Source organism: Xiphophorus couchianus, chromosome 20 (genome assembly GCF_001444195.1).
Source record: "Xiphophorus couchianus chromosome 20, X_couchianus-1.0, whole genome shotgun sequence".
Classification (NCBI taxonomy): Eukaryota; Metazoa; Chordata; class Actinopteri; order Cyprinodontiformes; family Poeciliidae; genus Xiphophorus; species Xiphophorus couchianus.
In genome coordinates this window covers 29,966,173-30,038,261 of record NC_040247.1, presented here as the reverse complement: position 1 = coordinate 30,038,261, position 72,089 = coordinate 29,966,173, and the positions used below count along the sequence as shown (strand labels likewise).

At 39.1% G+C, this 72,089-nt stretch overlaps 1 protein-coding gene across 1 annotated transcript; it reads left to right on the top strand.

The window, feature by feature from the left end:
- Positions 1–28,062: 28,062 nt before the first annotated feature.
- Positions 28,063–66,750, top strand: cdk18 (cyclin dependent kinase 18). The gene is made up of 16 exons (XM_028003163.1): positions 28,063–28,446; positions 45,705–45,840; positions 51,123–51,259; positions 53,001–53,132; positions 53,384–53,440; positions 54,449–54,563; positions 57,017–57,111; positions 57,190–57,252; positions 58,662–58,785; positions 59,185–59,305; positions 61,593–61,690; positions 62,690–62,795; positions 64,216–64,258; positions 64,350–64,440; positions 64,560–64,637; positions 65,504–66,750. Exons 2-16 carry the CDS (start codon positions 45,723–45,725, stop codon positions 65,536–65,538), a joined length of 1,413 nt encoding a protein of 470 aa, XP_027858964.1. The 5' UTR covers positions 28,063–28,446; positions 45,705–45,722; the 3' UTR covers positions 65,539–66,750.
- Positions 66,751–72,089: the final 5,339 nt, after the last annotated feature.

Here is a 72,089-nt window from a genome sequence, read left to right as displayed (position 1 = left end):
GCCAGAGTCATGATTTTATGTGCTTGTTCGTGTCATGTTATTGGATCCAATATTACAGTTATGTCTGAAATTAACTGATTTGACTTTTTCATGATTAACTGCTATACCAAAAAAATGAACCTATGCAACATAAATCCCTTAAACACTTTGGATTAACATGTCTTCCAAGACACAAGCTTTTCCTGAAAGTCTTCTCCAAAACAGTGGAGAGGTTCAGCCTACCACTCAACGGTTGATGAGCTGACCAACATCCCCATCTGCTGCATGTTACCAAACGTTTAGGATTTCTCATTTGATATTTCTTCGGAGTCACATCCCTTTTAATTTGCTGTTAACAAAATCAGATCGAGCCTCTAGAAAACATTGCAACCTGGCCCTTTCACTGAAGCAAAGTCAATGCCGTAGTTAAACACGTTGTCCATCTTTCGGCGCTTCGCTGTGTTTACCATTCCTCATATCGGTTTAAATTGTGCCAAAATGCTGCCAGTGGTGATAAGGGCCTAACACAACTCCATTAGGGCAGTCTCCTGTGCAGCAACACCATCTGTCTGTCTCTATCTCTCTTGCACACATTTCTTTCTCCTCCGTTTTGCTGCAGCAAGGTGCCACTGTCTCTTGCTCTCCCCACTGACGTCTCCTTCGCTGAGTGGCAGACGCCCAAAATCAATTGCATTTACTAGATTTATCTCAGCCCAAGGAAACATGGCCGAATGAAATGGGCGAACATCTTCTCCTTGCAACAGTCTGAGCAGCTAATGCACTTTTTGTATGAGCAACGGCTCTGATATGCATCAGGTACAATGAAAGTGCACCAAAAGAAGAAGTGTTATCATAACCGGGCTTCATTTATTTTAACAAAGCACCAGGAATATTAAAATTTGACTCCATTATGTGGTACATACTGCATACACTTTCACAACCGGCAGTGGCTGCAGTAGAAATACTATTTTAAAAAAGCAGGGCGACTGAATAACTTAAGATTTCAAGCCTGTTATTGCTTACGGGTTTTTTTTCTTTCTCGTTGGAGAAACCTTCCCAACTTAGAGTTTATGGCATTTTAAGTTATTATCTTGCAGGGAAAAACTTTTTGTTCTGCAGCAGTCCAGACGTAGTAAAGTTCAGTGTAATTCATCAGGTTTTTATAGGCGGTCTTACTGTAGCAACACCTACGCATGTGTTATTTCAAAGCTTTTCAAAAACATCTATATTCCTTGAACATTTTCCCTGTGTGTCATATAACAACTTTAAAACTGAATGTACCTCATTGGAGTTTTATGTGATCGTTGTTGTGGTTCATCTGTTCCTTGAGCTTTCTGCCGTCGTTCACAGCCCCGTCCGTTCCTGTTGTTTGGTTCCTTGCTCTCTCCTGTGTCTGCCTCTTCATACAGCTGCTTTGCCCTCACCCAGAGTGAGAATGTTTGTTGGCATTCCTGTTTTGACTCTTACCTAAGCTTTGACTCTTACTTCTTGCACCTTAACTCTGATTAGTCCTGTGGGAGAAACAATGCCCATTAGGACATCTTGTTCAATCAACTCCACTGCAGTCAAAGTCTCCGGCGGTTCGTTCTTTGGTCCGACATTGCTTGGACCAAAGAAGCAATCTTTGGTCTTTAGAGTCCGGGAAGATTGTTTCCGGACTCTAAATCAATCTTCCCAGACTCTATCTGGGAAGATTGTGACGACAGAGGTAGGAGTTTCTCCTGCAATCAGTGGGCTGCCAGATCGGGTCCTTTCCCGTCGACCTCTGTTGTTGTGTTCTTGGTCAAGACATTTCACCGGCCTTGTCTGCTGCTGGTGGTCAGAGGGCTCAACAGGTGGCAGCAGTGCTTGGCAGCCTCTTGCCTTTGTCAGGCTGCACCAGGGCAGCTGTGACTACTGTCCACTAGCTTGCTTCCATCAGACTGAATTTAGTGTGAAGTGTTTTGGGGTCCTATGGACTTGATAACAAGTACAAGTACACACCATTTACCAACCCAAATTATTTCTTTCTTGTCTCAAGACTGTCACCTCTAATCGCCTGAAATGTTGCCTTGCAGAGGAAAGACCGAGAAGAAGCAATCATTTTGCATGACTTACATCGTTTTTTAACAGTTTCCTGGATTTGGTTTTGAATTCTGGGTCTTGCTCATACTTACTTTATTACAACCAGGGGCGCAACTACATACTTTCTGAGGTGGATGCGAACATGTCATCGGCGCCCCCTCCCCCGACATAAACTTGTACAACTTATTTTTTAATTAAAGTATCAATAATAATAAACATACATATATGTGAATAAATTGTTGCCTACAGGGCAATTAAAAAAGAATGAAACAAAAAACAGGGCAATATTTCATCATTTAGTATATAAGTTAGCCAAAGAGCCTAAGTACAGTGTGGTATCGGGTGGACATTTTAAAAAGACACTGGTTGATAGCAGCTCACTGTCTTTTAACCACTTTGAAAAGCTTTTCTTCGTCTCTCCAACATCTTTATCCTTCCCCCTCTTCTGTTTCCTGTTTTGTGTCCTGGAGTTTTATCTGCCGCTCCATCTTTAGCTCCCTGTTGTCGAGGCATTACTACAATTCAAATTTAAAAGGAAAAAAACCACGGCTCAGCGCGTTGTCGTAGGGCCGCTGCCCAAGCTACCTGTATGGGAGGGGAGGGGCGCCTGATCAGTGCTGTTCCTCTGTTATTGATCATTTCAATCACAAACAGCTGTTAAGTACATAAAATGCTGACTAGAAAAAAAAATACCCACATCGTTTTTGCGCCCCCTCTAGTGCAGCGCCCCTATGTGTTGCATTTACTGCATAGCCACTTTTTGCTCCACTGGTTACAACAAATAGACAGGAAGTGGAAGTAAAAGAAAAACTTTTAAAAGTAAGACAATACTTTTTAGCTGTCTCTACCTACTCTGGTAGAGACAGCTTTAGAAATGATAAATGGCCTGTACTTATGTAACACTTTATCAAATCCACAGGACCCTAAAAGTGCTTCACTCTACATTCAGTCAGTCAACTGTTCACACACAAACTGCTGGATTGTAGCCACAGCTGACAGAAGTGAGCTGTCATGCACAGGCGCGACCAGCAGGTAAGATGTTACCCAAGGACACGACGACAGATGCGGACGGATTGAACCGGCCACTGATTGCAGAAAGAGCTCCTATAACCGTCGTCACTATTGTCCCCTTGGTCTGCTACAGACTCTCTGTTCCACTTGAAGTAAAGCATTTCTATAGCATGATGCTGCCAACAGGGAGCTCTGTTTCCCTTTTAAAAAAGTGTTTACACACTTCAGATTGATTCTCTGTCTTGACAGATTATCTCACCTGAACTGCTTATCTCTGCAGCATCTCCATAGTTACCACGATCTCTTCAGCTTCTTTAACTAGCACCCTCCTTGCCTGTCCTGACAGTTTCAGTGGACGGTCATATTTTGGTAAGTTTCCAGTTGATCCATTCTGTTTCTGGTTAAACTAAGCAGTCTATTGTTTAGGTGACTCCTAGAGAACAGAAGTTACACTCATTTTTATGCAACCACACCTCCTTTTTGAAAAACATGTATAATTTCTCTTTGACTAGTCGTTCAGATGAAATCCTAGTAAAATACACTGACGTTTGTGGTTGTAATCTGCCAAAATGTAAGAAAGCTAAAGGGGTATGAATATTTTTTTTCACAACATACTGTATTGTAGTGAAGAAGTTTGAATTGGTTGAGAATACAAGTTCCTCAGGAAAGACATGAGTGTTGCAGAGCTCTTTTTCCCTTTAAAATATTCATAGTCATAATGTATTGGCAAACACAAACAGCTGACGCAAGTGTTTGCTCAGAGATATTGGGCTGGAAAGAAAGCAGCTCCTTCACCTCGCGGGAGGGAGAAATCCAATTGAAGGATTTGGAGAAAATCCCGCTGGACAAACTGTGTCTGCTGCATTTGCACACACATTGTTCCTCTGGAGCTCACAGTGTGTAATGTGCTCTTTATGTTTGGAGACTTTTAAACGAGGGGTTAAAATGAATGATTCTGCTTTCAAAGTTGTAACAATGCTGCTGTTTTAGTCTACTGTTGTTCAGCAACGATTAACATCGATTAGCACAAGCAGTTGCTGCTTGGAAGCTACAATGAAAAGCAAAGGACAATAGTTTCAGAGATGAAAGTAATTCTAACAGTGATTGGAGTTCCAGCAGCGATTCCGGTGAGGATGAACACCATCCGACTCTACCCGTCTCACGCTTCCTTCTATCGGGTTAGGTTCTCCTGAGTTGTCTCTGCAGTCAGACTGCTTTAGGTTTAAACTGCTGGACAAACTGACCACTTTTCCTCTCTCTGATCCAACGGCATTTTAGGGCCATTGTAGATAAAAAATAAAAAAAAAAACAGAAATTTGAGATTAATCTCAGAAATCTTCCACCATTGTGAATTTCAAAAGTGTAAAATTTGCTAGAAAGAAAACAAAACAGAAATTTTCAGACTAATCTCCTGGAAAAAAGTTTTAATACTTTAGAGTTCAAAAGTCAAAAATTTTCCACCTTTGAAACCCAGAAATGTCTACGTTTTCTCTAGATATGTTGAATCAGATAATAATTTAATATATATTTTATATATATGTACAGTATGTGGTATGTGTGTGTGTGTGTGTACGTTGAGATGATGTTTGTTGTGAAACGACATCATCTAAATAAACTCAACTGAACTGAATGAATAGGTTTTTATGGGGTCTTCAGGTTTTTTGGAAAAATCATTTCATTTCTGTAATATACCGTACACAGCAGAGGTGGGGACTCGAGTCACATGACTTGGACTCGAGTCAGACTCGAGTCGTTAAAATCACGACTTGAGACTTGACTTGAAAAAATGCTCAAAGACTCGGACTTGACTTTGACTTTCATGCCATTGACTTGGGACTTGACTGGACTTGAAGCTGTTTACTTGAAAAGACTTGATATTTTTTACTCAAAGTCTTAAAATTTAAAACACATTATTTATAAAGTGGCGTCATTAATTAATGTCACTCATTCCTTATCAATATGCGCAGACCGTCACTATGGTTTTCCTCTCTCCTTATGTATGTATGTGTACGTAGCTGCAGCACAACCAATCAAATTAACAGGATTTGGACGTTTAAAAAAACGCGGCAAAGCTGCAGAGCTCAGGGAACGAAATACGAAATAACCGCTCGAATATGCTTCTGCGAGTAATTTCTTTTGGCTACGTAGGTTATGAACTTTCGACTAAAAAACGAACTGCAACTTGTAAAACATGCAAGAAGAGAATATCGGATGGAGATGCCACGACGTCCAACTTTGTCCGGCATTTGAAGCTTCACAAAGATCGGTAGGTGGCGCTTTTCTTTTGCTGTAAGATAGTTGACTTTAGCTAACTTCGTGTTAGCATGTGTACTCCGGGTTAAATTGGTGATTATTTACCATAAATCCGGTCCTTCAAATGCCTCCACAAATAATGTGCACCGTGTTAGCTCAGGAAGCCGGTGGATAGTGAGCGGGGCTCCGGAACAGAAAGCAGATTCTGGACCTGAACACAGGGAACAGAGTCTCTCTGTCCCATCATGATGATGAGCCGGGTCTAGTATCATCTAAGGATGGTTGGTGTATTTGAAGACATCTACGTTGGGAAATTATATTGACAATATATTGTTTTGACAGGTCAGAGAAAAGAGGAAAAAACTGCTGTTATGGTTCTTTGTATTGTGCTGTGGAAATGTCAGCATTTTCCTCTTTTTTTATTGAATATCAAGTTTAACAGAACTGGGCAATAAAGTGGTCCAATTTAAAAATGTTTTTTATACTTTGTGTTCAGCTACACATGTTCTATCATTTGAGATAAATACATATTTTAAAACGAACAAATGGTCTATTATTTGAATTTTATGTATAATTGCAAATTATAAAAAAAATAAATAAATATAAACGACTCGAAATGACTTGAAATTAAAGGTTCCTGACTTGAGACTTGACTCGGACTTGAGGACAAAGACTTGAGACTTACTTGAGACTTGCAACACAGTGACTTGGTCACACCTCTGGTACACAGTGAGCAACGCAGACGCCCCAAACATCCCAACTAAAATGAATAGAGGAAATGAAAGCTCTAAAAACCACATAGAAAGAAGATAGGTTCAAGTTTCATAACTTTAATTATCATACTCATTAATGCTTAGTAATCCCAAAACAGATGCATAAGCAGCGGGGAGCTGATAGGGCTGTGAAAAGTAAGTAGTTTAAGTTCCAGGAAGGCGACAGCTGTGTGAAAAAACTGAATTTATGTGGAAAACAGGTGTGGGAAGTAGTTAGTACTATGGTGGCTGAAAAATATACTTGCTACAATACACAAAATTATTGAAAGCATATATACGTAAAAGATAAGTGGACAGGATCTGAGTCAAAATTCAAACACTGGCAAAAGAACTCCTACATCTTGACAATTCAAACCTCAACACAAGAGAATTCAAATAGTAATTCTGATAGTTGAGCAACTTCTCCAGCCAGCTACAACACGTTTCTAGAAAACCAACAAATTCCTGGATGCAAACCTGGACAGTTACAAATCACAGGCCGGGGAGGCCTTTATGAAACGCAGTAATTCTGATCAACTCCAGATATACTTAAGTGTTCAGTTTAATTTTTGTTTACTGTAATTTTTTATTTTTAAGTTACATTTTTGCTTTTACTGTTCTGCAAAGAACAGTAAATGAATAGAACCTGAAGCTGTTGTTATACCTCTGGTAAATATAACTGTATGTGTTTGACATTATTAAGTACTTTCTTTATTTAGGATGACTTCATATTACAGATAATTAACAGACAAAATATAAAATGTTTTCCAGGAGTGAAATACATGTTGGCTGTGGTTTAAAGAGGACTGAGGTTGTGGCATTTTTATGCAACATACAGTCATATTCAGTCATTTATAATATGTGTTCAGATAAGGTCACATAAAAATGATCTTTTGAAAACAACAACCTTTAAGCAGGTACTAAACATACCTTCCATTAAACCCACATACAGTAGATGTGTTAAAAAGAAGTTTGTGTTGACTTGACGTAGTATAATTTTAAATATAATTTTTCAAATTACCTGTAAGTGGAAAATGATCATAGTTAACAGAAGTAAAGGCTTTCAAACATCAATCTGTGTAATTAATCTATATATTGTGTTTCACTTTGCGATAAAGTTCCTGTAATTAATGGACTGGACTTTTCAATAATATTCTAATTTATTGAATGAGTCTGCAGACACATCCGCAGGTTCCATTATATTGTTGCTAGATTATATTGTACATTAGAGTCACATCACTCCATATAAGTGCTTTGGCCCTTTAAAGTTGACTGCTTCAACTAGAACGAACATGGAGAACCTTCAAGCTTTCACAGTTCTCCTTCCGTCCATGAATACATGAGGGAACTCCACAGATCAAACATCAGCCTCTCTGGAAAAAAAGGGTCCTGAACAGCTAACAGTCTGAGCTTTTCAAGACTTGGGATGTTTTCCTTTTGTTGCAGTTCAAAAAAGTCAAGGAGGAGATATGAAAGAATCTTTATTGTTTGTCTTAAATGGGTTCAAGATGTCTGCAATTGTGAAGAAACACACTTATTTACCCGAAACCTCCCAGGAGAATATTGTTAGGAGATTTCCCTGTCTGGAATGTGGATTCTCTGATCTGCTCCAAATGTGACAGATATATTACATGAAGCTTCCACCAGTGGCTCATAATTCAGTCTGCTGTTACCTGTCTGTGAATCAGCCTGAGGCGCCAGTGGAAGCATTTTACTTCTTGTTTCTCTGAAGGAAAATAACAAAGTCTGCTGGACTTTTGTCATGTCAAAACATGAGATCTTAATGAGTCATTTGAACACTTTTAAATCTTCAATGGCACATCACATATGGTTCAACTAGCAACAAGCAAATGCAACCAAAAAAAAGTGTTACACTGACCTTGTTGCATGTTTTTGTTCTCTATACATTTGCAAACACTTTGTTTTGAACAGCTTCTTTTGTATTATTATTTTCGCCCCTTGATTGTTTTGTGGGTGTGTGTGTATGTATGTTGGTTTGTGTCTTTATTTCTCAGTTAGTTGTAGGATAATTAATAGCTATATGTCACATTAGAGGTTGAAAAATATTTACTTTTTGTCCATGAACTCTTATGTTTTTTTTAATGTCCCAAAATCATGACTAACCCCAATGCATTTTGGGTCAAATTCATGTGCGGTGTGGAAATACATTATCAAGTGATGGAAAATCAATTTTAAGAGTTAGCAATTTTAAGAGTTAAGAGTTAATTTTAAGAGTTAACTCTTAAAATTAATAGTTAATTTTAAGAGTTAGTTAATTTTAAGAGTTAACTTACAAGTTAGTGTGTATCCTTGTAAGGATACACACTTTATTTAACTCAGACTGCTGGAGCTTACGCTGGCTTCAGGAGAATAAACCACTACTGACTTAGTCCAGTGATGAGATCCTGTTAGAGGTGATTCTTGCCACTTTGAATAAACTAAAGGATTACCTCAAACAAAAGAAAGAAAAGAAAAACGAACCCTGCTCTACCAGTAATGTTGCATCCCCTGAAGGCTTCATTTTAAACAGATCCTTCATTCCAGAACCTGCAGCATTAAGGAGATTTGATCTGTCGCGGCTTGCCTCTAACCGAGCGCTTCCAGAGAACGCAAGGTGCAAAACTGCCCCAGGTAGGGGCTAAACAATGAAATACAATCCATGAAGGAGGAAGTGAGTAATGGACTCCTGAGCTGAAAGCCTTATTAGACCCCAAAGACAGCAATGCCACCTGGATGTTGTGCTGCACTTTGACAGCTCCAGTGAATGGTGGAAACCTCCAAAACCTTCCGGTGAGCTGGCTGTGACCAGCACATTTCACTGCTTATTATTATTATTAATTATTATTATTATTAATATTATTATTATTATTATTCACCAGCAAATGCTGATCACATTAGCTGCTCATTTCCGTGGCTGTTGTACCATCAAAAAATAATGATGCTGAAGTTGTGAAAGGTGCAGTGTGCAACTTCTTGTAAAGAATATAGTTTTTTGTGTGTTTTTTAAACATATTTATTAAAAGTGCCACCATGTTTTAATAAGTATGGGACACATAGTCCCTGATTAAATCGATCTCCTCCAGGAGCTACTACTGCTAAAGAAATACACCGCTCCCAACCAAAAACAACCACTCAGAGTCAGGGGGAGGGGCTTAGCGCTACAGATCAAATTCAATGTGCGAATGGTGGGAAAAGGGCTTCCCGTTCCAGGAAAACCGTTTATCCGTTATCCGTTTACCTGCAGCTAAAAAGCATTAGCATTAATGGCAGGCTATGTTGAGGTGAATCAGCTGTAGCATAGCAGCTAAGCCCCTCCTCTTGGCTCTGATTGGTTGTTTCTGCAGTAAGTACTGGTAGCACTGGGAGAAGGCAGAGGAACTCGATGATTTTTTCTGTCTTGTATTATACTGTCAAGACATAATCATCATTTTAACAAATGTGTAAAAAACTTCTTTTTTTTTTAAATAAGTTACATACTGCAGCATAATGTCAGTGCCCATAAGCCAAACATAAAGTCAGGATCATTCAGTCTGTCACAGAGTCACCTGCTCCATGCTGAACTGAAGGATTAACCTTGAGAAAGTCAAGATTTCCCCTGGTAGTCAGACAGTGTGCTTGGCTTGGCCAGCTGTGGAGGCTCCTCAGAACTCTGCTGCAGACCAAACAGGTAAACTCTGGTCCAAAGTGAGCTGGTGCAGAGGAATCGTTGCAGTTTGTAACTCGCAGCAGCAGCAGCAGCCCTCCATAGTGCAGCGCCTCTTCCTGTTAATGCTTGGCAGCTTCCTGTGAAGACACAGACAGAACAGCTAACAGAAGGAAACTCCAGGTTTGCATAAATTTGGTGTTGCCACAGATTTTCCATGTTCAAGCCTGACTAACAGACGAGCTGTAATTTTCTGCTTCATCATCCCTGATCCCTGGTCAGCACTTTTCTAGGCAACACCATCTTAAGAGAGCTGCTGCCGTAGCTGAGTGAATTAAGCAGAAATCGGGCAATGTAACGAGTCAATGATTACAAACATATCAATAACAAAATGGCTGAAAGATAAGATAAACAAAGGAGCAGTAATGGTCCAGTCAAAGTCCAGACTTTGATGTGATTGAAATGTTGTGATGGGACTTTCAGGGTCAGAAGGGTCCAAACAGCTGAACTGAAGCAAAGCGGCTCAAGATTTCTCCACAACGGTTTTAGATGCTGAGAAAATAATGCAGAAAATGTTATACATTAAGTGTTTCCAGTTAAATATGGTTAAAAATATATCTTTTAAATTATGATATTGTCTTTTACACTTGAGGATAGATTATGAATATTTTAGAATATGGTGGAGGTCAGATTATTTTATTACGTGGATAAAAACTGGATTTTAAAGTGAGTGTGTTTTAGCATAACCTTCATCCCGGCGCCTCAGAGGAGCTTTAGAAAAACCCGCAGGCGTGACGTCATTCTGGAACAAACAGAGGAACCCACGAACAGAACTGTGAACGTTCAGCGCTCCCACTCAGACACATGTGTCGCTGCTGCCATCCTGTGGAATAACTGCAGTATTGCAGCTGCATGCGCACAGGTAAATCTTCCTTTCATACAGGCTGAAGCTGAGCAGTTTATAAAACCCAACTACCATGCTCTATAGGACATTTAAAAAATACATTATTTTTATTTTATTTTTTTTTTTTAAGGATAACCTTAATTTTTGCTGAGAATTGGAACACTGAGAAGCAGTATTTCTCATCTCCTCGGACTATGGTCATTCATAAGCATAAGCATGTTTGGGTTTTAAATGAAGTCTTGTGTGTGAGGATGTGCATGCATGGATGTTTGTCCCGTGTCTCCTGAAACCTAGGAAGAATAAAACACGTATAGAGAATGTATGGACGAACGGATGAACTGCAGGCTGTATCCTAGGCGACGGACAGCGTGGTTTAGCTGGTTTTAACTGGATGTATGTGATGATCATCATCAGAGGCGTTGTTTGGATCTTGAAATATCGTGGGTGTTAAGTACAAGTGAGAAATAGTAGATAGTAATTTAATCATAAAATAATAAAAGATGTTACTGTGAATTTGAAAAGTTTAAACTTTGGGGTTTTTGTGTATTTTTATAGCTTAAGTGAAGGAAAACTTTCTTGGAGCAAGAACAGTGGAGCGTAAAACAGACTGAGACGCTGCTGAGTGTTTCAGTAGATCAAATCTTGCATTGAGCCACATTTTGCTACTAACTTCTACTTTTGCAGTAAAAAAAAAAAAAATCAGGTAAGATTTTTAACTTAAATGGGTTAGCAGAAGGTTTTCATATTTTGTGCTGCATCCAAGTGAGATGGACGTGTGCCACATTGACCTCTTCTGTATCATAAAGGAAAATATTAACTTTAACGCAACTGCCTGTTTCAATGTCTTCTCAAATTATTGAAGCTCTGTTCAAACTAAATGCTTCTGAGAAAAATTGAGTGTGACGTTTAATGAAATGCATTATCACATATTTTGTTCATGCAAGTTGGATCAAGAATTTAAATTCCACTCAGAATTGCTAGAAACAATATATATAATAGGTATTTATTTAAACATGTTAAAGTGAGTGACAATAACACAGAAATATATTCTTGGTCAACCAGGCCGGGGTAGTTTTCTTGTATAATTTGAAATCATTACAGTATCAAGTTATAAAATTCAAGATGAATGAGGTATCAGAATAAAAAACAACAATGTTTTGACAGCTTTTCTTTTTCTTTTTTTAAATCAACTTGAACTTTAATGTCGGAGTTAAAACCAAATCAATTTTCTGATTGACTTCACTTTCATTTTCCAGGCTGCAGGTGAAACCGCACTTTAAAGTCAAAGTTCATGTCAGACAGCTTCACTTTGAAATAATTAAAAGAGCCCAGCCAGACTTTATTAGAATATTTTTAATTAAGACTCAATGTTTGTTTGTTTTTCATTATTATTTATTGGTTATTCATTTTAAATCCATCTTACCTTTCTGTCCATTCATTTGTTTGTTCAATGACTCGTCATACTTGTAACTTTTTTATATGGAATTATTGTGGCATTTGAGAGCATAGTGGGTATATTTTTAGATCTCCTTCTTCGTAAAGCTGGTCAAAAAAAGAAAAATACCCATCTGGTGCTTCAGATCTGACAGCCCAGCTCTAACATGTTTCAGCATCGCTTTTACACGTCTTATACCAAAGCATACATTTAAGAGCTGCAGCTTGTAGCAAATGAATTGTGTCCAACTTTTTATGCTGTATGTAAACATACCTTTAACAAGTTGAAACCTGACAATAATGATGTAAGTATTAAGTGTTCTTAGTATTGAAGAAGGCAAGCGACTGAGAGGTAAGGCCTGTTCATTCGCTGCAAGAACAGAGAAACGAGTTCTGTCCTTGAACAAAACATCATCATTCTGTTCTGGTCCTTGTTCTCGTAGTCAGGGAACTTTCACGGTGTGCAGGAATTTGAAGTGGATGTGCTGCAGTGATGAAAATGATTTAGGACAAAAACTATGTCTACTACTACTAAAGACTCATACACACACACAATACAAAAATTGCGCACATACACCATTAAAATATCACATGCGCATACAATCTTTCTTTCTCATACACATACATAAAAGACTAAGATTGCACATAAAAAATATTGCACGTGCATGCATTTTTTGTCTCTCTCGCACACACACAAGACTATAATTGCACACAAAGCATACAGACATACTATTCTGAATGATAGGTCGAAAATGTATGTGTGTGTGAACTAACACTAGAGAATGCATGAAGGCTGAATGAATGAATGAATGAATGAATGAATGAATGAAGATGAGACTTGTTCTACTCCGCCCGGAGCAGAGCCCTACATGAACCACCGAGCGCTTGAGGAGGGAGCCTTGGAGAACGGCTGGCTGAAATGAGCGTTCATAAACCGGATCAAACTTGAGCTAAACGCCGTTTACACCGTGGATCGCTAATATTCAACTTGAAGCTAACTTCACTGTGGTATCAATGCATGAGCCATCTGGTCTCCAAATTATGTCCCGCCTCGTCCGTGACAACTCATACAGACAAATACAAGACTCATCTTCATTCATTCATTCATTCATTCAGCCTTCATGCATTCTTTTTAATGTGAACATCCAGTTTCTTTCGATAGAAAACTTATGAAACTTTAACAAAAACTGCAGTTGTTTGTCTGTGCCTGGTATTTTTGGTTAAAACATGTTTGTTTTTCATTCAGTGAGTGAAGAATCCAGACATTTTACTCAAGTAAGAATAACGATACTTCATAATAAAATGACTCAAGTAAAAGTAAAAAGCACAGCAAATGCTCCTGAAAGTACATGTTTTCAAAAAAAAGTTGCTCAAGTAAATGTAACTGAGTAAATGTAACTAGTTACTAGTTCCTAACTATCAGTCTTACTGAAACGTTTTCCTCATATAGCCAGCTGGGCTTTCCAAGTTCTCTGAGAGACACTAAAGAGATTAATAAGAATGCTGTTGAAAGTATGATTTTATTATTTTAATTAGTGCAGTATCAAGTTAAAAATATTGTAATTAATTTCAGATTAAAAAGGTGCTATAGCCCCATGCAGACAACAGCAGTTGTCCTTCAGCCCTCTGTGTGTCCATTCATCTGTTTCCTGCCTGGTGTTTTGATCTCCAGCCCTGAGCTCAGCAGCTACCTGTTCCTGAAAGACCCAAGCCCCGAGTAGCCCAGCAGCTGTCAGGGCGATCTTTTTCCGCCAGTAAATGGTGGTAATTAGCGTCAGCTAACCACATTAATGTCAAATCTCCCTGATGCGAAGGAGCCCTGAAGAAACCATGCGGCCTGTTAGTGTTCTCAGGCAACACTCTGCCACTTCCAGCCTCTTGTGAGAATCTGCTGATGTTGATTAGCTTACTGTGGTGAAGCTGAACTCAGCTGAGCCTGTAATTACTGGCCAGAAACTGATTGTGCTTAAGGACTTGCTCACAAGTAGCCAGGTTTTTATAAAAACGAATATCTCCACCACATCACTTAAAAAAAAATAAATCGTATCACGCACACTGGATCGGTACAGAAAAGTTTTCATCCACACCAACCCGCACAAATCTGCCTCTGAATGTTGTTTTAAACATGCCATACCCCTAGGGGGCAGTGTAATGCTGAAACCTGTGTCAACAAACATGACTTTCTGCTAGGAATTAAACGAGGCACCAGGAGGTTCATTTCTGTGGACAGATCTATAGGTTGAACCATAGACATAATTTAATGAGTAGACCCCGCGTTGGCTGCTCTGGCGCAAGAAATGCGGCAGCCATCTTGGAGCGGTCGTCCCTCCTACTTGGCTAAACCAAAACGGCAGCAGAAGCCTCATCACTGCGGGACGTTTTTGCGCAGATCGACGGACTAATGACGTGAGATCTCGGGGATAACATTTCACAAGTAAGATGGACATACTATCGTTTATATTTTGTGAATGGTGGCAAATACTGTTATTTATATGTAATTCTTTCACTCTGTCAAAAGTTTTTGTTTTGAAGGTTTCATAAAGACACGATGTGAGGAAGAAGTGGGAAATGTCTGTATTGTGTTGGACACTAAATCTCTTTTCTCCCAGGTAAAAGTCAGTTTTCTCTTTGGTCAAAGGCCAAAAGGCATAAAAATGTATTTAGTTTTTTTTTTGTCCTAGATACATGTGGACTAAGCCTAAATTTAAAGAAAAATAGTCTGGAATTTCTGTTGCAACTAAGGAGCAGATTTTCCACACAAAGTCTTCTAATACATTTTAAAGCTACTAGCTAGAATTTCCTGTAACATCAAACTTGCGTTTCAAAGTATTTTTACACTAGTTGTGGAAATTGAACAACTTCTTAATCAATGTTTCTGAGTGTGTTGCTGTTTCAACAAAATAAAATCTACCTCACAAAAAATCAAGCTTCAAGCTCAGATTGCATCACATAAGGCAAATGGCTTCTTTAGAGTAAGTCTGTTTGTCCCGTTGTGTGTGTGTGTGTGTGTTTCTTTTTTTAGACCTACACAGTACCACTCCTGGTCCAAATACACATCCAAACAGATTTCTCTACAGACGTTGCTGTCAACGCTCCACAAAAGATAATTACTATTTGTGATTTTTTTTCCTTAGCTTTCTTCCTCTTGTTATGATCTGGTGACGGTATTGACGGCTCAGATTGCTCAACAACTTTAACATCAATCCATAAACGGCAGCGTCTGTTATTACTTCATAAACAGAGCACTGCAGGTTTTGCTAGCAGGCTTTCTTGTTGCTCTCTAACCCTTCCTTCTTTATAGGGTTTGGGTTTTTGTATAAGTATACAAAATTGTTATAAAACAAAGAATGAAAAAAGCACAACTTACAACTCAAATAGAGCTCAAATTATTCATCATATATGTAAACATTTTCCAGCTGCCCTGATCCTTTTATAATGCACATGGACTCATTGCGTGAAAAAACGCGAATATAAACTCTGTTTTTAAGTGCTTCAATTTTTCGTTATTACAATTTTTGAAAGTCTCATGTAATTTTATCCTCCATTAACCAGATATGTTTTTGTTGTCAGTATACACTTCCAAGTGATGAAAATACACAGCTGGATGGTCTTGTTAAATAAGTGCAAGCTGTAGTAGCAGGAAGAGTTTTTTGGCTTGTTTGTACAGTCGCTTCAGTCCTTAAGTTGTCTTGTAATTCCACCCGAGGAAGCTTTTAACCACTAAAGCTTTTCTGAGACTCCCAGAATGAAACTGGGCCTGGTCAAACACATGTAGAAGTTTCTGTAATGAGCCCGGCAGTCTGAGGGTTCCTGCTAACACGACTTGTCAAACCCTTCACCAACACACGGAGACGTTCGGCCTCAGACTGCGGCGTTCTGGTGTCTGATGGGTGTGTTGCCACGGTAATTACATGTGCTTCTTGTACTTTCTGACAGCCCCAGGAGAAAATTTCTATAATAAACTCAGTTTGGCTGCAGCTCTAATTAAGGAAGGGTTTCTGACTGAGAATGTGTTTCTGCTGCCTGACTGGCCTTCCTCACCTCCATGTTGGACCAGGACCCACTAGCTTGACTTGTTGCATGTTGGCTCACCAGCAAGATGTCTCTGGTTTCTTTTTTTGTTTTTATTTTTTTACCCAATGGAGATGACTGACCAGTCTTAGTTTGAAGTTCTCAAATGTGTTTTTATATTTTCATTTCTTCATAGACTCTAGCTGTTTAGCTTCATGCTGGTTTTTTTCTATTTCTCTTTTTAAAGGCTATGTTTCAAGAAGTCATTAGATGGCAATAAAACTGAGTGAGTTCAGGGTACAGAGAGAAACACGTTTGATTCCTCCGACTCTCTGGAGCTCGCTTTTATCGATCCATCCGTCTGTTTTTGGCTCATCTGTCTGACTGGAGTTCACCGAAGCCAGCAGTACTGTAAGCTCACAACTGCAGGTTGTTCTAATATATAAAATGCAATATATAATACATCACTTCATGTATCAAAACACAAGAGAACAACAGTAAATTTAAGTGTGTCTTGGAAAAGCAATCACACCAAGTCATTTGGGGGTATATCTACAGCTTTACATCAACTGCAGTTTTCATGTTTGAAGTCACATTAATGGGACTAGACTCACTTTAGATTGACTGATAAACTCTTTTGGTACCAGAACAAGGAAGGATGTCCTCCATAGCACTAACATCTTCTGCATCAAGCTAAATGCGCTGCGGTACTTCATCTGAAACGTCAAAATGAGCTCTCATTGCATGACGTACAATGTTCTTCACAAAGTACCTACTAAGATTTTCAAATGGCTAAAAACTCCTGAATGGAAATTCCGGAGTCGATGTCCATGGAGGACGGTGTCTGCAGAAAGGTCTGTTACTGTTTACATCCATGCTTAGGGGTTTGATGTACACTCAAGCATCATGATCTCCAGAGGTACCATAAAATACAACCAGCCTTCCTCATCAGCTTGTTGAGCCTTTACAAGTCTGGATGTCATCTGAATCCACAACCTCGATCCGGTTCGGTCTCTCCAGCTGCCTCGTCACCTGAGCTGTAGAGATAGACAGACAAAGAGAGAAAGAGGCTGTGGACTCTGTTCTGTTGGGCTGCCATCACTAGAGGGAGATGCTCACCTTATTCATGAACCAAACCTATTAAAGAATGTTTGAAGTTCACTGGTTCATGTCCAGACGTCCATCTATGCTCCACCTTCTGCTTGAAGTCTGATCTTCTTTATTTCAGTCTTCTTTTACATTGCTCTGCTGCGGTTTGCTCTCCTGCTTCTTTCTGTTCATCTCAGTTTCAATCATCAAATCTGACTTGAATGTCATTTCTTGTTTCTTTGTTGTTCTACTTCACATTTATCCACTGCGTTGTGCTCCACTATCACAACTTATCCCAGTAAAATGCACTGAGGTTTGTGGTTGTAGTGTGAAATAATGTGAAAACCCATACCAATACAAAATGATCTGATATGCTGCAGCCAGGATGTCGATACAATACTGATACAATACCAGTAAAACACTGAGAACGCTGATATGATACTGATACAGTACTGATACAATACCAATACTTGTTACTGTCTAAGTCTGATATATTATCATCAATCTTCTAACTTTTGGAGGGTTTTGTTGTCTTTAATTTGAATTATTTCATTTAAACCTAGACAGTTCATAGGTGCCTACAAAATACTTTTAAAAAAATTAACATGATAAACAGAAACAATGGATAAACAAAACAAATTAGTGGGAATATTTTTTTCCCCAAGTAAGGTGTAAAAAACTGTAATTTGAAAATAAATGAAATTAAATCTTTATGAAGCAGAGTAACTAGTATAGAAATAGAATAAAATTGCCAGCAGGAATCTGAAACTAAAGTATCACCTGTCAAGAAAATCCGAGCTCATCCCACTTCCCCATGCTGGAGATTTAAGTTTAACAGTAATAATAAATAAAGTTATCTTTAAAATGAATCATCTTTAAAGTGACATCAAGGCCCAACAGTAGACTTAAGTGTCAATGAAGTTAGTTTAACAGTAATAATAAATAAAGTTATCTTTAAAATGAATCACTCAAGTGACATCAAGGCCCAACAGTAGACTTAAGTGTCAATAAAATAAATCTGGTTGTGTGTGTTGTTTTTGTCTCATGCAAACTTTGCTTTAATTCTACTTTTTTCTATCTAATCATAAGAAATCATAGTCAGTCAGAGAGAGTCATTAAACAGGAAAAGCAGGTTTCCTGGAAAAAGAGGAAGTAAGTTTCCAGCCTGCAGATTTATAAAAATAGCTGAGACTATTTTAAAGCATGAAAGTTTTAAAAAATTAAATCTAAACATTTTGAGTAATTTGATAAGATTCAAAGTAAAATACTTATATTAATATTGATTTACTTGTAATAATACTTACACTTATATTTGTGAGAACACTTATAAGAAAAACAAGCAAATGTAACTTTGGTATCAAATAATTAGAATAATAGATTATTCTTGGTTTCTTTTCAGAAAACATCTGTAATAACTCACATTAAGATTATAATAAGAATAATTAATAAGTTATAGTTATAAAATTATAAATGAATGCTAAATCAGAGAAGCTAAAGAAAATAAATGTGATATAAATGTGATTTTGACATTGAACTTGAAATGGTGTAAAAGGTTATAAAACTGCAATTAAACATCACTGATATGTTGGAGGTAGATGGTAGGTGAAAGGTGACAGGAAGGGAAACAGGGGAACTAACAGGAGAGCAGAGATGATCAGCACCTTATTTGGACATAGGAGGTTGAGCAACCCTGAGACATTGGCACAGACATCATGACATGATGTCTCTTAAGACAGTGACGGATATGAGATCATCTGTCTAAGCAGACAGATAAACCCTATATAAGGTGGGTGCAAAAGAGGAACCTTTCGTTGGATCCTCCGGGCAGCTTCGAGCCAAGATCGAGATGGACAAAGAACTCTGCAGCTGAAGAAGAGCCGGGGCCACAGAGCCGGAGACTGTCCTGTGCATGCATGGGGACCAACCCGTCTGGCCCACAATCTGTGGCTTCGAATCGCACTTCTCTCATCGGCTGGGTTCTGACCCCAAAGACAAAGATGAAGACAAAGACAAGGAAGAAGAACTGGTGCCTTTTTTCCTGCCAGCACCAAGTCCTGTGTGACCTCACCATCCATGCGGAGAAGAAGCTCATCAGACCTACGGAGATCCTGGCCTTCATCGATCGGCGTCTTCCTCCTGCTGCAGCACCTTCTTCGTCGTCGTGCCAGGTCTGGGGTTCGAGGCGCCAGGCTCCGTCCGTCTCTCTCAAAGGTTCCCTTTTTTAGTTCTCAGTATCAGCAGTAGGGAAAGATAGACTAGATGACTGATTTTACTTATTTGATTATTTCTGCTACTGAATTAAGCTGTACTGACCCTTGCAAAAATGCCTTACTAATAAAATATTTAGCATAAAGAAAATCTAAAAGATGTTGTGGACATTCAGTTAATGAGTCACCTTAAAGTTCTTTGATGGTTGTAAAATAGCTGTGATGTTTGATTCTGGAGAGGAAGAGGTGGAAAATGTTTTTAGGTTGCTGGTAGCCCAAATGTAAAACAACATCCTTGGGACTCGCCCGAGTCACTAAAACCTACCTGGTTCAATAACAAATGCACGTTGTAAAATAGAGAACGAGCGACCGTTAACAGGTGTGCTCTGTGAAACTAGTTGGCTGTAGGCTGCTCAGTCTGGCTAATTCACAGGGGGAAGAAGGGTGGGACACCTGGATGTAGGCCGTCAGAAATCAGGCGAATCGTTTCTCGAAACCAGCTTAAACAGAGTTTGCTTCAGTTCTGGACAGGGTAAATCCCAGCAGATTTAGGAAACTCAATTAACCCGTTAGAAGGAGAGCTGGTAGCACATCTCCCCTCTCAGAAGAGGAAGTACGAGAGTGAGAGAGTAGAGACAGAAAGGAGGGGGGTGGTGTTGCGCAACAACACACCCTGGTATCGATACGATACAGATACCGACGTGATATTGATATTATTAACATTTTGGACCTACTGATTAAAGCATGTAGTGCTAGTTATCAAATTAGACAAAGAATAAGCACTGGCAGCACAAAGTCCATTCATTCACTCACTCCTGTCTAAAATCTAAAAACTGACCCAAGAAAAGCCTAAACTAAGGATTTAAAAAAAATTTTTAAATGTAGATACGTTACTTTGTAGAAAGATGACGTTTTTTTGCGCTACGTTCGTCTCCTATCTTTCACCCTTCCAAACGCAGATAAGCAGAGATCCAAAGGAGAGCTACAGAAAGTAATGTGCTGGTGCAGCTGTTGAGAAAGAGCAGAGGTCTCAGCAGGGCTTAGAGACAGGAGGAGGTGTGCTCACCTCGGCCCGTCATCTCTCACCGCCCTGCTCAGGCCGCAGGGGAAACTCCCCCATCTGTTTCCCACTCAGGCAAATCTCATCTGGTTGCATAAAACTATCTCTTGTCATCTCTCTAGAATTTCCAGTCATTATGTAATGCTGGGTATTTTCAGAAGAGCACAGTATTTAATGTGTTGGAAAGATTAATATGGGTTTGCTAATGACTGGAAGGTGATTAACAAAGCAAGATTAAATGCAGACATATGGTTATGTGACTGCATGGGTTTGCAGCTTGGTATCTTGAGTTTACATATATATATACGTATATTTATATATAGCTGGGTGCCCTAAGCACAAATGCCTTCTGATGTGCTTTTAGAATAAGACTCATAATTGTGCTGTTGTTTGATGCAACCCCCTAAAAACATCAAAATGGCCTGAGATCACTAAGACAAATCAGGCCTACTTCTCATAGGCCTGATTTTTTTTTTTTTTTTTTAATCTACAGAGGACACTGACCTACAGGATCATGACAGGTTTTGTTTTTTGGAAAAATAATCAATTGGAGCAGCTTATTTAAATCAGAAAATTCTCAAAGTAAATTATTTTGGAAGCAGGGCAGATTAACAGAAAGCCGAGCGTGGGATAATATCTCATGTCTTTGCTGCTTTTTGTGTTTTGATCATTTGTCTTGCTTTTCACGTGATCAAAGCAGTATGGCTGCTTACGTAGCGAATAAATTATGATGCTTTCTGCTGTTGTTTCTGTCTATAACAGTAAAATAATTTTGGTAATTCATCCAGCTGCTCTGAGCGCTGTTTTGGGGAAACAGCACCCTGCCGAGTAAAAGAAGAATGAGAGAGAGAGAGAGAGCCAGAGAGCCAGAGGGAGAGAGAGAGAGAACGTGAACCACTTGTGAACCTCGACCATCATCCCACTGCGTCTTCTTTTTCTCTATGCTGATGCCTTTCAGAGACTCGGGTCACCACAGAGGAGACTGAAGGTGATTCATCCTTTGCTTTGGCGGATTTCTTACTTTTGTATTGCTTTTATATATTAACATGCTTCACACATTTTTATTTAAACATGTTGTTATTATAATTAAGTACAATGATTTCCCATAGGCCTGATTTTGTTTGGCAGGATTCCTCAGGTTCAAGGACCAGTTCCAGGGTGAAAAATGTAATGTCCCAATAGTCAGGTTTTATTCTTATACTAGACAGTGACATCAATCTTTTACAATATTGTGTTAGTTCCAATTGTTACTTCCTGACCTAGTTAGATACATCTATGATACATTGCATGTAATCCTCAGTATGATATAATTGGTGGGTTTTCTAAGTAGATACTCCATGGATGTGGATCATTGTCAATACAAGTTGCCTGGACATTGACCTGAACGATATCTAAACCACTGAGTCACAGCGGATTTTTTGCCACATGTTTTTGTTCTCTTAAACTGCACTAAGAAAAGTTACATCTGGGTCCCTCTTTTCTACTTCCACAGGGTCAAGCATCCAACATCCCGATGTGAGTGAATTATCTGCATGGGGCGGTGTGGGATAAAGTGATGTCGTTATGGGATAAATGACACAACGTCTGTGGGAAGGCTTTTGTCGCTCCTTCTGCACACATGTTCAAACATCCTAAAACGTCTGTCTTAGTGATCTCAATGTGTGTAGTCTCACAATTTGCTGGTCTCCTAAGAGTTGTTTCCCTATGGCATCGTGCCTTCAAGTGAAACTAGGTCTGTACTCAGAATAAGCACTAAAAGAGTAGCTGACTGTATTTCACACAAAAACATCCACAGGTCACTGGCAAAAAAAGGATTTGTAAGCTACAGAAGAGACAAACACAATTTTTCTTATTTCCCTTCTCATTTTCCAAGTCTGTGTAAATAATTTGTCTTCCTATGTTTGATAAGTAAAATTTTTAATTGGTTCAACTTTTTGTTTATGTTCAGAAACGGCTCCGATTGTGTTTTCACCTCCATGTCTGTGTGAATACTTGCTAGAATGAATAGAAGAGAATAAAGGAGGGAGACAGCCCCTTGTTTGCTCATCAAATATGAAACAGCTTGTGTGCTGCCAGCAGCTCCCCATGATGGATTTTGATTTGCTTTACTGCTGTGTGCTTGCAACCCTGTGCGCGTGCATGTGTGTGTGTGTGGGGGGGGGGGGGGGGATGCGTGTGTCCGCAGATAAGAGAGAGAAAAGAAACTTGCTCTGTGCTGAAAGTCTGGGGCATTCTAATCACTCTGAGGAATGTTCCACATCTTAATTGTGTGGGACTTTCTCAATGTGTCTGTCTTCAGTAATATGTGATGAAATTAGTTAGTTTTACCTTGGTTTTATTATTACAATTTAATACTATGTGATATGTCCTGTGTTTTTAATTATTATTATTATCCAAAACACAAATATAAGTTAGCCTAGCCTGCCTGTCAGTACAAATACATTACTTTTTTAAAAATTGAATAGATATATTACAATTCTGATTTATATTTTTTACCTAAATGTGTTGCTGCAATTAAAAACATGAATTATTTAAAGGCTTTTTACACTTTTTCACTGGGGATAGTAATCTGTAGGTGTCAAAACTGCTGTATCATTCATTTCTGTTTTCATTTCACTACAGAAAAACTATTTACTTTGTTATGCTGTTCTAAATCTCAAACAAGAAAGGGAAATTGATCTTGTTTTGCATGCTCTCAACTTTAAGTCCATCTCAAAAACACAAAAAAGAAAAATCGGACAAAAGAATTGCATCTTGATATTTAATTGTAGGGGTTTCATGACAGAAGTTGTTCTGTGTTTGAAAGTGCGTGTACAGCAGCGTGTATATGAGCATGATCGACAACACTAATTCCTCCTGTCTCTCATTGGTTGTTTCTGACCGGGAATGGTGCATTGTGTAGGACCGCAGGCAGGACTCGAGAGGCAGAGGAGCTCAGTTGTTTTCACAGATTATTTGTCTCATATTATTCTGCCATTACACAGTGATGACAGTTTTACCAACTATGTCAAAACATTCTTTATAAAAGTTACATGGAGCAGCCATGAAGGGGAAGAAAAACCTTTGTGCTTTTTTTTTTTTACAAAGCAGTGTGTTGTCCTGTGTGTGTGTGTGTGTGTAGGTGTGTATGGATACACTTCAGCCCTACTGTCATGCTGTGTGACACAGAGACAGTGAAGTAACCTGGAAACATCACCCAGCATGCTGCTCTGACCCAGTGGCTCATGCTCACAAACACCCTGTACAAACAAGCAATTTACTTATTGTTTGGTTAACATTCATCAGGTGTTTAATTACTTAACTGGGACTGACTATTAAAGACAATTAGACCTGAAAAATTAAAAAAAGTTCAAATTAAACATTACACCGAATGTGGCATTAACATGGCACTTTGATGAATCAGTTACAACTCAACGATTTTTCCAGATGTTCACACCTCAAATTAAAATCTCTTTTCAGTAATAAAATCTCTGGATCATCTGCAGTTCTGCTGGTGCTTCTTTAAAACAACCTTAATGCTTTCAGTCTCTTGGGTTTTGCTATTGATGTTTGTCCATATTTCTTGGCTATGTACATGCAGCCTAGAAGACAATCTGAGGAGGAAGAGAAGCTGAAGGAAACTGAAGTGTTTGATGAAAAAATAGCTCTGTATCAGTGAAGAGTATGGGAATGGTTTTATCTCACAAATTAGCTGCAACAATCATATAAAGTATTAAAAAATGCATTACTGCAAATAGAAGCCTTTGCATCCATAAAGCTGCCTTTTGTTTGCTCATCAGAAATACCTAGATGCATTCAAATGGCTAAATTAATACAAATGAAAGTGATCCAAAACAACTGAGTCAGTTTGGTTTTCAATGATAAACGTTACAGTTGGGACTGAATAGGTCAACAGTAGCTCTGTCTCCATTGAACAAATAGATGGACATTTTGTCACTTTTAAAAATAAATCATCTTAATGAAAACGTTCCAATTAATGAATCAAATGTTTTGGTGCCAGAATGAAGTAGGGATGTTTTTGGTCACATCAATACTGGTCTATTTTGCAAATCTGCAATGGAAAACACTTTGTTGCAAATCAAACGAGTCACGTGATCAACAACCGGTTGCTGCCACTGGCGTAAACCACAAAGAAGTTGACAGGAAGTAGCCGGAGGATCATGGCACTGCTGGTCTTTTAATGAATTATCGCGTGAACAAATGTAGTCACTTGTGATTTTAATGAGGTTTCTTATTTAATGGAATTCAAGGCAATCGCAAAAATGTTTTTTCGACATTAGCAGAACATTTTAAAAGCTTTGCTCGCATGGAAAGCCAGCTACGTTTTGTTGGGTAAAGAGTTTGGAGGTTTTAAGGTTTTACTTTAGGTCCTACAATCGCCTTGAACTAGACCTGTTTGTCTCAACATTTCTTCTTTTTGTCCATAAAAAACAAACCTAAACCACCAGCCTGGCAGCTCTTATGAGGTGTTTATGTTTCTAAACATGCTGTTGTTATGGATTAAAATCTCTAGCTTTGTTTTGGGCATCAATCCAGAAACGGTCTGGTGCAACTTGAGCCTTATTGCTGCCGTTTGTTGTTGTGTTTAACTCACTGTAATATACAAAATAAGACGCCAACTTATGACAAAGCTAACGTGCAAGTCAAACTTTTGCACTCTTCAGAGTTTAATCCTAAATGTTATATAAGAAACTCCTGCTGTTGACTGTGTCTGGCAAAGGCAGAAAAAACAAACCTGAAGAGACGTTTTTATTGCCAAACAGATGCGCAGAATTAATTGCTGATGTTTTAGGCTGTAAAATATTTCCAATTATATATCTATCAGCCAGGCAGTGTCTGACAGTTGATCTAATTAACATTTTAATCGCTGGCTTTATTCACAAAATATTTAGCAACCTCAATTTTCAACTTTCAATGGGAGTTTCAGTCATGACTGAAGTATGAGTCACTGATTTTAAAACGCTCTTAGTGGTATTTAAAACTGATAATGCTCTTAGCTCAAGCAGTTAACCAGATTCAATTATTAGTGCCGGTGATTTTGAACCATAATAAATGAAACACTAAGCAAAATTTTGATGTGTAGTGACGACACCTCGCAAAATGTAATGTTTCAATTGTTGATTTTTGTGTCTTTATGACGTAAATCACTTTGAACTGAACTTCTTGTTGCTGTTGTTTCAGTAGTGCAGTGAGGGTGTCTAAGGTGACTGTAGTATAAAGACACCTGTGTCTGAAAAGTCCATTTACTGGTTAATCTGTGTTTAACACGTTAAGCAAGAGACAGTGGCATAGCAGCTTCTTCAAACACAAAGTGACAGCAGAGAACCAGTTCTCTTCCAGCAGAACCAATGTTCTGTTGTGCTTATCTGTCTCCTGTTCTCTCCACCTCCTGAAATGCCTCAGTAGGAATACTCCCTATGGGGGAACAGAAACAAGTGGGGGTCGGTTCACTCGGTTGATGACAGATGCTGCATCTAAAATGGAAGTTTCAAAAGAAAGTAAAGTGAACCAACTAGCAGAGAACACAGATTCGGACATTTCCAACCCTGCGTTCTGTCTGTTCCAGGCAATAAGCAGCTGCTTGCTTTTGTAATTATTGCACTGTTGAATTCAATTTGTGCTAATGGGATAACCTACAGCAGCCACATTATCTAGCCAGGTGTAAACACAACACTGATGGAGTCATGCTCCATGGCTCATTAAGGGAAGGCAAATATACACTCTGCAACCTCACGCAAACTTTGAGTTCCTGTCTTTATTAGGACCATTGTATTGACTTTATTTCCCCCGCAGTAACCCATCAGTTTGAACCCTAAGGTCATGGAGTCCTATAATTGTCAACAATCGATTTTTTTGTTTTTGTCATTATTACTGTCAGCTGTTATTTTAGTGCAAGACAAACGATAATTTAAGAAAAACAAGTAGGGTCCTTGGGGACTGACCACGAGCAAACAGGTCATAAAAAGTGCAGTCTGTCATCTTTACAGCTTTTACTTGATTATGATGGTTATTGGTGTCAGGGACCAAGCAGTCCAGCATGGAGGACACAGGTGTTTAATTCAAAAAGTGGATTTTTACTTACTCCCAAAAGAATGAAAAATAAGTAGCAAAACAAACACTTAAACAGCCAACCCAATAAAAGAGGTTAAGTTAATAAACTAGACTCAAAAAACGAACAAAACCTCAAGCAGACATAAAACAAACTGACCTGTTGGAATGACGCACAAAGAAACTTAAATACTGGTTTAGCTAAACTTTGTGGACACACAAGGGGAAGACAACACGGTCGTGTGATGGAAAAATAAATTAATAAATGAACAATATATTGGATAATCAGTAGCCTGGCCATTGCCTCCCTGGGCTGTTCTGCTCCATTCAGATCTGTCTCACAGCTGAGGCTGGGAATCCAACCAGTGAACAGAAGGAGAAGTTGTGAACGATGACATTGATTTTCTTTGCTGTTTTAGAGTTGTGGTCTGCAAGTAGTTTTAACAATGGCATCAGAGGAAGTGAACGACGCCGTTCGGTCCGTGTCGGCCACATAGTGAATTAACGTCAACAGCCGCTTCGTTCGGACCGGCTCTGCTCTCTTCACAGTGGAGGGTGGTTGTTTACAGCGCAGGCAAGTTGCTGTAATCTTCGTAGCGTCAAACTGGCACTACGTCATACAAATGTCTTAAGTAAACATTAGATCTGGCGTTTGTAAAATTTTATACTCTGGACGAAGCAAAGTGTAGAACAAGGAGCTGGCTCAAACCAGGCTGGATAATTAGTAATATATTTAGAGAAGTGATGACAAAGTAAACTAAAGTGAAACAAATTTGTGGTGAGGTGTGGATATTACCCCGTGTGGCATGCCATCAGGGTCTAAGGAAGATCTCTAACCAGAAATGTACTGGCTCCTTTAAATGTGCCAGTACATTTAAAGTCAATAATGACTGGAGTTATTACTGACAGTATTAATACTGGCAACTGCTGTATTAACACCACAGTCCAGCTGGGACAACTGATCCCAAGAGACGAACTGTCGACCAGCAGGAGGAGCTCTATGAGAATGTTTTTCACCACAGCTAATCTTAACCATTACTAGTCCAGACCTAATCCCAACCTGAACCTTCCTATGCTATATTCAGCCCTAAACATGTAGCTCCGTCACATTCATATGGGTTTGGTCCCCAAAAGCTCAGCAGTCATCGATGGGGATGATTATACCAGAAAAGGTCCTAGAGAGGCAACAAGTGCTGCTCATTCACTCACCCACACAAACACCCACACACCTCACCCCCACGGATATCTGCAGTTATGTGCACCCACAGGCTTCACACACACACACACGCCCCCACACCCGCACACACACACACACACACACACACACACACACACACACACATTGCATCCATTCTAAACCTGACAGAGATGTACACACCAACAGACACTCATCTGGCTCTGCATTAAGACTTTAACAAACACTCCGTCTCACCCTCAGACATACACACATGCTTTCATAGACGTCTCCTGTTCATGTGACGGCCCTGTCAACACTGGGGGCTGGTGAGGGGGGGAGGCGGTGGCTTACAGAATTGCTGCAAGCGGATTGGCCGTCACCATACCAACGGGGGCGGGGCGGAGTCGGGAGGCTGGGTAGGAGGAGCCATGGGCTGATTTTAAAGCTCTCCAGAGGAGCAGTTTCTGCTCCGCTGAGTCCTCTCCTCTGTGATTCTGCGCCTTTATTTAGTCTTTCCTGTTATCTGGCCGGCGAGCTGACACTCGGCGCTCTGAGAGGAGGACAAACGGACGCACGGACGGAGGAAGGGAGGGCAGGCGGAAAGGGTGAACTGTCAGACAGAGTTGTTTGTTTCCCTCCTCCCTACGGCTACCTGCCCATCACTGCTACCCAGCCGCCTGCGTCTCCTGGATCTATCTCCGCTGTGGGTGACAGCCCGGAAGACGAGGGGAAACCTGTTCTCCTCTGCTCCCCGGGGAGCCTTCAAGTCATCCCTCCATCCTTCTGGCTGGCTGTAGAGGACCTCTGCTCTCCTGTAAGTAACCAGCTTCGGCCACGGGTCAAGGTTTTGACCAAAACAAGCCTAAAAGCTGGGGGTCACAGGGGTCGCCTGGCAGAGACGGCATGTTGCGTCTCGGCGGGACGGAGGTCATTCTAATTAGATTCCTCATTAGCAGGGGGAATTCATCACTGCATCGGTAATTTTTTTTTTTTTTACTTCAGCTTCTGCTTTGATTCTTCCTGTCGAGGTTAGAGTCATGTAGGAGCAGGTCTTTTTCAAAACACGAGGGGGGCTGGGTCTGTCTTTAACGCTAAAAACAAGGTCACTGTTGGTTGCACAGTAAGGGCAGCCCTTACATAATGGCCAGTGAGTGCAACAGGTACTGATAAGACGACGGATGAGGCAGCTTTCAGGAATCCGTCTGCACAGAAAGTGTTGCTTCTCCGTGGAGGAAATGTCAGTTTCACTCATTTTCACTCAAATCTCCTGAAGAGGTAAACCAGGAGCTCACTCTGATTCACAGAAATCCATTTGCACACACAGCACTGTTTACCCAGGAGGGCCTGTGGGTGTAATTGGGTATCTAATGTGTGTACGGGTGTGCCGGCGTGTGGGCGTGGGTGTGTGTGTGTGTGTGTGCACGCACAAGCCTCTGCTTCCCTTTTCCATGATTCTGTCATGTACTGTTGAATCACACACAGTTTACTCTGCTGCCTGGCTGAAGTGCCATCACAAACTGTCTGAGAGCGAGAGAGAGAGAAATGACACCTTTGGTGAGCGTGCTGCATGCTGTAGAGAAAGTTTCAGTTATTTGTGTTTTTACCAACCACATTTAGTTGAAAACAGCAACAACATCGATACATCGACCCTCAATGTACAGGTAGAAGGGAATACATGTGTTGCGAATAAAACAGAACGCCAGTGGTGCCTCGTTTCTGTTACATCACCCAGGTGCAACTCAGAGCTTCGAGCCAGGGTTAATAACATCAGAGGCACTGACTGCCGTAGGCTGTTATTTACTCTACAACTTACAGTTCTGATTACCAAAGCAAACACTGAAACAGGAGCGAATGCAGCACAGGACTGCTGCAAGTAACAGCGGTAATTTCAGTGAGTTGAGGGGAGAGGGTTGTTGAGGCAATAATGGGATGCTGAACGTGGGGTTTGGCGAGTTCTTTTCCCACATTTTGTGCGTGGTTGTGAAGTGTCAGGAAGCTGATAAAACGTTTCATATTCAGCTTACCTTTTGTAGTCCTGAATAGAATCCAGTGCAACCAATGGTCTTAGGAAGTCACCGACTTAGTAATTTAGTCTAAGCACAAATCCAGCTGGCTGAAGGTCTCAGAGGTTTGTCAGAGATCATTAGCAAACGTATGAGCATCATGTGAACGCTGAACACACCAGAGAGGTCAGGTCAGGTCAAGAGGTTGAGAGGTTTGACTACTAGCTCAAAGAATTATGTACCGTAATAAAAATGTATGTGTTTTTACATCGAGGAGGTCTGAAATTGAGTAGCGATAAGCTATTTTTCCATTCAAATGTCATGCGAAAATTTGAACAAACATTTAAAATGTCCCAAAACAAAAAAAGGAAACGAAAATGTATTTAGCAAGCTGAATATTTCTTTAACCAAATAAATATTTAACTCCAAGCCAAATATTTAGTTAGTAGGCTAACTATTTAGCTTCAACCTGAATATTTAGCTAGCTAGCTTTATATTTAGCTTCAAACTAAATAATGAGGTAGCTAACTTTATATTTAGCTTCAAACTTAATATTTTGTTAGCTAACTTTATATTTAGCTACAAATGTAAAGTTAGCTAATATTTAGTTACCTAGCTTTATATAGCTTCAAACTAAAAATTTAGTTAGCTAGCTTTATATCTAAATAATTAGTTAGCTAGCTTTATATTTAGCTTCAACCTGAATATTTAGCTAGCTAGCTTTATATTTAGCTTCGAACTTAATATTTTGTTAGCTAACTTTATATTTAGCTACAAATGTAAAGTTAGCTAATATTTAGTTACCTAGCTTTATATAGCTTCAAACTAAAAATTTAGTTAGCTAGCTTTATATCTAAATAATTAGTTAGCTAGCTTTATATTTATCTCCAAACTAAATATAAAGCTAGCTAAATAATTAGCTGCATGCTAAATATTTAACTGATATGCAAATTCAGATGCATTTTTGAGTAGACTACCAAAATAAAAGCTTATTACCACTATAAAGTCAAAGCTAGCAATAATAATATAGTCAAAATATGACTGAAATATGAATCCCCATTTCCTTCGTTTATGACAAACTAAATAAATATAATGATCACCCCATAGATGCCAGCTTGTGCAGTGATGCTGGGTTCTGTATTTTAAGCTAAGTCGGTTTGACTCACTTTTCTAGTGCGATTTTCCAAACTCATCCTTTGCTGACCGCTGTCTCCGATAAAACGATACATTATGTTTGTAACCAAACATTACGTTTGCCGAGCATACACTTTCAGTGCTAATTCTGTTGCTGTTTTTACCTTGCGTTGCCAGCGTCTGGGTGGTGCTAAAATTCACACTCTCACAAGTTTAGCAACAAGCAGCTTTAAAAAGGGTGTGAAAGCTGAATGGGAGGCACATGCTGTGTTGACACTATATTTAGAAGTGGAATTATTTTTTTGAGTTTTTGGAGCAATAAGTAAGTTATGAACTTGACTTTTGTTTTAGTAATCTTTACATTTTAAAATATTAAAATAAATATATACAAAAACATTTGTTTGCTGTTGTTGTGCGTGCTTACACATTACTTTTTAGACATTTAAAACTCGGTCTAGTCTCAGGTTATAGAACAAAAGCACAGGATGTGTGTGTCTGAAGTACAGCAGGGCAGCACATAACAGGACTCAGATGACGACAGTTTTTGCTGTCATTTAGATCTGGTTTTACCTTTCATTTGCTGCAGCTGAAGCATGACAATAGTGTTTATATAAGCAGCTTATTGTCATGTGTGTGAATCATCTCACAGCCCCAGGCCCACTCCATCATGGTAATGTGAAGATCCACCTGATTGAGCTCTACGGTGGCCCTGGCTCTGCCACTGAACGCCACGTTAGAGGTGGACAAACAGAAAGCATTTGGTCAAAGTCCCTACATGGAAGGCTGCTGGTGTTTCACACGTCTCAACGCTGCTGTGAAGAAAGATGCTGAAAGTGGATCTGCAGTGAGATTCCTCAGACCTCCATACCACAAAGGCCAACTTCTGGTCTTCTGCTGCACGGTATGTGCTGACAGTGTTTGCCAAAACATATTTGAAAAATAGCTTAATATCCGTCAGATTAGATCAAACTGATCAGATCATTCTGTGATCATACATTTTCAAGCCGTCCTGCAGATTCTCAAGGAAACGTAGGTCCTGACTTTGACTAGACCGCTCTAACACATGTTTATGAGTTGTGCAGTTGTATCTCTGACTCAATGTTTTGGGTCTTTGTGATGGAAGATGACTACAACTACAGGAATAACTCCCATAACACTGGGTCACCCTGATGTTTACTAAGTAGAAACACAAAATTCTTGTTTTGTTTTTATTTTATTTTATTAGCATGCTTGGTAAAACTTACAGATTTGGTGAAATCTAGTGTATGAAATTAAAAATTTTATTATTCTGTTGAACTTTTATTTTTTTTATAATTGTGTAATTGCAGAAAAGAATACACACGTATGGCCATTTCATTTCCGAAAGCTGTGTAAACACCACCTGTGGGTTTGTCTAGACCATACCACTGTCTGGAAACCGGCGAAAATCATTTGGGGAAAAGGTACATATTTGGACAAGACACATTGAGTCAGCTGTAGTTCTTATGTCAGAACACTCGATGGCGCTGTGATTTTAAGGTGTCATAGAAATGGACGTGCGTTTTGACCGTTGACCTCCACCTCATCCTGCCATGTGTGTTCGGGAAAAGTTTCGACTCTTGGTTACGAACATTGCTGGAGACTCTAATCTCCGGTGGAGTGTAAACAAGCTGCCGGATCGCGGCAAAAATGTTCCGGTTTCACTGAAAACCAGATCTGTGCAAACGAGGCCTAAGACGTACGTATGCCGACAGATTCAAAATGGTGAAACGCACAGCACAGACATCGATGATTAAAAGCCCAAAACACATAAACACACCTACAAAAAAAGCAACAAACTAAACAACGTGCAACCGAAAAATGCTGCAATTGTTGGACATCGAAGCAACAACAGCAAGTATAAAACTCTGCAAACTTGCTCTAAGAAACAGAAGTGCTCCAGACCACTAGGGGGAGTCAACCACTAAATCCTTTTGGACCAGACCTTGAGTAAAGACGGTTTAATGGGATGTCCAAAAGAAAGAAAAAGGTCACGTTTCATTCAAAGATTCGAAGATGTAATCTTTTATAATATCACGCGTCTGCATAATCATATCAGTAATTTTACCTACTTTCTTTGATTGCAGTATTTTTCGTTTGCTTTTTTTTTTTTTTGCTTCTATCTTCTAGGACTACACCATCTTTTTCTGCTGCATTTGATTTTCATGTTTGCATGTTTGGAGTTTGCATCATTCATGTGATTGCAGGGCGTTTCTCTGTTTGCTGGTTGGACGCCGTGAAGAAGTACTCTTAACTACCTCCATTAAAATCGAATGTTCCTCAGCCCACTGCAAAGTCGATTTTTCCAAAAACTGGCATCAAGAATGCTCAAAAAGCCTTTCCTCATGTTTCTTTCTGTGTATTTTTTTTCTCACCATTTTAATAGAACGTGTTCATAGCAGATTATTTTTACCCTCTTGAATTTACTAAACAAACAAGCTGCCTTTGCCTTTGGTTTGCAGTATTTCTGCAGCCTCCTTCAAGCAGTCGTTACATATCAGAACAGTGTGGGACCAAAGTCTATACGATTTTGATCAGAGACACAGCTTGCTAATTCAAAACATGAAGAACATCAAAACTAAAACCCACACGACGAGCATAATGACATGGGCGGCCTCAGCGTCACACTGGGTGCACGGACGCGTGTCGTCAGCATCATACACCCTTGGCTGAATTTATTCTAAAAATAAAATACATAAAAACAAATGTTGCAGAGGATATCCTTCACTCAGTCGCTTCATGCTTCAAAGGATGCCTGCAGGTGGGCGGCAGGCGCGTTCACAGCCCAGCAGCCTTGCTAATGTCTCCTCTGGAATTATTCATCCTACCTCAGGCAGTAGCTCGTTTCAGAAAAAAACTGTAAATACTGCTGTTTTATTATTATTATTATTATTATTATTTATTATTAGGGAACGTTGGACAAAAGCAAAACCAACAGGCAACACTAAGCACTGAGGGGCTGTTTGACGAGCGGCTGGGCGCCCTCTGATTGCCTCCAGCGTGTTCACTGTGGAGCTCAGCAGTCGTTTTAGGTGCTTTTCATAAGTGCTTCTAAAAAGCACAAGTTGTTTTTCCAGCTCTCAGCTGTTGCTTGTTGCCTGCGTGATGTGGTGGACATAACTTCACAGGTGTTCTGACTAAAACCAGGAAGACAAAGCGCATCACCCCAGATCCAAAGTCCTTCAACTGAGAGAATAGACTTTAAAATAATGTTAGTTTGTAAATCACTGAACAGCTTAGCACCAGACTATATGAAAGCTAAGCTGTTGTTGTAGCAACTTTCCAGACCTCTCAGATCTTCTGGAACCTGGAGAAGCAGCATTCAGCTTCTATTCACCACAAATCTGGAACAAACTTCCAGAAAACTGCAGAACAGCTGAAACTCTGAGTTCCTTTAAATCGAGACTAAGACCCACATGTCTAGAGTTGCTTTTGAACCACAATAAATAAAACATTGATCAACATATTTGATGATGGTCAATGTTTTGATGTGTTTTGATGATTTTGGTGATGAAATATAATATATAATGCAATATACTGGTTTTCTCAATTGACTGTATTTAGTTTTTTCATGATGCTTGTATTTTTTTTTTTTTTTTTTTAATTATGTAAAGCACTTTGAACTGCCTTGTTGCGGAAAAGTGCTACACAAATAAACTTTAACTGATTGATGTAAGTAGTGAGCTGTAAACTCTAAAATAAATCTGTCTGAACCTTTTTGCCTTGTGGGGAAAAAATAGTCAAATTAGAATAACTTATTTTTATTTTTTCTTTCATTTACAAAATGTGAAAGTAAATTCATTTTTATTTTTATTTTACTTAAGATAAACTAAACATACATGGTCAGATTGCTTAAGAAATTAGATTTCTTCCACCTCACAGAGCACCGCTCCCCAGCTCAACTCCTTCAGACTAGCCAGCATCAATTAGCAAACACTGTGTGGTGTTTGATGCACATCAGCTGAGCTTGTTATAGGAGCTACTTCTGAGTCTAATGCTGCTAAGAATGATGTTAAAGGCATAATGGAGAAGTGCTGGAAGAAGCAGACGCTTCTTAAAGAGACAGACACCCAGTTTCTAGGCATCAAATGACCATGTCAAATTTCTTTTTAGTCATATTTCATATATACAGCCTTTTTATAACAGCTGAAGGTAGCATAGTTGCTTGACTGAGCTGTAAAATGGCACGATGTGTCCTGAAAACACCATACTGCTGCTTCAAGTGTCACACAGAAACATAAACGTTCATATGCCACAGAACAGGCCGGTCTTATGTTGACCTGCGTACTGATGTCATGCATCATGATCTGTGAACAGAGTATGCCCACTGTTCACTTCAGTGATGAGTGGGGAGGGCAAGTGTTTGTGTGAATACACAATACACAAAAAGATTTATTGTTGTAATTGTGTTTCTACAAGTAAAGAAAAAAAGAAAGTAGCAGGTCATGGTTTGAGTGTCCAGCAGACGAACAGGACTGCCATGGCTAGGCATTCAGCTGAAAAAACCCAAAAAAAACACAGAGCTGGACTTGTTGTCTGGCGAAGCGTGACTCTGAAACCCAGCAAACAAAAGGTCATCTTTATTACCACTCATTACAACAGCCTGAGGACAGAAAGCATGGCGACATGTGACATCAGGCTTTCCAGCTACATGTATTGTGTAACATGTCACAGAAATGTTAAGCAAGGGAGTGCTCGACTCCTGATCAGCCAGGAGTCGAGCACAAACCGAGAAACGGTTCCTCTCTGCTCAGCTTTTACTTTTCTCTGCACAGCGACCTGTCTGCCGCGATTGATTGTAGCTAAGAGGAAAATCCTTAGGGTTGCTGCAATCGCTAAGCCAATTCCACTTGTCACTGATAGGCCTCAGGCCAATCCTCACTGTAGAAATCTGGCTTTTTTTGTTGTTAAACCCCTAAATAACAGATATTTGCTAACATGGATGGAGGCTCCCTGTGCCTTAAAATGGATTTGATTCAACTTTAAACTCCTCTTTCACCGAAAATGATTTGTAGATGCTTCTTTAATAGTGTAATTTGTTTAAGCAGCATTAGCATTAGCATTATTAGCATCCACCACAGCTGGGGGTTTTTTTGCTTGTTTTTTTTGCCCAAGCATTGAGCTACCGAGTTTAGTGGAAATGCTAGCGGATGGTGGGAACTTTTACAACCCAAACAGTAGAGTCTCATTCACCGATTCCAAAGCAGCACACACACACGCACACACCCACACACACACACACACCATTCCTGTTACGCAGATAAACACAGAGTTTATAACCTGTGGATGCCGGCTGCTCATGGAGACCCCATGATGTTTGCTTACATTAGTGTTAATCCGGGGGGTGGGAAAGATGAATTGAAATTGTTACAAAATCATAAAATAAAACGCAACCATAGAAAACGCTTTTATTTAATTTTAAATTTTTTTAGTTGTTTTAGAATATGTAATAATTTGTACAGTAGTGTTCAGAAAAAAGGAAATTAAAATTACACTTACATATACACAAATACATACATAGATACATATTTCAAGTCTTTATACATATTCAAAGGGTGAATATGTACAAAGCTCCTGCTGTCTGATGCAGCAGCATTTCCAGCTGCTTCGTCGTCTTCTCACAGTTGGCAAACTAAGAAGTTTTCCAACAAAATGGTGTAGAAAACTTAAAACTGACTCAAACACAAAGGAGTCAATGGAGATGATGACATGCAAAAAGTCCAAATTTGACTTGAAACAAAACAAAAAGCAACAACCATAATGTTGATGCAGTAGAACCGTACCTGTAAGAATTGGTGTAAATCTAAGTTGGTCATCAGACATTATGAATCTATAAACAGTTTATTAAACTAGCACAACCTGATTTTGACAACCTCGAACAAAATGGAAATAAGCATTTAGCCAAATCACCATAGATACAAATGGAGACGTGTAAAATATACAAGATTAAGTTACATGTGGAGAAACAGTAAGCATGATCACCGACCCCAGAGGTTGGGGCCAAAAACGAACCCAAACAACGGCAGTGTTTAACAGCTGGGGCATTTTTATTTTAACTTAATTTATGTAAAGACTTTTCTGTCAGTGTTAGGATGCGATTACCAGACAGCAGAATGAAACACACTGGCAAGAAATCCACCAGGTGCTTTTACAAAGATCAGCAGGTCTCCCTTGGAAAAATAGATTCCTGATCTCCGTGATGAAATAAATGTTAAATAAAATATAACTGATCGCTCTACCAGCTGGTATGCAGCTGCAATAAGCACATATACAGGAATAGTAACAAGAAAACACAGCTCTAATGTTTGACGCATCAGGACACAGTTAAATGGACAGATCTTTGCGAGGTTCTAAATGAATGCTAACCAAGTGCACAAATCCAGATTCCAAACTGTCATTATTTATTAAACACGGCAAAGGCAAAATGAAAAAGCTGTGCATCAAACACCTGGAATCACCACAGCTGAGATGATTTAATCAGGATGCCTTGTGAATGCCTCTCTGTGGAGGTTTTCCAGGCACTTCTCGCCAGGAGGACGACTCAGTGGAGACAGAAACACCTTCTGTCCTGGGAACACACTGAGCTGACTGCCACTGGGGAGAAAAATCACCTGCTTTCCTTCCTTGAACAGCAACCCGATCTTTTATTTGTGGCAGACAATTGATGGATGGGAAACGTCATTCTATTCCCTGTAGAAGCACATTAACAACAGCAATTATATTCTTGAACCTTGGCGTCTGTTGTTGGCTCAGGTGGGAGGGGCTTCTCCTAACCTGGTAAAAACCAGTTGATGTTCTACGCTTCACTTTGTCCACAGGGTCTGGACTCTCAGATATTCAGACATGATCCCTTCCTGGAGGCGTGGACTGTGTTGAAGTTTTCAATTTTATCCAATGTTTGCCTGTGACACATGTAATGCACCAGTTTGACACTTTGGAAATTACCGGAAATTACCTACAGTGGAGACAACCATCCTCCACTGTGAAGGGAGAAGAGCCGATCTGAACGAGGCGGCCGTTCATGTTCATTTAATATTTGGAAGTGTGACCAACATGGACTGAATGACTTCCTTCACTTCCTCTGCTGCCATTGCTAAAACTACAGACTGATTACAATTCTAAAATACCAGAAAATCAATTTCATCATTCACAACTTCTGTTTGCTGATTGGCCCCTGTAGAAAATCTACCAGAGGAATCCCAGACGGGGCAATGAAGGGAGATGAGAATCAAACAACTGCGTAGGACGGCAATGGTCAGGCTAGGTTTGTCGGTCACTGGTTCGTTCACTGCACCATTTTAAATGAGGCTGCAGATTTATTTATTTATTTATTTATTTTAACAATATCACCTTGCAGAAACAATGTTGTTCAAATTAGAAGGACCTTTTTTCATGAAGCTTGTACGATCTTCCAGGTCATGGACGGTTTCTCTCCAGGTGTTCCAGATTCTTCCTGAAGTCCCAAAATATGCAGAATATGTTCAGAAGTCTCTCGATCTTGCTATTAGCTAGGATAGAGTGAATGGTTGTTTGTCCAGTGATTGACTGGTGACCTGCCTCCCTCTCTCCCTGACAGCTGGATTGGTCACCGGTCCTCCATGAACCTGCTGGGGTTAAGTGTGTAAAAGTGATGAATAGATGTATAGGAAGTAGTCAAGGAAACCCAGCATGGTAAACATCAGTATGCAATGCTTTGACCCAAATACATTTGCTTCCTAATCGCGACCCGTCTCCAAACATGACAGGACATAAATCATATTGCTGCTACTTTGGCTGATGACACTCATAATACTGAAAGACTTCCTTTGTGCCTATACTGTTCTAAGGACAGCTTCTATATCTGTGGATGTTATGAGCTGCAGCTTCTAGAAACTGAAGCCGAGTCAGTGACGCAAGATAAGCTCTTATCAGCATCTCTCCAGATTGGATTAAGTCTTCTGCAAACAATGCAGCTGTTGTGAGGTAAAACCAAAATTTTATTTTATTTCTTTTTTTGGTTTGTTTTTATCATGCAGTGATTCGCAGAAGTTACATTTTTTCGCATCTTTTCGTTTCACAGCCACAAACTTCAATTTATTTTATTCGGAATGTCTGTGATAGATCAGTAGAAAGGGGTGTGTGTGTGTGTGTGTGTGTGTGTGTGGGGGTGGGTGGGTGTGTGTGTGTGTGTGGGGGGGTGGGGCTGTGCGCGGGGGGTTGTGCATGTGTGTGTGATTGTGAGGTGGAAGGAAAGTATGTATCGTATGTCAGGCAGTGGTCAGTTGTTGGCTTTAAAAGGAAAATCCAGAAACCGGTTCTTCATCCAGACATCTTTCAATTCAGTTCAGTTCAGTTTAGTTCACTTCATGTCGGATCATTTCAGGTCATTATCCGTCCACCTGCAGCCCTTCTGTCTGCCATAACTCTGAAATACACAGAGTCATTTCCAAATCCACCTGCAGCCCTCTGGGTATTATCAAAGCAAACTGTACTTATTTATTTGTTTACTAATTTTACTGTTTTTCTTTTGTTTTAGTTTGGATAATAAGCATTTGTAATTATGAAAAGTCAAAACAAGTGAGAGCAGCTGTGCTTCCATTACAGTCGTGTGCAAACCGTTGTCAATATTCAGCTAATGTCGAAAAAGCACAATTCCTCAAACCAGCTCCAAGACGCACAGCGCAGTGGTAAAACTTTTGATTTCCTCTGTTCTTGATTTTCATAAATGTTTCAAATAAACATGTTTGTATCAGACGAATTCAATTTATTAGAAATGAAATGATCAAATTTCAATCTTGATTACAAAGAAGGAAAAAAGCTAATTTATTCAAAGTTCAAACCGTAAATTAGCCGTGATTAACCTCATTCTTTGGTTCAGTTTCATCAGTCAGTCCTATCTCTGAACCAAAAAGCTCACAGTAGTCCTTCTGTTATCTCCTCTAAAACCTTTTGAAGAACCTGGACATTTTTGAAAACGGCAAAAACAGAACAATTTATACAAATCTGTAAGGGGACAGCTTCTCTTTCACAACACTGTATACGACCACTCCCTCCAGGTTTCCCTTATTAAGTATAGGATGAGTTGGAGGTCTCAGTGTTCACATGTGCTATTCAGATCTTCCATTCATTCACTACGTTGCAGAAGGTCCATGCCTGTGTGAGTCACGGTTGTGTATGCATACATCTGTGCTCTCCGGCCTACGTCCAGCTGTACCGTTTCTTCTGTTCTGACTGTGGCCACTGACCTGCATAAAGCCATCGGAACAAGTCTGCAGTCTTCATCATCAGCTGGCCCCGTTCTCAGTGAGCGAGGGAGCCAGCGTGAGCCTCTGGCGCGATGGCATATGGCTTTGTGCCCGAACAAAATAAACTCAGCCTCAGCTACCCTGAGGCAGCGAGGTACTGGATCAGGTCCCTTAATTTGACCAAATTAAGGTGTTCCTAGCAAGTGTGGGCCCAAGTTAATCAGGGGAGTTATAACATGCTTAAAGTCAGATATTTTACAACCTTTGTTCAAAAAGGCATGCATGTAAGCAAACGATGGAAGGTTGAGCAGGTCCTGCATGCTGTGCTGTACAAACTGTCGATGTCCAGACTTCACATCTGGACTCTGGACTGCATCTTGACTTAACTGGACGTATAAAGACATCAGATTTGTGCATTTGATGTACAACAGTTTCTACTTTCCTGAGCTCCAGGAGTCGTATGAAGGAATCTTTTTAATGCCGACGCAGTAACAGAAGGAGCATTTAATCTTCTGCAGCCTGTCAGCATGATGAGAGTTTCTGTAAACTTCTCTCTTAGCAAATATCCTCCACAGAGTGAGATGCAGTCTTATTACAATTTGTAGCCATATGCTGATAAACCTGCAGCTTTTAGATGTGTGCATGGCAAGGTTATAACAGTTTTGGGTTTTTCATTATACTTCAGTTTTATTTAGTTGTGACTTTTTGTTTGTCTAAATTAGTTACTTTTAGTTAGTTTTTAGTGTCCTTGCTAGTTTTTATTTGTTATTATGAACTGAATATTTTTTGTTTTAGTTTAGTTGTTATTAGTTATGGTTTGAGGTTTTCTATACTAATTTCTAAGTGCAGAATTCAATAAGGTCAAAGTATTGTATTACTTATACATTGATTAGGTAATGAATACCCAACAGTAGATACCATTTTCAGGAAATGGATAGTTGAACAACCAGCTGACTCTGGTGTTTCCTCCAAACGTTTGCTGTTGCAATTTGCAGACTAGAGTTATCAGCGCCAGGAGGAACATGGAGTTCCATGATGTAATGAAAACTGTTTGTGTGGAAAAGAAAATCAGTTTCAGTTTGAAAGGACAATGAACTGATTCATAAATATGAAAACAAATTATATTATATCTATCATTTCCGTATGTTTTAGTTAGCTTTATAAACACATGATGTTGCTCCTGTAAGTGATGGTTTTTTTCCCACTGATTACTGTTTTTATTTATTTCAGTTATTTGTCAATTTGAGTTTTGGTTATTTTGTTAGTTTTAGTTAACTCTAGCCTTGGTCCAACGCCTGGAACTGGACTCTTCTGTTTACTTCTCAGTCTCTACAAAGGTCATAAACGGCATTATGGAGAAGCAGTTTTATGATGAGGGGGACTGTTGGAAAAGGGCTTCTTAAAGAGACAGAGTCCAATTTCAAGGTGTCAAACTGTGAAATCTATTTGCTTTTACGTTATTTTTGATGTGTACCTTATTTTTTATAAAAACTGAAAGTAACATAGGTACCTGACGGGGTGTGTGTGTGTGGGCGTGCGTGTGTGTGTGTTGTGATCCCAGTGTGACGCTCCTCAAAATAGAAACACGGTTGATAACTAATCCCACACACTAGCTGCTTTAGTTCAGATCAAATACCTTTTGGCCAGTTTTCACATTAATCTTTAGAGTACATTTCCAACGAGGAGCTCTGTTGATTAGCTCCTGTGAATTAAACTCAGGGGCTGACCTTCTTTTTGCTCAGGCGGTTAATACCCCTCCTAGGGATTCATTAAAACCTGAATGAGTGGACGGGGGCGTTTGACAAACAGAGATCAAAGAGGATCTTTAAAACAAAAAGGGAGTGGGAACCATAGCAACCACGAGCACAATTAAAATAAGGTTGTGTGTGTGTATGGATGTGTTCATGTATATATGCTTTGATAAAAAGCGTCGCCGTTGAAATTACAAGAATGTACCTCATCTGGTTGAAGAGCGCCTCAGAAATCAAAACCAGATTTTGGAGCGTCTGAAACAATCCAGATCCTTCCGCCATATCACACACAGAGGCCGCTTGTTGTCTGGAAGATGAATGGAGCACCGGACCGGCGTCTCCGCCTCAACTCATTCACATAAACACTGTCAGCTGCAACAAGAAACCTTCTTGGTTATGACCGTAGCAATGAAGATGCACTTTTAGATAACAGATAAACTGCAGATAAGTAAGTTAAGAGATGATCCTGAGAGACTAAAGTTTGTATGTCTGACTACGTAAAGTTTGTTGATGAAATCTGTTTTGGATTGGGGGAGGGGATTTGCTTTATTGAGTCATTTTTTTTGGTATCTCTTTACTATTATTAATAATATTAACATGAATGCGTGGTTGAGCTTCAGTAGGTATCATGAGGTGAGAAGCTTGTTATGATCTCCTCCTTCTTTGGTTGCTCTTAAAACTGTGGCTGTGTTTGTTGCAGCTTTTATGTATTCTTAGACTACACAGAAAGGAAGATCTGCTCCAACAATGATTGATGTTTAATTTCCACCCCATCCAACGATGTATGATACGAGTATTAGGGGAGAAATCAGCATATATTTCCATGTAATTTACACCCCAAACTAAACATGTTAGCTTATATCTGTGCTGTGAAAGCAGCAGATAATTTTGACGCAAGGAAAGAAAACGAGAAAACTACCTGCTGTTGTAGCTGGACGTTCAAAAACTAGGGCTGGGCATATCGATCTACATATCGATACTATCGATACCGAGGTGAGCATTGATCAATGCTGATGTGACGAGATTAATACTTTTGTTTAGAGTCGGTCCTCCATGTGTCCAGCAAGTTACACAAATTCCCTCACAGAGTTCATGCCTGCGCATGTGCAGGAATTAAAATGCCAAATATCAAGAGCTTACATCTTCAGTTTGAAAGGAGGATTTCATAACTTTGTAATGTTTGCACTCAGAATGTCTGCTTTCTTTCAAATACAATCTGTTTAATCCACCCAGAAGTGCAGGTTCATTTTTATCTATTCAGGCGAAAGAATATTTCTGGAATTTAAAAATATATGCTTACGTAAAGAAATATAGCTCAAACCTAAATATAAATAAAGCTGAATATTACCTAATGAAAGAAAAATAGTAATATTTAGAAGGTAATTATGTAATTAGGTAATTTCTATACTGTTACATTGTTTTCTATTGTAGTTAGTTCATGAAAAATACTTGTATTTGCCCCAAATCTGTGTCTTGTGTTTTATTATTATCTTAATCAAATAAGTCAAATCACCAAATGAGTCGATGACGATCAATTTATATTTATGTATTGGCAATACCAGCCCTATATTTACTTGGTACCGGATCGATACCAACATTTCCAGTATAACACACCTTTAATAAATAGTGGGCAGAGTTACACTAAAAGAATTAATAAGTCTTCTTCCTATACTTACACTTTAAGTGCACAAAAATGATCTATAACAACCACAAACGTAATGCTGGTTTAGTCAGTGGCATCCATATCTGAGTGTACAGTAATCTTCTTTTGCATTAATCCGATTTCTATCTGACACTATTTTTGTCTTATAGAATTTCCAAACTTAGAATTAGCTGTGTGTTGTTTGGTTTGTCTCCATATTGTTGATAACATTGACAAAAGTTACCACATCAAATATTAAATTCTTAATTGAGAAATATTCACGTCATGAAGTCAAATCTCATTTTGTGTGTCTGGAAAAAACCAGGTTAAAGAACAAAAGTTAGCATTTAATGGATACCCAGTCCCCAACTGTGGTGTATTTTCATAACTAATGCCAGAATACGTAATACCACTCACAAACTCTTACACAATAACTATTTAAAGTAACCACTAGAAGTTATGCCTTAAACTCAGACTGCTCCCTTGAGTGCGTTTCTGACGGCGAATTGTGACCATCGTAGATAGAAGAAATTTTGAGATCGATCTCAGCAATTTTCTGGAAATAAAAAAGGAAATGTATGAGATTCAAGAATAAAAATGTTGACTTTTAGACATTTTCTGAGTTTGAATGGCTTGGCCTCTGCGTTTCTCCAGGAGCTTCTTCACGACCATTCCATCTGTAGGAAACTTCGGTAAAATATCACACTGCTCCTATTTGTTCCCAGAAACCAGACTGAGAAGCAGAGGAGGCCGACCATTTGCTGTCCCTGCTCCTGATTGGTGGAATAACTTGTGTTTTACAAAATTAATTTTACAGATAAGTTTTTATCTGTGGTTTTAAGAATACAGTACAGCGCATTGGTGCAGTTCATAGCTATTTTTAAAGTGCTTCATAATTAAATTCACATTGACGAGTTGTAAATTTTAGACATTTGAAACTCTAAAATTTACATGTTTTTTCTAGAAAATTTCTGAAGTGAACCTCAAGATTAATGAGTTTTTTTCTAGAAAACGTTTGACTAGAAAACTTCTGAGATTTTTGACAAAAATGTACATCTTTTTTTTGCTCTACTCAGAATGACCCTGACAGGCCGTTGTACATTTCTCTGCCCATTTTAAGGCATTTTAAAGAATATGGATTGTGAAAAAAACACAATCTACTTTCACCAGTAAACCAGACATATTGTAAAGAAAAAGGAAGTGATTTGTTTTTCTTCCCCAAGTAAATGAGTTCCGAGATAATGAGGGAACGGTTATTATCATGTGCTCAGTTATTCTTTGCTAATGCATTTAAAATGACATGGAATGGATTTCAGTTAATGCAAACAGAGCCAGTAACACTTCATGATGTAACGTGAGAAGCCTTCACAACCTGAGATGAATGAATACATGTCTGCAACCCAGACATGATGAGACTGGATTACGGTTGGAGTGACAGCAGGACGTCCATGTTTGTTTTGGTCTGTGCCCATCATTTCTGTTCAATGTGACAAAATTCAGTATGATCGGAATGTCGTCCACACATAAAAAGAAAAACAAAATAAAATTTCAGCAAAAAAAAAAAAATTTGATTATCAAGACCTGATATGTGAACTTTAGCGGTAGCACTGGAGTAGCTAAAGCATTTCGGCATATATATGTACTGTAGTAACATTTTTGGGTGTCGCCTTCTGCATTTAGAGACATTCGTCCAACATGTGCGACAAAAACAAAGTGCTTTCAGTGTCAATAATATCCTGATGTCGCTAGTAACTGATTCAACCCCACACGACTCTGAGGGGTTCATTTTTGGGCTAAAGAGCAGACACACACTCTCACACACTAATTCACAATCCCAAGTTTTATTTGATCTGATGAACCATGGACACCCCGTGACTCCGGTCCCCGTACCGGCAGACGGAGCGGAAAAGGTGAGGAGGATGAAAAGCGAGTTGTAAACATAACAGCAGAGCAACAACCAGCCAACCAGTCAGGCTGGCTGTGATTGTGGAGCAAACTGTGGGAGACAGGATATTGATTTGTAGCTTTCCTGCTGCTTTCCGCCTCATTAGCCAATGACACACACACAACTGTGTTTGATGAAGCGTCTCATGAAGATCTGTCGCAGCCGTCCGGACGAGGCGCTCTGCAGCGTGTGTCATGTAGACACACAAGCGAGCGAAGTGAGGATGTATCTCTTTAATCATGTGATTTGTAGACTTTTTCGAAATCTGTTTGTTGCAATGCTTTAAAGCATCCTGGTTTCCATTAGTAGTTTTGATCACTTTACTGAAGTTATCCTCATTCGTTCTGTCTTCCAGAGTCTGCTTTTCTACATCATGAACAAGATGAAGAACTTTAAGAGACGGTTCTCGTTGTCAGTCCCACGCACTGAGACCATCGAGGAGAACGAGTTCACTGAACAGATCAACCAGCTCAACATAAGGCACACCCAGGGTAAGAACTCCAACCCTAGCAAAGGTTTCTCTTCATCATTATGTGCTAATCTCTTTATTTTGCTACTATCTTAAAGATGTTCCACAGAAGAGCTGGAAAATCGCCTTCGTTCTGAAAAGCTTTAAACAAAAAGTGTTTTATTTTATAACAAAAACTTTTTTTTCTTTTATCTTACTGAAAAGTTACTTGTAAGTTAGTTTTGTCTCATTTTCAGTGTACTAATTTATTTGCACTAGAAACTAGACCAAAAATTCTGCGTAACATTTAATGTTTTTGCTGTGGGTATTTATAAGGTCGACTAAGTTCTTCACTATTAATCTCTCCAATTAGCTTTTAATTATTATTTTGAATGAGGTTGTTGAGTCAGATCATGTTTCATCTCATTAGAAGTTGAATAATTTCACAAATCCAAACACTCGTCTATTTACCAGCACCATTTGCTGGGTCTGTGTCAATCAGCGACTTGTGACTATTAATAAGAGTGCAAACTGGATTACTTAACTGGGTGTTTAACTGCCAGTCATTTCCATTTTCTGGGTCAGAACCTCACAGAGGCAGTTGAGTTTCCACACTGTGACCAGTGCCACCAGCACAGCACAGCAGATCCACAGGTTTTGATTGGATATCAGATCAATCCTGGAGTAAGTAATAGATAATGCAAAAACAAATTATGTTAATAACTAGATGGTTTAGTCATTGCTGCTAGACAGTTTGACTGCAAAGACATAAAAGTATGAAATTACAACGCTGCATATGGTTGGCCTGTTCTTCATCTGGGGATGATTGTTATGCTACTGCTGCTGGTCCTCAATGATTACAGGTATTAGGTTTTCTGACTCTTCCTTGCAATTATATTTGCAGTAACAAAATACTGAATTTGTAATATTACAATTTATCTCTTATAGAAACACAAAATAAAGAAAACACTTAAAGGACATCTTAGCCGTGTTCAGTAGAATCAAACGGGGAGAAGAAAATATAAAATTCTTTAATCAACACGGTTCTACTGCCACCTGCAGAAATACGCCGCTTGGTCAGAAACAACCAGTTGTAGTGCATACATGCTCAAGATTGGCAGTTTGCTGCGTTTGTGCTAGTGGAAATAACCAAGCGTCGGTGGCCATGCTCACTATCCTGCAAATTGCAAATTCTTGCCTGGTTCAGCTGAGGGGGAGGAGCTACATTAACCCAAGATTGATTGGTGAAAAACCTGCCTAGATTTTCTTTCTTCTTTTTTTTGTCGAGCATAAACCAAAAATTTGAAAGAAAATGCAGCTTGGAACCTAAAATACCTACTTACAATGCTAGCAAAGCAGCCAATCCAGAAGCGACATTGATTTTACTTGCTGTTTATTGGTTGGGCTTCCAAGAGTGGAGATAAGGAAGACTGTAGATTTGATCTTCTATGGTAGAGCTAAGACGGTTTCCAGTGTGCATTGTAATGCACATTAAGGCATATTTGGCATTTGAAATATCAAAATAGGCAGATATAAGCATCTTTAGAAGGAGACTCAAATATTTGTAGATTATAGGTGTGGCCCCCAACTTCTGCAAATACTGATGGCCTGTTGTACATGGATTAGCTTGTGTTCTTAAAGGGGCAATATTAACTATTTCCCATGCACATAGTGCCATTTTGTAGCACAATCAAGTAACTATGTTACCATTTGTTGTTGTACAAATGCTGTACATGTCAAATATGACTTAGAAAAAAACTTGACTTTGGAGTTTAATGCCTTGAAATTGGGCCTCTGTCTCTTTAAAAACTCCTGCTCTTTCTGAAACCGCCTGAAACTCCGGAAGTCGTCACAACATGGTTCACCCTTTAACAACTAGCACTGCACTGAGAAGTAGCTTTTATAATGAGCTCAGCTGATGGGGAATTACACCGGATGTTTGCTACTTGCACCTGGCTAGTCTGAAGGAGCTGAATTGGGGTGCTGCTTTGGGGGAAGGCTACCCGTCATGCAGGTGGAGCAACACACAGGTGGAAGCTCAAAAGCTTGGAAACTTCAGTTTTGAGGAGGAGCTGCGTCTTGAGTCCGGGGTTAGGTCCAACCAGGCGTTTTGCACAGCTGAATGGGTTGCCATGGAGATTCAAGGATTTCTCAAACATGCATGCGGGAACCCAAGCAAGACTCCAGATATCTTTTTCAGGAGGATGTGATATTATAGCATGATGTAAAGCTCAAAAAAGGGAATTTTACATAATTCTGTCCCTTTAAATGATCGTGTTGACTGTGATCAATAAAAACGGCTTCAAATATATCTGAAGTCTTCATAGGTATTTTCCCCTCAGTCTAATCTTGCTTTTCTCCTCTCAGTGTAAGAGCAATTTCAGCTGCACAGGCTCAGACATCATGCTGTGCACCATAATGGATTGTCCTTTTCATAACCAGGTGTCCAGCAGACATCCGTCCGTCTCTCCCGACTGGGCTCAGATTAGCCTCACCTTTAGCCGCACTAATTAGCATCCGAAGGATCAAAGGAGCACTGCAGCTGTGAAATTCAAATGACCAGAAAACAGTTTGTCATTTCATCCTCTCAGCCTATTTAGACTGATAATCAACACAACACACAGCCAGGCTGCACCAGAGCGCCTCTGAGCTTCTTCTGAAATGTCTTGTTAGATTCATTCAGACATTTGTCAGATATGAAAGCCTTCCTGGGATTCAGTTCATCTTCTTCTTCTTCACTTGTTTTCTTGTACTGGACCGTGTTAGGCTTTGTAATTACAAAGTGCGTGTGTGTGTGATCAGGGTTAAGCACATCACAGGTTGAGCAGGAGCGGTGTGTGTGTCTCAGTACCTCGACATTGGGAAGGTGGCTTTAGTGATACCTAATAAAGCGTCCTGCTCTTTGTTTGCCATTGTCCCTATGGAAACAGGGATTGTGCGACGCACACCAAGGGGGCTCCGACATGTCCACCATGGTGCTGCTGTTAATGCTGCCATTGAAAAAAAAAAAACTTCCCAGTGTGAAGCATTTAAAAGCCAGCCAGATACCAAACACTGACCGCTCTCCAAGGCACAACGTTGAACATGGAGGATCAAAGTCCTTTCTGTTCACCACAGTGGGGGGTCACAGCATCCACACAATGCCACTTAACAATACTGAGCTTCACTGGAATTTTCTTCATCGTGACCCGGCTGCCTCATGTCTGGTGTGTGAAATGGATAGCCACAGACTTTTCTTGAAAGCCGGTTTATTATCTGCTTTTGTACATCAAACACAGTTTAGCTAAAGGGTAAATAGCGATATCGACGCTCCATGTCAAACTGAAGAATTGCTCTGTTTAGTTGGAAAGGGCCCACAAAGTGACATAATGATGTTTTATTGGTATTTTATGGAACAGATTAACCAAAAGTAGTGATTAGCAATGAAAAGGAAGGAAAATAGTAAATTTTTAAAAACATTTTAAAAAACTAATTTTGATGACTTTAAAGCTGCTTTTAATTTTTATTTAAAAAATAAATATGTACATTACTTACATTTGTTTAAAATACTGATATGTTGTGACAGTATAAGACAAATGATCTGTGAAAAAATTCAAGATTTTGATACTTTTATGCACTAAGCTAAAGCTAACCTATATGCCCTGTATATGTACAAACGGCTGTTATTGACGGCAATATTGGTTCAGGAGGGCAAAATATAAATGCATCCCAACATTTTGCAGATTTTCATGAGTAAAATATTTTGAACATCAAACCTTTTGCTTGAAATTTTAAATTGCACATTAATTTGCGTTGCCTTATCACAACAAATCCAAGTAGAGTCTGCTGATTCTTCATGATTAAAGTCAGGAAGAAGAACAGAAGTTCATAGAAAACCTGCTTTAAACACAAACACCTTATAAAAACTGACGACGGTGATGAAAAGTCTTTCCCTTCTTTTTGTTTGCTAGCATCATGTTTGCGAGCACAAATACGTGTAAACACACAGAGCAATACTGAGGTTGGTGAATGTGATGAAAGTCCAGATCCAGAGCGATTAGGTTTTGATCTAATTATCATGCCAGGCTGGATCACAGAGTTTTTCATTACATGGCTGCCGGGGTCCGACGCAGCATCTGAAGCTGGGTTTAATGATTCACATGGACCAGAGGAGGCCGGCCTGCCCTTCGACTTCTGCAACGAGGGAAGTAAGAAACTAAATAAATAAGCAAAGGTTCTCTACATGATGAAGGATAAGGGTGTGTGGACTAATGAGGGTAGAAATAGCCATTAGCTTACTTAGATTTTTTTTTCAGGCCTAGTTCACACATAGCCAGGTCTTTTTCTTTTTATAAAGTAATCATGTCCACACTTGACTGGTTTAAGAAAACCAGTTACTTACATTTGTTAAAATGCCGCTGAATTACATGATTTACTGAGTGTTGGTATAAACATGCCAAACCCACAGGGGGCAGTGTAGTGAAAAGCTAATACCTGCTGTATGTCAGCTAAAATGAAACCTTCAAAACGACCATAACTTCCTGTCAGCAAATAAATATGGCGAGAGGAGTTTTATTTTTTATATGTTGTATTTGCTCTAGTGGCCTTTATTTGATAGTGAATTGACAGGAAAGTGGGTAATGAGAGAAGGGGGAAGCCATGCAGCAAAGGCCACCAGGCCGGGAATCCAACGAACCTGCAACAGCCACGTCGAGGACTAAGGCCTCCATATGTGGGTTGTGCTTAACCAGAGCACCGCTATGGTGGCAGGAGGTTCAGACAGAGAGGTTGAACTACTTTTTAATACCACGTTAGAATGAAACACAAGACAACGTTGAGGGCGTGTGAAGGAACACGTGGAGATGGAACGTCATTTTGTCCTCATGTGGGACGGATAGTTGGTGTAAAACAGCTGACCTCTAAGCGCTCCTTCTCCTTTGCAACTTAACTTGTTGGAAAAGTAGAAGTAAAAAATGTTTGAACAAATGTAAAAATCAGCACTTCTCTGAAAGCAGCCATCTTTCCTCCACTGCATGGCCAAACAGAAACAATGGTCACAGATATGACGTCAGCGGCTCGTTGTTTGTTGCAGACCGTCAAGGTCTGGACCTCTAAATCTCCGGTATCCTATGTCCACACGCAAAAGCAAAAAAAAAAAGAAGGAGACTTTGCAAATCTCCACTTTGCCCAGAGGTTTTACTATCAATTGTTTTAAGTAGTATTAAACAGTTTACGTGTAAAGAAAATACCAAATCGCGTAAAAATGCATTTGGTTTCCCGGATATTCAGTTCGGTGTGGATGAGCTGAATGATCCTTCAGATGCTGATTCCGTCCTGTTCTTCCAGGGATGACTCCGGACCGACTCGGTCCTCCATCTCACGATGCCAGCCCAGTGAGCCCTGAGGCCACCACACCAGGAGCTCACTCTCCGTCCCACCTGCACTACCACAGCCAGGCCCAGCACAGACGCTTTTCCATGGAAGTGAGTAGCAGACGGGTTGATGCTGCAGAGCGAGGAGTTATGGTGAATCCTGTTCACCGTGGTGTGGAATGGACTCGCCTAACTTCTCCAGCTGCAAGTTGGGAAAAGCAGAGGGACTCTAAATGCTTTGGTTAGCTGAACCTGAGCAGAAGCCAGGAAGCGTCAGCCAAACATTTCTCTATAGAGTTGGTTTGGTTAAAGAAACCAACTGGTTATTCTTCACAGGCCGACCACCTTACCTGCTTCACTGAACCTCCTGACCATAGGATAGGTGCTTTGACCTTTAAAAATAAAATAAAAACCAAACATATTTGGGTCAGGAATGAAGTTACCATTGCTGGTATTTAATGGAGGTATCTTTTTATTCTGGGAGACATGATTTTATGTTTCATTACATAACTGCCTTAAACAGACACAAGGTTACTCAGTGTGAAAAGGTTGATGTCTTCCTCGCCTCTGACACCAACTCTGACTCGCCTCCACAACTTTTTAGCCTTTCCGTAGCGTCACACTTTTCTTTCGCAGACTGTCTACAGCCCTACCTTCGCAGGTAAAAAAAAAAGTCCCGTTTGAAGGAGCATGAGTCAACCTGACTCTTTTTTTTTTTTTTTCTCAGACAGACCAGTGAGAATACTGTAGGCCAGTGAGAAGCGAATACTTAGAAAGATGTAATGAGGACAGAAATAACAGCCTGACAACAACTGAGCCGGTGTTCAGCTTCCGCAGACCTATACAGCCACTTGCTACAAACGTGAGGAGTGGATTTTTCTAATGAGGGGTTTACAACAGGTCAGCAGCTAATGCGGTGAAAAACAATTAGCTCCATTTTTGTAAGAATCTCAGAGACCTTTTGCTTTTCTCAAGATCATTAATGAATTTGACAACGCTACTGTAGAACATTGCTAACATCTGTTTTGTTAGTTTCCTTACCTTTTTGAGGTGTTTATTGTTCTTTCATTATGTTTAGAAAATAACATAATTTTATGTTGATGAACACGAACAACTGCGGTAGAACCTGCTGGCTCAGGGTCTGCTGGTAACAGCTGTTGCCTTTCCATTAGAAATGTGAGGAGATCTTTGTCACTGATCTGCTCATTCACCTAATGGAGATGCAGCAATTTCAAAACAACAAACTTTTTTTTTGTTTTTTTTGAGAAGACGTTTTTGCTCTTGGGTGAGGTGATGTTTTTGTCCATGTTGCAATTTTGCAAAACTGCAATGGAAGCACTTTTTGGGCATTACACAAGTGTTCAAATGTCACTAATTGTGGCTTCCGGTGTACAAACTACTCTGAGTGTCAGAGGGGAGGAGCCTAAATCTGATACAGTTGAAGCCAGATGTTTACATACACCGAATAAAAAGACACATTTTCTTTCTCTCACTGTTTGCAGTTAAATCAGACCAAACTTGTCCTGTTTTAGGTCAGGTAAAATGACCAAAATTTGTTCTTTTTGCTAAACGCCAGAAACGTTTGAAAGAATATATTTGAAAGATATTTCTGTAACTTTTTTTTTTATAGCAGCAGGAATAATTGCCTTTTGAGCTGTTGACTGTATGGGCCAAACCTTTTAGGTTTCCTTCCTACAGCTGTAATTGGCTCACATTTATCCTCAGTCACAATTCTGAATCCACCAACTTTTGAATATCTGCCTGACAATCAATTAAATAATTGACACAAACATAAAATGCCTGAACAAGACAAACAGAACCGTCTGATCCCTTTCTCGGTCGACCTCTTCAGGACGTCAGTAAGCGGATGTCTCTGCCCATGGACATCCGCCTGCCTCCGGAGTTTCTCAAAAAACTGCAGCAGGAAAGCGAAAACTCCCCCCTCTGCAGGCCGCTCAGCCGCACGTCCCGACGCGCCTCACTGGTCAGTAACCGTCGGCTTATTTTCCACACCGTGTTGTGTTGTCTCACCTGCATGGCGGGTAGTGACTCAGACTGAAGGAATCATTGTTATTTTGTTCTCAACCCTGTTGCCAATTAAGTGTTTTTTTTGTTGGACAGAGTAAACAAGTCATTTGTCGAGTGTAAGATTAGTCAAACCTTTATTTCCTGATCTGGAGGACAGAATCAAGTGTTGTGAAAATAATCTGCCTAATGGTTTTCTCTGCCTTTTAGTCTGATATAGGATTTGGGAAACTGGAAACGTATGTGAAGCTTGGCAAACTAGGTGAGGTACGTCGCAGCTGGTTGTCCATACGATTCAAAGGTTCTGTTGAGTTCAGTGCAACATTTACGGTTTTGTTTGCGAGCAACTAAAAGTTGACTCCCTGTTACAACGGTGGGTTGCTGTGATAAAATCATCTGAGATTGTTTTCCACACTTAATGTGATATTTATCCTGCACTATTCAACTAAAAACCAATCTGCTTTGAAGAAGTCACATTTATTTGATGCCAGTACAGCAGACTTAAACACACCAGCAGCTTCACAAACTTGGTCAAACATGTAAAAACATCTTTACTGTGTTCAGTCTGTGCAATCAGTAGCATAGCAGCCAATGGCAAATAAATAATAAAGAAACTGCAACTGACTGTACAACAATAGGTTGACTACCTTGACTACATGTAAAAATAAACTGCAGCAAAACCTTGTTTTAAATGGTTCAAAACATAGAATTAAACTGAATAGATCTGGAACATTGTTGAAAACAACTAGATCACACATCAAGGCAAGGCAACTTTATTTATATAGCACCTTTCAGCACAAAAAAGTTAAAAACAACATACAACAAGAAGATAATAATAATAAAATTGAATTAAAAATCAAGTAGATTAAAAATAAACAAAAAATGAACATCAGGCAAATGTGACCCATATCTGACTTTTTCCTGGTAGTCTGAACCCTGTTCCGACCTTTTCTCAGATCTACATGTCACTTGTTCCATATGTTGAACTGATTCAGATACACAAAATGCAATAGATTATTTTTGTATGTTTTTTATGAACAGTAGAAACGTTCTCACTCAAACTCAACTTTAAACACCTTGACGACACGATTGCTGTCATTCTAAGGTGTTCTCAATCAGTCAGAAATAGTCGTCACTAACTCCTTTAAAATAAAATAAAAAAAGGTGATTCTGAGCGAAACAGAACTACAAAGACTGTTTCTACATGTTTCTACAACGGCTCTTTTTCTTTTACATGATATCGCCTGATATGCCTTCCTGTGCTTCGGTTCCCAGGGGACATACGCCACCGTTTTTAAAGGAAGGAGCAAACTAACGGAGAACCTAGTGGCCCTGAAGGAGATCCGCCTGGAGCACGACGAGGGAGCTCCTTGCACTGCTATCAGAGAAGGTAAAGGGATCATTAACCCTGTCAGAGTCTCACTTGGGATTTTCTGAGATTTTTTGCTCAAACAAATTCGCCAGAGAAAAATCTCCCTGGTGAGGAGGCGGCACTTTTTTTGATAAACCTGAATTTTCGGATGGGGCTTTGTGGAGGGAGGGTCTCCCCTCCACAAATCTTATTTTGTTTAAATTCTCAGCAAAATGAGGTTAAAATCTTTTGTCAAAATAAAATACTTTGGGATTAAATCCTTTCGGTTCACAGACAAATAAAAATAATTAACCATGTGGATCATAAGAAGGCACTGTAGAGATCAGGCTCTGCTGCAGGAGTAAAGCTTATATTTTTGGGCATCTTAGCCTCTATTATAAAGTTATTCTGACTTTGAACAACTTACATTGTTAGTGACAACATTGTTGAATGATCACAGCTATATTGCGAGAACACGATTTTGTTTCCTCATTCCTCTTCTTCCCTCCAAATGTTAGAGAACACACATCAGTGTCGGTGAAGTCTCTCAAAACAATTTTTTGTTTTTCTGGTTTGACTGATTCACCTCTGAGTGAATCTATATCAAATATAAAGTGGAATTATTTTGACAGGATCCTCGGTTTCATTCCTAAAATTAGTAAAGGTAACATAAGTTCTAGGGTCAGAGTTCTGGGCCTCATGGTTGGTGTAATAAAATCACTCCAAAGAGAAGAAAGTCTAGAACTCTGTAAGCAGTGTGGTCTGATATTAAAGCACTGATTATGTAGAAGCTCGCTTTGTGCTAAGAGGCATAGAAACCACAACACTGGTGTCGTTTTTGTGGATTTTCCACATTTACTTTCCTTTGTCTTTGTTTCTATGAAGCTTAATGAGAGTTATTTTGGTAGAATATTTAGAATATTTAATGTGGAGCTGCTTGAGCCACACTGGATCTTCTTCTTATGAATTTCGATGGTTTTATGGTTATCATTATCGCCACCTGGTGGTGCAGCATAGGCAATACATGTTTTTCTTGAAATCAAAATATTGTCACCTTCCTAAACTAATAACCAAAATGATTTTAGCACTACAAACAAAATTATTTATGCCAAATCATTGGAGTAAATAATTTTGGGCTAAATAAATAAATAAAAATTTGGGCAAAAATGAACTCAGGCCATTATTTTAGGAAGGTGACAATATTAAAGTACAGTGAGTGACAGTGTATTTTTTTTCAGATTTTTAACTTTCAGTTGAAAGAAATGTTGATGTCAGACAAAAATAACCCAAGACAATACATATCTCTATTTTCAAATAATTTTATGTACTATTGGGGAAACTATCCAATCCAACCTGACTATATGAAAAGTTTTTCCCCCATCCATTTCAAATTATGAAATTGCCATATTTCTGGTTTAGTTTCACCACCCACACCAATAGGAGTAGTATTCCTATACTGCAGCAAAATGAAATGACTTCAATAAAACCTGACGGCCAACATTAAGTGGGGTCTATGATACTGGATCAAAAATGATCCAATGCATAAAATGGAAGCTTTCCAGCGATTTAATTAAGTCTGGAATTAGATGGGGTGGCATGACCTTAAACGGGCAATTTATACTCAAAAACCTTCCAATGTGGATGGATTAGAACAATACTGTCTAGAGCCTGGGCCAAAGCGCCAGAATTCCTCCACAGGGGTGAAAAAAACCTTCTCTTACAATTCTCACAACGTTTGAGATGGGAGCTGCAACCGATCATTTTCAGATCGAGACAGGTTGCCTTTCTCTCAGTAAGTGGAAATCATCCCCTAAAGCCTTTGGAAATAAAAATACATTTGATCATTTGAACATGTAAGTATGACAAACCTGTCAAATAAAAACCTGTACATTGGATTGTTGATTTCCCCCCAAAAAAACATCTTCTCTGGGGAAAATGCTCTTTCATGGTTCTGTAGACACAAATTATTTTCAAAAACAAAAGGGAAAATTATCTGTGTAAAGTATGTGTGGGATTATAGTAGAGAAAAGGCTCAAAACAACTTTTTTTTTTTCTGACTCAGTTAAATACTACAACAGAGTATTAGGGCCACACTAATAAAAGAAAAGTAAAATAATAAAGTCATTTTATGAGAATAGTCTAAATAATATGAGAATAAAGTCGTAATTTAAAAATAAAGTTGACTTTATTCTCGTAATTTTATATTTTTTATTGTTTTCTTAGCATGGCCCTAATATTCCATCATAAAATACACATACTTTTTTCTACGTTCACATGTAGAAAGTGTAATCATTTATCATTAATCATATTAAATAATCTTTTTTATTGGCCATTAAAAAGTGTACTGTGATGTAACATCACAGTTTTTATAGGTCAATTTTATCTTAACCCCTAATTGAGAATTATTTTGTGATGTAATAATACATAAATTCACAACAAGCTTTCTGTTGTCCTCATGTACACCTGTTTGTTTTTTTGGGGGGGGGGTTCAGTGTCTCTGCTGAAGAACCTCAAACACGCCAACATCGTCACGCTGCATGACATCATCCACACAGACCGCTGCCTCACCCTGGTGTTCGAGTATCTGGTGAGTATCAGCACAGCTCCTAAAGGTCACTCACCCCAAAGGAAGATCAATGCAACAGCGAGTTATTCTGTTTTGCAGGACAGTGACCTTAAACATTACTTGGACAACTGTGGAAATCTCATGAGCATGCACAACGTCAAGGTGAGAGCTAACTGTACATTACTGGTAGGAGGATTTAAGAAGCTAAATGTATGTCTTGAGTCTATTAAAAGAAAAGAAAAAAAAATTGTTGCAAACTCCCATTCAGGAATTAATTTGTGTTTATATTGGTGAGCTTGTATTTTAGATGAGTGTCACAATTGGAGTTGTCCTTTACTTGTTAAGAATTTGTGTTACTGTAGTGCAAAGTGACAGGCAGGCAGATTCACACCTAGGAGAATATCAAGTAAGACGATAGTTTACAGCGAAGAAAAAAAAATACACAGCACAATTATTGGAATTAGAATACTCAGATTGAAAGAAACGTGCAATTGAGTAAAGTCATTTTAAAAAATCTGCATAAAAATACAACAGAGCTTTCACAAGAAACGAATTAGCGAATATCAACAGGATGTAAACATTTACTGAGTTTGTTGGGAGCGGTGCTGATTCTAGCCTACCAGCTGCTGGGGGAAGGATCAGAGCTAACACTATTTTATGCACCCAGGATGTTTTTGAACTCTTAAACTTGGTGAACAGAACAAACTGTGTTCTTGTTCTTTCCCCCTACGATAAACATACAGTACTAATTTCTTAGATTTTAATTGAGGATGTCTATCCTTTCATGTGTTATACTTAAAGTCATTTTTCAGGCTGCGTTTATACGATATGCTACCTGACAGTCTGACATTTATTCTTTATTTTGCCTCTTTAATTATCATGCCTTCGTTTGGTCATTAAGCCCTGCTGGATCCTAAACTTATTTCCATTCTTCTGAAATCCTGACGCTAATTATGAAAAATAAAGTCAAAATGCCTTCAGGCTTGCATATATTTACTTTTTCTGTTGGATTTTTAGACTATTTTACATATTACATAGTAGACCGATTTTCTGAAGACAGTTTCACTAACAAAACAAACAAAGATAAAGATTTGCTTTGAGAGATAAACTATTTTAGTAACTCGGTGTACAAACTGAAACACGATGTATTGATTAATTGCACAAAGACTGCTGTTTTTAATCCTTTTGTTTTGATTCATAATGATGGTTTTCCACTTACAGCTAATATAAACGCAACATTTGAGTTTATAATATCACATCAGATCAATAAGAACAAAAAAAAGTAGAATACTGAAATGTGGGCTTATTAAAAAAACTTAATATCTGCTTAAAGATTCCTATTTTAATTATTCACATATTCTATTTTATTGAATGTGACTGAATACTTTTCCTTCCACTTAAAACGCTGCTGTGTTTTGCATTACTACATACAATAAATGACATTATAATATATTGTTGTAAAGTTATGTTGAATATGTGAGGCAGGTCAGTAAATACGGCCACTGTGTTGGAACGGCTGCATTTCCCTTTGAACCTGTGCAGCGTCTTTCCTTCACGCCTCCCTCCTGCAGATCTTCATGTTCCAGCTGCTGCGCGGTCTCTCCTACTGCCACAAAAGAAAAATCCTCCACAGAGACCTGAAGCCTCAGAACCTTCTCATCAACGACAAGGGCGAGCTGAAGCTGGCCGATTTTGGTAGGAAGCACGACGACGTTCAACAAACCGAACGGGTCACTCTCTGCAGTGACGGAGCAATCCTGGTTGCAGTAAATACTTTGAGTTGTGTTCTGTTTTATCGCCACGCGGAGGTCTTGAAAGCTGATTATTCTCGGCCTGCCTTCATGTTTCCTAGCAACCATTACCCCTCTCTCTTGATTTTTTTCCAGTTTTGTGTTGGAAGTGGGTCGATAAGCCCACCAGTGTCCCTGACTATTTTTAATAGCTCCAGCTAAACACGCAGGCAATAACATGACATGTTGAGCTGCCATCAGCTCTTTCATTGGCTAAAAAAGTTCATGGGAAGCAGAGCGAAGCCACCTGTCCTGCTGAGCAAAGATGTGAGCTGTAGCTAAAATGGCATCCTGTGCTGTCCAGGTCTGGCTCGGGCCAAATCCGTCCCCACAAAGACCTACTCCAACGAAGTGGTGACTCTTTGGTATCGGCCCCCCGATGTGCTCCTGGGCTCTACGGAGTACTCCATGCACATCGACATGTGGTGAGAAACAGTCATTCACCTTTCAGTGCACCCACCCACATCCCACAGGGATGGGAGTTCTAACGGATTTTTTATTTACACAATTTTATAAATTGATAAACAATTCTTTACATTTTGTTCTCTGACATTAATCAAACATCAAAACATATCAAATATCTGATTTGCTCTTAGTTACACTTCTTGATCAAAGCCACTATAAAGGGACAGCATTATGTAAAATTGACTCTTTTTTTTAGCTTCACATCATGTTATTATGTTTTTCCTTTATCAAAATTATACCTACAGTTTTTCCTTGATTCTTTCATGAATGTTTGAGAAATCCTTTAATCTCCATGGCAACCATTCAGCTGTGGAAAACAACTGGGTGGACCTAGCACCGCCTTCAACACGAAGCTCCTCCTCTGAGCTGCAGCTTCCAATCTTCCGAGCTTCCACCTCACAGATCAGCGCTCCCCCACTCAGCTCCTTCAGACTAGCCAGCAGCCATTAGCATCTACTGATCTCATTATAGAAGCTACTTCTCAGTGAAACACTGGTTGTTAAATGTGTTTCATTTAACGGTCTCTCCTGCTGCTTACTATGTTAAATGTTAAACAACATTTAACAATGTTAAATGTTTCTGAAGGTGGAGTTTCAGAAAGAGCAGGAGTTTCTTAAAGAGACAGAGGCCCAATTTCAAAGAGTTAAAATACAAAGTCAAATTTCCTTAAAGTCATATTTTTTATATACAACATTTTTATAGCAACTGAAGGTGACATAGATACTTGATTGTACTATAAAATGATTGATATGGAACATACATAGTGCTGCACCAGTCTGCGCAACAGTTTCTCTTTGTAGAAAATGTATAGAAGGGATTTATCCACAGCCTTTTGTGGGTTGTCTTTATGGAAATGGTTATCTATGTGTAATTGTGAACTGGAGAGACAAACTTTAATTCAAAATGTTTTTAAGTACAAATTTAACGTGTGGTCTGAATTTGCAATCGGCAAGCTGATGGAACAACTTTTTGTATCAGTGACAGCGGCAGGTGTTCAGGGTTGTCTATCAACGTTGTACATCTAGAGACATTTTTACCTGTCGTTGAAGTTAGCAAACAGACGCGGATCGTCTATAAACAACACACAGTTGCTTGCAGGTTTTCTTACATGATTGTCCTGCATTTAGTTTCATCCCTTTTCCCATCAACTTCCTATCTCTGTGGAGGAAAACCATGATGGTACACCATAATGCTTTCCATTTTCAGATGATGGATTGAGCAGAGCCGTGTGGGTTGTTCAGACGTTGCTGTATGACCCAACTGTGCGTTAAACCTTTCCACAACTTTCTCCCCTTCCTGTCTGTCAGGTCAGGGGTAGACAGGTCTTAATGGCGCTGTCTGTTCTCTAACAAACCTTGGAAATGCTCACAAAATGGCTGCATTCATGGTGAGATGAAGTCATGTGTTGGTAGACTACATTTATAAATTAGGTGAAGGCCATTGCCTTCACTGGGTTATCAGAGGAAAGAAGGTGAACAACACGACAAACATTTCAGATTCTTTAAGGCCATATTCATTTTCTCTTCCACTTTACAATTATGTGTGTTTTTGTGTTCTATTGAGCAAAGTGTCAGAAAAATGTGTCAAAGTTTGTCGATGTAATGTGAAAACGTTGGGAGAATGAATTGTTTTGTAAAACATTGTAAGTCATCTTTGGTCAAGATTGACTGATGGACCAATTCCATTGGTCGGCTAATTCTCAGTTTATTTCCTCATACTGAACAGTTGTCATTTAAACTGACTGGACAGATAAAGTGTGCCTCGGTCCAAGCAGCACTTTAAGATAGTTTTAATGCTACATGAATACACGCCCTCCCCCATTCACCACTGAGCTTTTTTAATCAACGTCAGGATCTTCCAAGATTCCTGTGAATCATTCCTCTCTTTTTAAATATCACAGGTTGCTTGTAGACACATGACTCACAATCTAATATGAAGATGCATAATTCATGGGCAATCACTTTCCTTATATACTTTTTGCACAATAACTGTTTGCTTATAACACCCCCACAGCTTTGTGAAATGACAGATTATGAAAAACGGAGCTCCAGCAATGCAACGGTCTTTTATGAGCTTACATATCCCCCCACAGATCAACAGGGGGTCTCACCACGCCACCCACAGTGCCCACTCACTCATTTTAAAGTCTTGAATTCACATCAAGACCTAATATATTGGGATTGCTTTTTTTCCCTCTCTGTCCGACTTGTATTTTCATCCCCTTCCTCCTCCTCTACCTCTCCGTAGGGGTGTGGGTTGTATACTGTATGAGATGGCAACGGGTCGCCCGATGTTTCCTGGTGCCACGGTGAAGGAGGAGCTACACTTGATTTTTAGACTCATAGGTAAGATGACTAGAAATGACAGTACAGTAAAAACCTGAATGAAATGTGCAGATGAGAAGAGAGCTTATCCTTATTAATACAGGAAGTATTTGCTCAGCCCTGAACCAACCGGATCATTGGCCACAGAACTATCACATCCAGCACCTACGCATGCAGCCTTCTTTTATGAATGTATGTGAAAAAGTGGGCTGCTCTCAGCAATCTAATGAATTCTAGAAACCTACAATGAAAGGAAACCACCAGTGGTGTGCCACTTCTGCTAACCGTACAGTAGCAAATTTTTCATTTAGCACTTTAGCGGTTTTGCAAACTTCGAAAACAATTAGCGCTCTTAGCTTCCTCTGAATTCATTTTTTGGTATGTATTCAAATGGTGCGTTCACACCAAAAGCGTTACGTGCGTCAAAAACTACTGCATCCAGCGCTTCATGTTCGATGCGTGTGCACGTTGAATGCAGACTCTTAACATTTTACTCCACACCTAGCGTTTTGCGCGTCTGGTTTACATTCAAAGTCTATGTGGATGCTTGTTGAGGGCGCGTCAGCTCTAGCTGTTGTTTTCCTTTGGACGCTCTTGATGCTTCAAATGCTCAAAACTCTCCAAACGGTTCAAATCTCGCCGCGCTAGACGCTCGTAATGAGCCGCAACGACCTGCGATGCACCTCAACATAGACTTTAAATGTAAATCAGACGCGCCTGACGCTCAAAACGCTCTTGGTGTGAACGTACCATAAATCTACTTGATTGTCTCATAAACTTTGAGTTGAATAAAGTTCAACATCTGCGTCAAAGTTTTGGTTATTGACTGTAGAGAATTCTTTAAGTAGTTAGACGTTTATATTCATGCTCTTATTTTGAAGTGGGTGACGACTACTCATGTAGCAGTTAGTCTGCACCGTTAACATGGACGTTTCCTCACTTGGTTTCCTGGTGTTTACATAATAATAATAACTAAATGTAATAAGAAACGAGACGATGAATTATTTCTTTGCAATGCAGGTACTCCAACCGAAGAGACTTGGCCTGGTATTAGCAGTAATGAGGAGTTCAGGTCTTACCTCTTTCCTCAGTACAGATCTCAAGCTCTCATCAACCACGTACCTCGGTAAACCCTCTATGTTAACTAGCAATGATCTCCATGCATGGCCAGACTCTGAGACATTTAAAGCATTACTAGCTATAAATGGAAAGCTAGTAATAAATGCCTAAATACATTATTTAGGTATTTATTTAAATACATAAATAATAATGTATTTATTATTACATTAATAAATACCACATTTATTAATGTAGTATTATGCCAATCATGTATCATCCAGTTTATTGTGTTTCAAACTTTGTTGATGTTTCACTTCGAGATGTTTTGGACACATAATCCTATCAAGCATAAGACTTCAGGTAATGGAAATTGAAATATATAATCAAAGGGGCAGTATTATGTAAAATCGACTTTTTTGAAAATTACATCATGTTATAATGTTGTTCTCTCACCAAAAACATCCCTGGAGTGTTGTCTTGATTTTTTCATGTAGCTATAGTTGAGAAATCCTTTAATCTCCCATAGCAACCATTCAGCTGCGGAAAATGCTCGCCTTTGAGACGCAGCTTCTCCTCTGAACTGCAGTTTCCAAGTTTCCGAGCTTCCACCTCACAGAGCAGCCCTCCTCCGAAACTCTTCCACTCAGCTCCTTCAGACTAGCCAGTAGCAATTAGCAAACACCTGGTGGATCTGTGCATCAGCTGAACTCATTGAGGCGACTGTGGCTCTTTGGTAGAGTAGTCGTCTTACGAAGATTGTAGGTTCGATTCCAGCTTCCTCCTGCCACATGTCGATGTGCCTCTGGGCAAGGCATTTAACCAAATTGCCTACCAATCTGTGTATTGGTGTATAAACGTCTTGTGTGTTTGTGAGTGTGACTAGTGTAATGCGCTTTGACTGGTCAAAATGACTGGAAAAGTGCTATATAAGTTCAGCCCATTTACCATTATAGGAGCTGCTTCTCAGTGAAACTCTGGTAAAAACGTTTAGAGGGTTATTAGAGGAGCCATGTTGTGATGACTTCCTGAAGGCGGAGCTTCAGAAAGAGCAGGAGTTTTTAAAGAAACAGAGGCCCAATTTGAAGGCGTTAAATATCAAAGTCCAGTTTCTTTTAAGATAATCAAAGCATTTTTATAGCAACTGAAGATGACATATTTACTTGATTGAGCTATAAAATGGCACTGTGTGCCTGGAAAATACTTTATACTGCCCCTTTAAATATAATCTGACATGATTGATTTATACATTTTTGTTTTAGGATGATAGGAAATCCATTGAGAATGGATTTGTTTTAGTTCTTTTTTATACTTTGATGTTTAGTTCACCAAAAAGCAATCTACAAGGGAACAAATACTTTTTAATGGAATTTAAAAAATATTTTTAATGGAAAATAATTTTTCCATTAATGTTCAATAAACGTGAACAATTGGAATTGTTCATGTTTATTGAGCAAGTGAAGTTTTAAGCTGTCTAACACTTTGCTCAGGTTGGACACGGAGGGAATTGATCTGCTGTCAGCTTTCCTGCTGGTACGACACCAAAGCCCATTTATATGAATCCTAATCTTACCTGCTAATTCACTGAGGTTCTAACAAGCTCTTTCTGCACGGCGTGTGACAGTATGACACCAGGACCAGAATCTCGTCTGAAGCGGCTCTACACCACGCCTACTTCCTGAGTCTGGGGGATGCCATACATCATCTTGCTGACAGTAAGATATGGATGCTTCCATTGAGATGCTCCATTATGAACACAGCTGTATGATTTTTATATGTGGTATCAACGCAACTACAAGCTCCACACATGCTCCGTTTCCTGTCTTTGCTCCAGCTGCTTCAGTGTTCTCTCTCGGAGAGGTGCAGCTCCAGAAAGATCCAGGCCATCGTAGCTCAGTATTCCAGCCTTTAGGTAAGAAAAGAGCCGGACATTACCTTACCCAGAGCCATATCACAGATAATGGAAGGCAATTGTTTTGTGCCTGTGTATTTTGGGGTTTTCTGAGGACATAAACTAATCTGATTTTCACCGGGTTCTAAAATGATTTGAAACAAACATCAGCAACTGATTGTCATTTAAGAATTTTGCTGGGATTTGAGAAACTGCCAATGGAACTTGGGTTTTTTTTAACAAATACTGAGAAATTACTGACTTGTAACAAACTCCTAATGTCTTGCTGAAAAGTTGTTAGTAAGTTAGTTTGTCTTATTTCAACTGTACCAAGATATTTGCACTATAAACTAGACTAAAACTAACTGCTAAGACTTTGTGTTTTTGCAGTGAATGAACTGAAGCCATGTTATAGTGGGTCAAAAGTTCTTCATATCAAGATATGTAAGACTGATAAAGTCAGACAAAAAAAAAAAAACAAGCTATGCACTGGTATCATAGTGTGTACTGTTTTTCAAACAACTTTTTTGTCTTCAGTTTATTTTTTAATTCTTTTTTTCACTTGGGGATGGACTAATATAGTTTTAGATAAAGATAAAAAAAAACATTTTCATTGTTAACTAGATGTAGGTATTTTGAAAAGAGTATCATTATGCTTGTACTTCACCACTGTGCTCTTCTTTGTGTTGGCCTATAAAATCACAGGAAAACACTTATTAGCATGTGTTTCATACCATGTTTGTAACTTTGTAACTGAAATGTAACACATTTATGACTAAAATGTAAAAAATGAATCTTTTTTCAGTGAACCTACACTGTGAAACATCTAGGGGGAAAATCATTGAAATTTATTTCTTCTTTATAAACTGTAATGTAATCCTGTTCAGGCCGAGGAAAGAATCGAAGACAAAGCATCTTCTAGGAGACGCAGAGAAGAAGAAGAAGAAGGAAGACATGAATGGAGAGAAGCTGCCTTTCAAATCCAGATCATCAAGGCCAACTAAAGTTTAACACATTGAGCAAACATCCTCAGCAACCATACACACACACACACCCACACACACCCACACACACATGCATAGCATCACAAGGACAGCTTTTTCACTCATTGCCATGGCAGCTGAACTTGAAGGCCCATCCTCTTTCTGAAGATAAAAATGTTCTGCACTTAAACAGACCTTATTCAATCTTCTTCCAAACACACACACATAAACACAGACACACACACTTGCAGCACATAAATCCTGAACACTTTTGCACTACAAGAAACGCTGCACATATCAGAGAGTAATTTGTCACCCCCCCCCCCTTTGATGGCTCAGACAAAAAAGGGACTGTATAATAATTAGCTTTGAAATCTGAAAAATTGAACAAAGTCGATTATTTTTGCTATTCTTGACTAGTCAAATTCTAAAGCCTGCTTGTAGTTTTTACAAAAAAGACTGAAGCATACCAGCAAGTTGTGTTCTCTGAGTGAGGTCTCCTTAGTGTCAGTCCAGTTTGGTGGCTCCTCCACCCCTCTGACTCCCATTCATCCTTTCCTCTACTCATCTTCCACAAGCTCTGCCTCTGCCTTTCTGCCTCCTGTTGGACCGCTGTCCCTCTGCTGTCCTCCTAATCTAGCAAAGAAATGTTAGAACATTGTACAACAAATACAGTACATTATATTTTTTGTACAAATACAGAAAAAATTCTTAACTGTCAATTTGTATACATGCTAATGTTAGCATATTAGCATGTTAATACAAAGCAAACAATATGTGAGCTAACATTTAGCCTGGTTGGGCCTGACCACTGATCCCAGAATCAAAAATCTGATCTTTTTCTGGACACTGAATGTTACCATGCCTAGTAAAGCTGCTGTAGGTGTGTGTGTGTGTGTGCGTGTGTGTGTGTGTGTGGTGCGTGTGTGTGTGTGTGTGTGGATGCTGTTGCTGTGTGAAGAGAAGTCTCAAAAGTTAGCTTTTTCTGCAGCAGCGAGACATTTAAACAGAAATTGGAGCTAGCACAGAACTCTGAGAAGGTACTTAAAACAAAACCAGGTTTTCTGCTGTATCAAGAAAGAAATATTTCTTCAGCAGATAACAGGAAGGACGAAAGGAGCCATCTGTGTTCTCCTATCTGATGGGGAGGGGGGGGGGGGGGGGGGCTGCTTTTCAGGGACATGTTTGTCTCATTTCTGAATGAGGTCTTTGGAAATGAGACCAAAAAAAACAAACTAATAAGCTTCAAGATGTATTTAGTGAGCCTATGAATAAAAATGTATCAATGCCACGATGCTGTTGATTTGCGTGTGGTTTTCCTTGGAGACACAGCTTTTGTCTGATGGGTAACAACTACCACATGTATTTCACTTAAATCATTAGTGTTTATCCAGAGAGAGAGGAGGGAAAGGCAGAGAGAACTTGTGGAAAATAAGCCATTTCAGATATTGAAGATAAGACACAGTTTCATTGACTTGTGTAGAAGTTGCATCTTGTTCAGAGGAATCCTCAGCAGTTCAGCTTTAGCCGCCGTAGCTCTGAAGCTGTATACACGGGCATGAGGGCAGTCCTGACGATAAACACTTAGCATTCCGTCTTACCTCTGCTGACTATCTTCCACCTTTCCACGAAATCTGACCGTTTTGTGAATAATAATCTCAACAGATAAGAACCAACACACGCGGAGAAACTTGCCTTGTTACAGAACCCCCACTCCGGGCAGAGTGGGCTCATTTTCACCTTTACAGTGTTAGCAGCTGAATTTGAAGTTGCCTTAGTGAGCTGTGCATGATGCGTTGGCTTGTGAAGAGTCTATAATTGATCTAGTGTAGCCAATGTTTTGGGAAACCTTTACTTTGTGTCTGTAAATATTTCAGTCTCCTTTTTGCACAAACCAAAAGTGTCCTCTAAAGCCTGCTCCCTTCCCTTTAGTTCGTCTGTCTTTACACTGTTCCTAAATATGACCTGCTGACTTTCTCAGACTCCTTGCTCTGTGTCCAGCAGTGAGAAAGGGAGTCATACAGTTGTTGTTTTTTGAAGCAATGTGCATTAAATAGGATTCACTCTCCTGATGTATTTCACAGCTACAGCCTAGGCAGTTTTTAGCTGAAGATATGTCAAAATCATTAACTTAAAAAAAAAAAAATGAAGTAATGTAAAGCAGAATTTTTGATGAGAACATGAAAAGTTGGTGACATTTTTAAATCTTTTTGAGTCATTAGTCTATATTTGCGTTGTAGATTTTAACCTACAGGTTAAATTTCTTCTTAAGGTGGGAAACTGATTTAGGTTCATGATAAATGTGCAGCTGAAGAAATGAGCTGGAAAACATTTAAAAAACAGCTTGGCTTGCCAACAGTGTCTAATTAAAGGAACAGTCTGTAGGATTTAGTGCCATTTAGGGGAAATAATTGCCTTTGCCAAACAACAAAAACCTAAGCCTGTATTTTATTTATGTTTACTTGGTAGCTCAGAAAAGCCAGCCAGAACCTTTCTGGGAAAGAGCGGTGTTCTGTTGGTTTGGTACATAAAGAAAAGCAAAAAGGCGCCGACGTCCTGTATGTAAACAACTGAACAATAATAGATACTTGCTAAACAAAATCGTCAATCTGAGTTACACGCTTGAAAGCATGTCATACTGATGAAAAAACTTTTATTTTGAAGGTTACTGCTTCACACATCTTGCTAGCTGCTTGCTAGCTTGAATGAAGTAGCGAATGGAGAGAATGAGTACTTTAAAGTAGCTTAACAATCACTTCAGTGTACCTCAGATTATGAGTTTTTTCTATAATATTGAGAATTAATTACACAATAAACAAACAAACATCGGTATGCCAACCCAACAGAACGCTGGCAATTGATCGAATGCCTGGTTTTCACTGAGCGGCGTGGTGCCCGGTCAGGTCGGTGCACTTTAGTACGCCGTGTCTGGTATCCATTTTAAAAGTGGTCAATATGAGCGACCCATACTGGACCACTGCTTCAGGACAATGGTACGATACGGTTAGGGAGGAGCTACTGCCGTCACACAACACAGTGCATTGACTGGGGGACAGAAAAATGGCTCCTTGTATGTGTCAGACCATAAAATATCATACCGAACTACACTGACCCCTGTCATACCATTTAGTGGAAGCCAGGCAAAATGTGCATCTCTGGTAGTGGAGATCCCAAAATGCTACGCTTGGAACTTTGCATTACAGACGCAATGCTAAATGTTCAGCTTGTGCTTTACTTGTTTCTTTAGAATCAATTATTGTGGAATAAAGAAATGTTACCATTGGATTTGATCTGACTATGAAGGAAACAAAGCTGTGAACCAAATAATATTGCTTCTCTATAGCTTTTAATGAAGATTTGCTAAAACTAACCGACAACAGTCTTTAAGATCACACCAGAGAGGAAGTATTCCTGCAGACAAAGAGTCGTACGGCTCGTTTAAATACAGCAGACATGGCAGAACGTTGTCAGGATGCCGTCTTTGGACGATGAGTGCACAGAAAAAAAGCATATTGCCCCCATAAATGTCCTGTTTTAATTTCTTTGTCACACTTAAATGTTTCAGATCAAACACATTTAATATTTTGACAATAACCAAATCCAATTTTCAACTAATAATTAGATTTATTAAGATAAATAATTTCTTCCAAATAACCTGTGAAGAAGTATTTAACCTCTTACAAAACATTTTTCTTACTTGTTGAATAAATAACACAAAAGTCCCTCACACATCTACCAATAATATAAAATGGTATATTATGGCCACTGCAGACAGATTAAAAAAAAAGAGTAAATTCTCACAAAAAAGGTGATATTTTGAGATTTTATTAAAAAAAGAAATAAAGAAATTCCTGAGAGTTCCAAAAGTCAAAAATTTGCAAGAAAAAAAGAACTTTATTAATTAGAGATTGATCTCAGAAACATTTTTTTTTAAAAAGGAAATTTCTGAGCTTCAAAATTCTAAGATTTTCAACTTTTGGAAATGTTTTAAATTTCAAAAGTTGAAAAAGTTTCAAATTTCAGAATATTTTCTAGCAAATTTTCAACTTTTCAAGCTAATCAATCAAAAGATGTCAGTGGAAATTTATTCCTCCTTTCTTTTTTTATATCGGCAATGGCCCTGACATGCTCTTGTACGTTCAGGATGATTGGAAAGATGCATTTCTATTTACACTGGTCATGATATTAAAAATCGTTTGAACATGTAAAACATCTAAGTGACTAAAAATCAAAAACAGAACTTATTGACAAAGGAGAAAACCGCTTTATCTTCCGGTCGTTTTAAGGAAAACGCTGAAGTCCCAGCATCCAGTCAAAGTATTAACAGCATGATTCACACCATTCTGTATCAAACACACTTTTCTACCTCTACACTTCAATAAAGAGAGAGTGGTTTGTTTTTTACCATCTGTCCAGCTGTCAGCGAGAGAGACGGAAGACGAGTTCTGGTGAAGCTGCTGGAGCTTCAGGAGGATGTACAGTCTGGGACGGTCCACTTTCAAACTCCCCTTCCTTCCATGACAGAAACGTGTTACTGTATGTTTAGTTGTGTTAAATGAAGCTATTTTAAATACTGCCCTTGAAAAAGAGATCGTAATATATATATATATATATATATATATATATATATGTATTTTGACAAATGTTTTAATCTATTTCAGTACGTATTATGCTGTAAAAGATACAGAAAAGCAAACAATAGAGTTCTGTATTGAAAATAAAATAAGTAAAAACATACTGATGTCTAAATGTTTTATAAAAGACGAGTTTTAGCTTTTGTATGAGATGTGATATTTTGTGCAAATTGTCTATTCTGTTATAACGAGAAAATGAATGTACTGTGACTGTCAGACGGCCTAAAATTGACTGAATAAATAATTATTAAATAAATAAATTATTGATATCATTAAAAAAAAAACTCGTGTATTTCTTCTTCCTTGTACTTTTTGATAGCTGAATGTGTAGTTTTTTTATGACGCTAGCCTGCTGTTTTTCATGACGTAATCACTGTGCATGTGAAAGGATGCCGTATCACAAATGAACAGAAGATGGTACTGTTGGACAACTATATCTGAGCAATGAACATTTCTTAACTCTTGGCAAATGCACTTTTTTTTTGTTTGTTTGTTTGTTTGTTGTTGGTTTTTTTAAGTTGTTATGGAGAATACCAAACTATTGATCAACCTGCATCTCAAAATGTGAGCTGAAAAGTACTGGGATAAAAACTAATAGACAGTAGAAAATAGTAAAACATCACTATATTGACTCTAAGTGTCACAATACATCTTTTTGTCCTAAAGTTATAAATTGTGTGTGGAAAAATTGTCCCCCAGCAACACTAATTACAGCACAAGCACTAATAACTGGGACAAATTTTTGAAAAGCTATAATGGAATCTTTCAATAAATCTTGAAAATGTACTAATCATCATTTTCAGTCAGACTACACCAGGGGTTTTCAAAGTATGAAAGGGTGAGCCCCCCTCCAAGGAGCACAATGCCTGCTGCCCCCCCAATAATCAACCCACACACAACAAATGCCACTACAAAACACCTTCTAATTGCTTTTATTTTAGAACCATCTCATCTTTTAAAATGACACTTTATCTGAATGAAATTTAACACATGAACATTTTAAAAACATTTCCTCCCATTTTAATTATTTTATCAGGGCCTTTGTATGGCAAATACGCCCTTTTTTCATTTTCCTAATGATAAGAACAACCCCAAACTCATTTTTCAACCGTTTTCTCAAACAAACGTTACATCTGAGTTTAATGTTTGAGATACCAACAGTGTTTTCACATCTTAACAAAAACATTTTGATCAGATCTTTGGAACACATCTGTAAATGTTGCACATTTCCTTGAAATTAAAAAATAAATCAAAAACCTAAACAGTTGCAAAATCGTGGAGCTCTTTTTGTGGCTCATCTAAACAATTTATCTCGAGCTAAAAGAGCGTGCTGTATGAAAGAGCGGAGGCATACAAAGGAAAAAACAATTACGCACGCTATGCGCACCCTTTCTTTTTCTATCACGGTCCTGAATCACGTGTAACTCATTTTATTTATGATTTTAACTAAATTGGCAACATGGCAACACATTGGCAACATTACTGTTCAGCTCACCTTAGTGTTAGTGGGAACAATGTGCTTGTGCTTTTGATGCGCGAATCCGGTTAAGCTTCTTTTCCGGTTTATTTTTTCCCTCGCACCGCGCCTCCCCTAAAGTGCTCTGGCGCCCCCTAGGGGAGGCGCGCCTCACACTTTGAAAACCGCCGGACTACACAGTTCCTTGGATGAGTAAACATTAAAGGAAAATACTTGAATCATAAGCTAAGCTAATTATTGATGTGTCTGCACACATGCAACAGCGGCGCATGTCAATGCAACCTGATGCAATCTGCTTGACAACTTTATCAACCAACTTGAATAATGAACTGCCCTTAATGTACTGATCAATTGGAATTTATGACAGAACCGAAATATA

What these genes read in the sequence shown, in the direction of transcription:
- cdk18 (XM_028003163.1), top strand. Translation starts at nt 45,723, where the DNA reads ATGAACAAGATGAAGAACTTTAAGAGACGGTTCTCGTTGTCAGTCCCA. An exon ending in CGTCCCGACGCGCCTCACTG is followed by an intron (nt 53,133 to 53,383) that starts GTCAGTAACCGT and finishes TCTGCCTTTTAG; the next exon opens with TCTGATATAGGATTTGGGAA. An exon ending in TCCATGCACATCGACATGTG is followed by an intron (nt 59,306 to 61,592) that starts GTGAGAAACAGT and finishes ACCTCTCCGTAG; the next exon opens with GGGTGTGGGTTGTATACTGT.